At 50.5% G+C, this 63,808-nt stretch overlaps 1 protein-coding gene across 5 annotated transcripts; it reads left to right on the forward strand.

Moving 5' to 3' along the window:
• Nucleotides 1–19,487: 19,487 nt before the first annotated feature.
• Nucleotides 19,488–42,946, forward strand: L1CAM (L1 cell adhesion molecule). Of its 5 annotated transcripts, XM_025276082.3 has the most exons (29): nucleotides 19,488–19,639; nucleotides 28,708–28,890; nucleotides 31,522–31,536; nucleotides 32,064–32,169; nucleotides 32,349–32,551; nucleotides 33,528–33,650; nucleotides 33,783–33,953; nucleotides 34,373–34,484; nucleotides 34,644–34,828; nucleotides 34,968–35,099; nucleotides 35,204–35,347; nucleotides 35,934–36,045; nucleotides 36,175–36,341; nucleotides 36,453–36,609; nucleotides 36,806–36,930; nucleotides 37,062–37,172; nucleotides 37,316–37,513; nucleotides 37,697–37,767; nucleotides 37,901–38,123; nucleotides 38,703–38,818; nucleotides 39,020–39,221; nucleotides 39,321–39,443; nucleotides 39,539–39,712; nucleotides 39,801–39,920; nucleotides 40,027–40,182; nucleotides 40,709–40,843; nucleotides 41,038–41,110; nucleotides 41,215–41,226; nucleotides 41,619–42,946. In XM_025276082.3, exons 2-29 carry the CDS (start codon nucleotides 28,815–28,817, stop codon nucleotides 41,848–41,850), a joined length of 3,774 nt encoding a protein of 1,257 aa, XP_025131867.1. In that variant the 5' UTR covers nucleotides 19,488–19,639; nucleotides 28,708–28,814; the 3' UTR covers nucleotides 41,851–42,946. The 5 variants fall into 5 exon arrangements, with proteins under 5 accessions (XP_025131867.1, XP_044792656.1, XP_044792657.1 ...); XM_044936721.2 differs by lacking the exon at nucleotides 41,215–41,226; XM_044936722.2 differs by lacking the exon at nucleotides 31,522–31,536.
• The last annotated feature ends 20,862 nt before the right edge of the window (nucleotides 42,947–63,808 follow it).

Raw genomic sequence — 63,808 nt, forward strand, 5'->3', positions numbered from 1 at the left:
ACAATTGGAAAAACCATAGCTTTGGCTAGATACACCTTTGCTGGTAAAGTGATGTCTCTGCTTTTTAATGTGCTGTCTAGGTTGGTCATAGCTTTTCTTCCAAGGTACAAGCGTCTTTTCATTTCATGGCTGCAGTTACCATGTGCAGTGATTTTGGAGCCCAGCAGGAATGGAGACCAAAGGCATTTCTCAGGCCTTGGGGAAGACCCTGGAAGGCTATTTTAGGCATGAGCAAGAAAGAGGAGCCAGCCCAGGACACAAGGAAAGAGTGACAAAAAGCCTGGAGAAAAACCAGGGGAGCAGAGGTTCCCAAGGTTGGGAGGGGAGACAGGTACTGTGAGGGAAGGAAAGACAGGAGCCAAGCCGAGGGGAGGCCATACCTCGGGTCAACTGGAAAGAATGCACACCTCAAAAGTGAAGTATGTTTTATTCAGCAGACTTTTGGAGGACTGCATCGCAGGGGACCAGCCTCTCAGAAAGCTCTGAGGGACAGTCTCCAACAGGTAAGGGAGGAGCCAGGATGTATAGGAGTTTTTGCAACTAAAACCAGGTCATGGGAACATCAAAAGATTAGCGTCGGCTAAAGAAAGCTAGACAACTCAAGTGATTGCATCCAGTACTTTTCTGTGTGTGGCAAGATGCAGAGGTGCAGGTGACATTCTTTGTCCACATCAGACATGGAGAGAGGGCCTGTAACTGGGCATCCCCCCAGGAGCAGGCGTTGCAGACCGCAGCTCCTGCCTGGTGGTGGGAGGAATGCGTGATGTCCCAGCGAGTGAACCAGTATGACAGGGACCAAGCAGGGCCAGGAGGCAGGCTGAGGACACAGATGCCCTGAATCCAAACATGCGCATGTGCTTTTGGGCAAGTGTGTGCTGGGACAATGGAAAGGTAGGGTGACCACTCACCTGAGGTCTGAATGAAAGTGAGCAGGGATCTTGAAAGTGAGACAAGCCCCGTTTGCCCACTGGGGGGAGGCTGGGCAATGACACTTGATGGCTTAGGAGCCCTGCAGGCTCCGAGCTCTCTCCAGGTTCTGGATGGGTTTTCAAACATTAAGTCATGAGGTCTTCCCTGGTGGCTCAGGGGTAAAGAATTCACCTGCCCATTCAGGAGACACGAGTTCCATCCCTGATCCGGGAAGATCCCACATGCCTTAGAGCACTTAAGACTGTGCGCCGCAACTAGTGATCCCGTGTTCTAAAACCTGTGCTCTGCAACAAGAACAGCCACCATGATGAGAAGCCTGTGCACCCCAACTAGGGAAAAGCCCGTGCAACAATGAAGACCCAGCACAGCCATAAATACAAAAATAAATACACAATTTTTTTAAATTAATTAAATAATCATTTCGGTCTCACCTCTGCTGGTGGGATCTTAGTTCCCTGACCAGAGATTGAACCTGCACCCTCGACACTGAAAGCACCAAGTCCTACCCACTTGATGGCCAGGGAATTCCCCAGGAATGACTCTGTAAAATCAACTCTATTGAAGGATGATTAGCATACAGTAAAATTCATGACTTGTTTCACAAGATCTGACACATAATACAGTCATGTAAGTGAAAGTGAAAGTTGCTCAGTCGTGTCTGACACTTTGCAACCTCATGAACTCATCCGTGGAATTCTCCAGGCCAGAATACTGGAGTGGGTAGCCTTTCCCTTCTCCAGGGGATCTTCCTAACCCAGGTCTCCCACATTGTGGGCAGATTCTTTACCAGCTGAGCCACAAGGGAAGTCCAATACGGTTGTGTAAGCACCACTATAATTATGATATGGAACAGTTGCATCACTGCAGAAAGCTTCCTCATGGCTCTTTGCAGTCTCCTTCCCCTACCTAGAGCCTGGCATTTTCCTATCCCTATATCTGTGTCTTCCCTAGAACTGTCTACACGTACAATCCAAACATGTGCAATATTTCATGTCTGGCTTTTTTCACTCAACAGGATGCCTTTGAGTTCATCTCTGTGGCTGTTTGTATCAGGACTTTGTTCTTCTTTCTTACTAAGAAGCATTCTATTGTCCAGATGGACCACAGGCAGCTTATTCCATTAACGGTTGATAGACAGATAGGTCGTTTCCAGTTCGGGGCTTTCATGAATAAGGTGACTCTGAGCCCTTGAGTGCAAGCCTTTCCATGCTTTAGCTTCTCTAGCGGGCAGCCTTAGCCCTGCGACAGCCAGCTCCTGTGAGAAATAGGTTTCATTTGATAAGAAACCAGCAGATTGTTTTCTACACACCCCGGATCGTTTTGCATTCCCACAAGCACAGTTTCATTTGCTCTCCATCTTCACCAGCCCTTGCTATGATTGGTCTGTCATTTTTCTTTAGCCTCTTTCAATTTTAACCATTTCAGCGGTATTTTATCCAGGTTTTATTTTGCATTTTCTTTTGACTGATGATGGTGAGAATCTTTTCATATACTTACTTGCCAGTTGTCTATATTCTTTGGTGAAGAATATAGAATATAGAATTCTTTGGTCCAATCTTTGGCACTTTTTTTAAAAGTTTTCTCTCTCATTTTCTTTCCATTTTGTGTGTATTTTGGTTACAAGTCCTCCAACAGAAAGGTTTTGCAAATAGTTTCTCCTGCCCTGTGGCAAATGGTTTTCTAAGTTTGACAAAGTCTAATTTTATATATTTTTTTCTATCATGGTTTGTGTTTTTTTGTGTCCTCTTCAAAAAGTCTTTGAGTAATTCACTGTCCCAGAGATATTCTATGATTTCTTCTAGGTGTATATTTCTAGCTCCTAGAGTTAGGTCTACAATTCATTTCAAGTTAAATCTTGTGCATAGTATGAGGTAAAAGTCTGCATTCCTTGTTTTCTGTGTGGATACAAATTTGTGCTAGAATCAGTGGTTCAGAAGACTGTCCTTTTCGTCTTGAATTACCTTGCACCTTTCCTGAAAATTGATCATATGCGTGTAGGTCTTAGTTTTTCTGGACTCGCAATTCTGTTCCTTTGATTTCTAAGCCTATCCTTATACCTTATACCAAGGCTGGCTACACTGCCTATTTAAAAACAAAAATTATGTATGTCTTTATTTATTGTGTGGCTGTGCTGGGTTTTGGGTGCTGCTTGGGCTTTTTTCTAGTTGCAGAGAACGGGGGCTACTTTCCAGTTGCTGTGCATAGTCTTCTCATCGTGGTCATTTCTCTAGTTGGGGAGCACGGGCTCTAGGGTGCGAGGGCTTCAGTAGTTGCAGGCCCTGGGCTGTAGACCACAGGCTCAACACATATGGCAGAAGTGTTTAGATGCTCCTAGATAAGCATGATCCTCCTGGACCAGGGATCGAACATGTGTCTCCTGCATTGGCAGGCAGACTCTACCACTGAGCCACTAGGGAAACCCAAGGCTATACTATCTTGACTACTCTAGAGTGATAGTAATTTATTTTTTTGGATCATACCGCACAGCTTGTGGGGATCTTACTTCCCTGATAAAGGATTGAACCCATGCCTTCTGTGGTGAAAGCTCAGAGTCCTAACCCCTGGACTGCCAGAAAATTCCCTACTGTAAGTCTTGAAATCAGAGAGCATAAATCTTGTACATTTGTTCTTTCTCAAAATCCTTTTGGCTAGTCTAGGTAATTTGCATTTCCATGTAAATTTTAAAATCAGCTTGTCTGTTTCTCCAAAAAAATAAAAAAAGCCTGCCAGGATTTTAATTGCTATTACATTGAATCTGTAGATAAATCTGGGGAGAATTGGCATCGTAACAGTAACAAGTCTTTCAACCCAAGAATGTGTTGTTTCTTTCCATTTATTTAAGTTTCTTTAATTTCTCTCAGCAATGTTTTGTCGTTTTTGATATACAGCTTTTACACATACGTTAAGTTATCCCTAAGTGTTCACATTTTTTATGCTATTGTAAATGGTAGTTTTAAACTTCAATTTCTGATTGCTGTTAGTTTATAAAAATACTAATGATTTTTGGATATTGACTGTTTATCCTGCAACTTTGCTAAACACTTATTGGTTCTACTGGTTTTTGCAGATTTCTTAGAACTTTTTCTTACATAGGCATTCATGTTCTTTCTGAATCAAGACACTCTTACTCTTTTTTTTTCTGATCTGTATGCCTTTTATTCCCTTTCCGTGCCTTACTGCACTTGCTAGGGCCTCCAGTGCAGCGAAGGGTGAAGGTGATAAGAGCAAACAGCCTTGCCTTGTTCCTGATCATAAGGGAAAAGCAATCTGTCACCATTAAATATGACAGTAACTGTGGGTTTTTCATAGACACCCTTTATCATGCTGAGGCAGTTTTCCTCTATTCGTAGTTTACTGAAAGTTTTTATCATGAGTGGGTGTGGAATTTTATCAAATATTTTCTTGCAGCTATTGAGATGATCACGTGATTTTCTTTTTTTTATTGTTGCCTTGTTAATATGGTCAATTACACTGACTGATTTTCAGCTGTCGAAGCAAACTGTCTCCTTATTTGGTCATGATGTGTTATCTTTTTACATATTGCTAGATATGATTTGCTAAATTGTAAAAAAAAAATTATGCCTCACAGCTTGTAAGATCTTAGTTCCCTGACCAAGGATTGAACCTAGGACCTTGGCAGTGAGAGCATGAGTCCTAACCACTGAAATGCTAAAATTTTGATTAGTACTTTTGCATCATGTGTGTTCATGAGCGATACAGCTCTGTAGTTTGCTCTTCATGTAATGTTTTCAGTTTTGGTATAAAGATAATGCTTACCTTGTAAACTCAGTATACTGAGTGATATTTTGATGTACATATTCATCACCCCACCTTTTTAAAATTGAAAAAAAATTTTTTGGTGGTGGTGAGAACCCTTGAGATCTACTCTCTTAGCAGAGTTCGAGTATACTATCATGCCATACATTAGGTCTCCAGAACTTATTGAACTTATAACTGAAAATGTGTACCCTTTTCCAACATCTTCCCATTTCAGCTGGCCCACAATCTTTAGTACTCACCATTCTCTGTTACTACGTGTTCCACTTTTTTGGATTCTATGTATAAGTGAGATCATTTGTCTCTCTGTATTATTTCACTTAAATTCATTAAGTTCAACTATTTAACAATTTTTAAAAATTCCTGTACAGAAAATAAGTCATAAGAGAAAGAACAAAATTGATTTGGGACTTTTCTCCTTTTCCAATATAAACAGTTAATGTTGCACATTTTCCTCTCATCACTTATTTAATTGAATTCCCAATTTATGATATGTCATATCTTTAGTTTTATTCAATTACAAATATTTTCTACTTTAACTTATGATTTCTCCTTCGATCTATGAAGCATATATTTTTTTTCATTTCCAAATAGAAATTTCCTTGTGATCAGAAATCGTGCTTTCTGTGATTTCTATCCTGTGTGACTTATTGAGGCTTGCTCTATTGCCCAGCAAGTTGTCTATGTATTTGAGAAGAATGTGTATACTCTTGTTGTCAGGTGTAGTTGTCCATGATATCAGTTAGGTTACTGTGGTTCAAATCTTCTTTAGCTTAACAATTTTTTTACTATTTATTCTGTCAGTTGCTGAGAAAGGAATAGGAAAGTCTCCAACTATGTTTTTAGATTTGTCTATTTTCAGATCAGTTTGGTGCTGTCCATTTTTTTTATGTACTTGGGAACTCTGTTATAGGGTGCTTACATATTTAAAATGATTATATCTTCTTGATGATTTGTCCTTTTTCCATTATGAAATATTCCTCTTTACCTCAGGTAATATTCCTTGTCTTGAAGTCTACTCTATCTGATGTTAATGTAGCTATACTGACTTTTTTATGTTCAGTGTTTTGCATGGTGTATCTTTTCCTGTCCTTTTACTTGCAACTTCTCTGTGTCTTTGTGCATGTAAATAGCACAGAGCTATTTTATCTAGCCTGATGTTCCCTGCCTTTTAACTGGTGTGTGTGGCAGATTGTGTTTTTCAAAGGTAGCCGCAACAATATTTCCCGTCCCACATGCTCTTCTGGAACCTTTCCATTTTCCCATCAAGAGGTGGGATTTAACCCTCTCCCTATAATCTGGGCAGACTTGTGACTTACTTCTAATCAAGATGATATGGTAAAAGTGGTGCTGCTTGATTTCCGAGGCTAGATCAGGAAAGGCAATGCAGCCTTTAGCTACCACGTGAGCAGTCCAAGTGCCCTGAAGCTGCCATGCTATGAAGAGGCCCAAGGTAGCCCTTGATGGAGAGACCACATGAAAACGCTCTGAGACGCCATGAAGATGGAAAGAAAGGTACCTGACCAGCTCTAAGCTGCCGCAGCTGAAGCCACTAATGACAACCATGTGAAAGACCTTCAGTCAGAACTGCCCAGTTGAGCGCTTCTCACATCCTTTTTTTTTTTTTTTTAAAAAAACTGTGGAATCACTGGATAATATGGTCCTCCTTTGTTTAGCTTTTTGAGGAATGCCTGTCCCATATACTTGACTCACAGAAGCCATGCACAATAAGAAAATGATTTTAACTATTTAAAAACACTAGGGGAGGGAGGTGGGAGGGAGGTTCAGGATGGGGAACACATGTACACCCATGGCTGATTCATGTCAATATATGGCAAAAACCACTACAATATTGTAAAGTAATTAGCCTCCAATTAAAATTGATTAATTAATTTAAAAAATAGAAAACACTAAATTTGGGAGCGATTTGTTACAAAACAGCAGTAACAGGAATAGTTTTAGTACATTTGGTCCATTGATATTTTACCAAAATTATTGATATCTTTGGGTTGATCATGTCAATGTTTGATTTCTATTTGTTCCATCCTTTTTTCTTCTTTTTCTCCTTTTCTCCCCCCTTCTTCGGGGAAGAGGACAAACTGGATTTTTTCAGTATTTCATCTTCTTTATTGCCTTGGTAGTGCTAAATCTTTGGTGTTATTTTAAAAATTGTTGCTCTAGAGACTACCATTTGTTTCTTTGGTTTAGCACACTCTACTCTCAAAAAAATAATTCTACTACTTTATAAACAATGTAAGACTGTTAGAACAGTATTCCAATTCCTTCAGTCCCAACTTTTGTGTTCTGGTTGTTATATAATTATTTTCACACACAACATACAAAAAGATAACTCGACCTTCCATTGTTATTATTTTTACTTCAAAGAGTAAATAGTCATATTTTAACTCTTTCTGGTCTTTTTCATTCCTTTCTTCAGTCTGATATAATTTATCTTCCATTTGGGGATGCAACTTTATTTTGTCTTAATTTTTGTAGGATATATTTTCTGGATATAGAATTCCAGATTAATTTTTTTTCTTTTTTCCCTAGCATTTGACGGTGTTGTTTCATTACTCTCTGGCTTCCATTTGTTTTTAGATTAGGGGTCTGCTGTCATTCTTAGTATTCCTCTGGATATAGTATGTCTTTTCTTCTCTGACTGCTTTCAAAGTTTTAAAGAAATTTTGTTTTTTAGCAGTTTGACTATGAAGTGCCTAAGGGGTATTGGAATTATGATAAATACATTATTATGTTAAACTCTCTGTCTGGTAATTATAACCTTTAGGCCATCTATGAGTTTGGTTTCATTAATTCTTTTCTTTTGATGATGGTTCCTATTTCCTTGCTTTTCTACATGTATCTTTTTTAAAAAGAATTGAATGCCAGACATTGTATGTAGTAGAACAGTAGGGAGTATAATAAATAACATTTATGCCCTATACCCTTAGAAAACCATAATTCAAAAGGACACATGCTCCCCAGTGTTCACTGAAGCACTATTGACAATAGCCAGGACATAGAAGGGCTTCCCTTGTGGCTCAGATGGTAAGAACCTGCCTGCAATGCAGGAGACCCAGGTTCAATCTCTGAGTCAGGAAGATACCCTGGAGAAGGGAATGGCAACCTACTCCAGTATTCTTGCCTGGAGAATTCCATGGACAGAGGAGCCTGGCAGGACATAGAGACAATCTAAATGTTTATTGAGAGATGAATGGATAAAGAAGATGTAGTACATATATACAATGGAATATTAGCCATAAAAAGGAACAACGTTGGGTCATTCTGAAGATGGGGATGGACCTAGAATCTGTCATACAGAGTGAGGTAAGTCTGAAAGAGAAAAACAAATATCATATATTAACACATATATATGGAATCTAGAAAAATGCTGCTGATGAACCTATTTGCAAGGCACAGGTAGAGACATGGATGTAGACATGTGGACACAGAGGGAGATGGGGAGGGTGGGATGAATTGGGAGATTGTGATTAACATATATACACTACCATGTATAAATAGACAGCTAGTGGGAAGCCTCTGTACAACACAGGGAGCTCAGCTCACCGCTCTGTGATGACCTAAAGGGGTGGGATGGGGGTGGGGTAGGAGGGAGGTCCTAGAGGGAGGGGATTTATGCACACATATAGCTGACAGAATGGAAACCACAATTACTAAAAACTAACCTGATCTCTTGGATCACAACCTTGTCTAACTCAATGAAACTATGAGCCATGTCGCGTAAGGCCACCCAAGATGGATGGGTCATGGTGGAGAGTTCTGACAAAATATGCTACACTGGAGAAGGGAATGGCAAACCGCTTCAATATTCTTGCCTTGAGAACCCCATGAACAGTATGAAAAGGCAAAAATATAGGACACTAAAAGATGAACACCCCAGGTCAGTAGGTGCCCAATATGCTACTGGAGATCAGTGGAGAAATAACTTCAGAAAGAATGAAGAGGCTGAGCCAAAGAGAAAACAACACCCAGTTGTGGATGTGACTGGTGATAGAAGTAAAGTTCCATGCTGTAGAGAGCAATATTGCATAGGAACCTGGAATGATGAATAAAACCTGGAACCTGGAACCATGAATAAAAGTAAATTGGAAGTGATCAAACAGGAGATGGCAAGAGTGAACATTGACATTTTAGGAATCAGTGAACTAAAATGGACCAGAATCGGTGAATTTAATTCAGATGACCATTGTATCTACTACTGTGGGCAATAATCCCTTAGAAGAGATGCAGTAGCCCTCATAGTCAACAAAAGAGTCCAAAACACAGTACTTGGAGGCAATCCCAAAAATGACAGAATGATCTCTGTTCTTTTCCAAGGCAAACCATTCACTATTACAGTACTCCAAGTCTATGCCCTGACCAGTAACGTTGAAGAAGCTGAAGTTGAATGGTTCTATGAAAATATACAACACCTTCTAGAACTAACACACCAAAAAAGATATCCTTTTCATCATAGGGGACTGGACTGCAAAAGGAGGAAGTTAAGAGATACCTGGAGTAACAGGCAAGTTTGGTCTTGGAGTACAAAATGAAGCAGGGCAAAGGCTAACAGAGTTTTGCAAAGAAAACGCACTGGTCATAGCAAACACTCTCTTCCAACAACACAAAAGATGACTCTACACATTGACATCACCAGATGATCAATACCAAAATCAGATTGATTATATTCTTTGCAGCCGAAGATGGAGAAGCTCTATACAGTCAACAAAACAAGACTGGGAGCTGACTGTGGCTCAGATCATGAACTCCTTGTTGCAAAATCCAGACGTAAATTGAAGAAAGTAGGGAAAACCACTAGACCATTCAGAAAGAAAGAAAAGAAGTAAGTGAAGTCACTCAGTCGAGTTTGACTCTTTGCAACCCCATGGACTGTAGCCTGCCAGGCTCCTCTGTCCATGGAATTTTCCAGGCAAGGATACTGGATGGGTTGCCATTTCCTCCTCCAGGGGATCTTCCCGACCCAGGGATCAAACCAGAGTCTCCGGCACTACAGGCAGCCTCTTTACTGTCTGAGCCACCAGGGAAGCAGGTATGACCTAAATTAAATCCCTTATGATTATACAGTGGAAGTGACAAATAGATTCAAGGGATTAGATCTGATAGAGTGCCTGAAGAACTATGGACAGTTTGCAACATTGTACAGGAGGCAGTGATCAAGACCATCCCCAAGAAAAAGAAATGCAAAAAGGCAAAATGGTTGTCTGAGGAGGTCTTACACATAGCTGAAAATAGAAGAGAAACAAAAGGCAAAGGAGAAAAGGAAAGATATAAATGCAGAGTTCCAAAGAATAGCAAGGAGAGATAAGAAAGGCTTCCTAAGTGAGCAATGTAAAGAAATAGAGGAGAACAATAGAATGGGAAGGACTAGAGATCTCTTCAAGAAAATTAGAGATACCAAGGGAACATATCATGCAAAGATGGGCTCGATAAAGGACAAAAATGGTATGGACCTAACAGAAGCAGAAGATATTAAGAAGAGGTGGCAAGAACACACAGAAGAACTGTACAAAAAAAGATCCTAATGACCCAGATAACCACAATGGTGTAATCATTCACCTAAAGCCAGACATCCTGGAGTGTGAAGTCAAGTGGGCCTTAGGAAGCATCACTAAGAACAAAGCTAGTGGAGGTGATGGAATTCCAGCTGAGCTATTTCAAATCCTAAAAGATGATGCTGTGAAAGTGCTCCACTCAATGTGCCAGCAAATTTGGAAAACTCAGCAATGGCCACAGGAGTGCAAAAGGTCAGTTTTCATTCCAATCCCAAAGAAAAGCAATGCCAAAGAATGTTCAAACTACTGCACGATTGTACTCATCTCACATGCTAGCCAAGTAATGCTCAAAATTCTCCAAGCCAGGCTTCAACAGTACTGAACTGAGAACTTCGAGATGTTCAAGATGGATTTAGAAAAGGCAGAGGAACCAGAGATCAGATTGCCAACATCCGTTGGATTATAGAAAAAGCAAGAGAATTCCAGAAAAAACATCTACTTCTGCTTTATTGACTATGCCAAAGCCTTTGACTGTGTGGATCACAATAAACTGTGGGAAATTCTTCAAGAGATGAGAATACCAGACCACCTTACCTGCCTCCTGAGAAGTCTGTATGCAGGTCAAGAAGCAACAGTTAGAACCAGACATGGGACAATGGACTGGTTCAAAATTGGGAAAGGAGTACATCAAGGCTGTATATTGTCACCCTGCTTATTTAACTTATATGCAGAGTACATCATGAGAAATGCCAGACTGGATGAAGCACAAGCTGGAATCAAGATCGCAGGGAGAAATATCAATAACCTTAGATATGCAGATGCCATCACCCTTATGGCAGAAAGTGAAGAGGAACTAAAGAGCCTCTTGATAAAAGTGAAAGAGAAGAGTGAAAAAGCTGGCTTAAAACTCAATATTCCAAAAAGGAAGATCATGGCATCCGGTCCCATCATTTCATGGCAAATAGATGGGGAAACAATGAAAACAGTGACAGACTTTATTTTCTTGGGCTCCAAAATCACTGCAGAGGGTAACTGCAGCCATGAAATTAAAAGATGCTTGCTCCTTATAAGAAAAGCTATGACAAATCTAGACAGCATATTAAAAAGCAGAGACATTACTTTGCCAACAAAGGTCTGTCTAGTCAAAGCTATGGTTTTTCCAGCAGTCCTGTATGGATGTGAGAGTTGGACCATAAAGAAAGCTGAATACTGAAGAATTGATGCTTTTGAACAGTGGTGTTGGAGAAGACTCCCGAGAGTCCCTTGGACTGCAAGGAGATCCAACCAGTCAATTCTAAAGGAAATCAGTTCGGAATATTCATTGGAAGCTGAAGCTCCTATACTTTGCCCACGTGATGCAAAGAACTGACTCATTGGAAAAGACCCTGATGCTGGGAAAGACTGAAGGCAAGAGGAGAAGGGGATGACAGAGGATAAGATGGTTGGATGGCATCACCAGCTCAATGGACATGAGTTTGAGCAAGCTTCGGGAGTTGATGAAGGACAGAGAAGCCTGGCATGCTGCAGTCCATGGGGTCGCAAGGGGTTGGACATGACTGAGCAACTGAACTGAACTGAATAGCTGATTTACTCTGTTGTACAGCAGAAACTAACACAGCATTGTAAAGCAATTATACTCCAATTATAAAACAAAGCAGAAACATATTTATGTCCCCCAAAAGACATGCCTCCTCTTCTGTTAGACTATGTGTGTGTGTGAGTGTGTGTGTGTGTGTGTGTGTGTGTGTGTGTGTGTGTGTTGGATGTTGGTTCTGAGTCAATTTGCTCTGTAGTTGAGCTACATCTGCGATTTCTTGTTGCTTTAGGTAGATTCTGTTCTCCGTGATCTTCAAAGATTTCAAGTAAGGACTTCCCTGGTGGTCCAGTGGTTAAGACTCCAAGCTGCCAGTGCCTCAGGGCATGGCCAAAAAGAAAATAAAAATGATTTCAAGGTAGGATCAGAGCCTTCTCTGTAGCAGGACTTGTGATCTGAGACTCCAGTAGGTCCATGAGCATGTGCTTCCAGTCTTCTGCCATAGCAGCCTTCTGCTTTGGGTTTTTATTCACCCTAAGTCTCAGTAGGAGACTTAGGCGGTGGCCTGGAAGGTGTCTCTCAGTCCTCCTTATCCTGACTTAGGACCTCAACATCCTTGTCCCTTCGACCTGGGGAGGCTCTCTCTTAGCTCTTTTGCCCCTTACCAGCCACCAACTAGCACTGGAAGGTCTGGAGTGTGGTTTCCCTCAGCCCAGCTGCCCTGTCTGCAAACTTTGTCGGTGAAGGCCATGGCAAAGGGTTGGTGGGTGAATGCAAACTCTATGTCTAAGGTTCCTAGGAATTCAAACTGTCACATCATCCCATACTCAACGTTTAAAAAATTTATCAAAAGTTCCTCTGTTTTCTGCTCACACTAGTGTCTGGCAGCTTCCTTCTCCTCCTGCTGCAGCTGCTGTCCAGGATAAAAGCAGCGATGGGTCTTTTTCCTGGGAAGGACTTGTCATTTTTCAGATTTTGGCCCACTTTTGTTGTTGTGATTTCAGATCCCTGATAGGCTTCAAAGAAAAAAACCTATGACTCTGTTCCCAGACAGCAGCAAAATAGCCATCTATTGACTTTGGAATTTCTGCAACTGCAGAAATCTCTCTTTGGTTCTCTGAATGTTCCTTTTTATGGCTTCTGTTCTTCTCTCATGGATATTCATCTTATTATCTCCCTGAGGAAGTTAAGGAGTTTTTAAGAAAATATTTCTTATCCCTCACAATCCTGTTTCCCATCAGTTGTTTTCCTCTTCGTTTTGATCTTTATTTTTCATGCTTTCATGTTGGAGGCATTCTCAGATGTTTAGTGAGCCTTGGTTGTCGTCTCATATTTAAGGATGGGATACTAAAGAGCTTATTGCAAGAGGCAGGCTTGTCAATATGAGCCTCATGGTAGGGTGAAGTACCTGGGCTGTTTTTGAGGGGAATCCCAATGTTACCCTCTGGGGTCCCTTCCTTGTGGAATGTTCAAATAGTCCAGAGAAAGACCTTTAGTCTGATAGCTGTGGCTGGTTGTCAGCACTTGAAGAACTGAGTCAGTGAGAAGGCCCAGACGACCCCATGTTCAGTAGTAAATAAACAGTCTCCTTGTTTTCAACATGGTAATCGCTCAGCTGTTCCTGGTGTTTTCTAATTGAGACACTCATGCTTTCATCATTCCCAAAGAATGAAGTTATTTTTCTTCTGGGATGGACGATGGCATCCAACTGACTCTTGTACAGTTTCATTCCCCTCCCCACCCCCATTTCTACTGAGTTCTAAGCCTGCGTGAGCTCTGTCCTGTGAATTCAGCTGGTGCTCAGTCGTCCCCACTGCCTCGGCTTTCTTGGACCTGCTACAGCGGTTACTGCTCTGCTATCATAACTTTGTTGCTGCTATTTCATCTCCTATTATTTTTGCCCTTGGAATTTTTGCTTTTAAAAAATCATTTACTGTCATTGTCATGGGGCTTCAGGGGGGGTGGGGAGAGAAAGTAAATGCATGTGTTTAATCTGTCCCCTTTCCACAGTATGTGGAAAAAGTCTGGAGGAGCCACTGAATGGAAACAGAGTAAGGTTGGCAGGGAGTGTGTGACAGGGCTATGGTGCCCACCAGCCAGCTTGTTTGGAGCCCGTGAGTCCCTAGTGATCTGTCTACACACTGACTTGGTTTCATCCAGTAGCACTCTCTGCAGCCTGTTGGTGGGGAGCAAAGTCAAATAGGCAATTCTGTTCAAAACCTGGGGGTTTATAGGGAAAACAAGAGACTAGGTGACTTAGGTGTGGTTAGACTGGACAGGCCCAACAAGATGCCTTCAAAGACATAGCTCCCTACTGTGGGAGCATCTCCAGCCAGTGATTTACACATAGCTGCTGTTTTTGTCAACTCTCTTCCTGGCATGTAGATGGTTGTCTTCTCACTGAGTTCTCACATAGCAGAGAGAGAGGGCATGGGGACAGGTGACTGTGGGGTCTGATGTGTCATCTTATAAGGACACTAATCCTATCAGATCAGGGCCCCACCCCTATGACCTCATTCAAACTTAATTATTTTCTCAGAGGCCCCATCTCCAAATATAGTCACATGGGAGGCTGGGGGTTCAACATATGAATTGTGGGGGGATGGGGACACAAAATTCAGTCCATAGCAGATGACCAGACTATATATCAAATAGCCCGTCCCAACTTTAGCCTTAGCTGCTTGGATCAGGAGCAAGCACTGGCCAAGAACAACCAGTCTTTATAGACTAGTTGCCTATCAGGTTACCTGGGATGAAGGCTCTTCCCAAATAAGGATAGTGAGGATTTGGGCCAATAAGCTCCTTTCTTGTAGGTACTTGAACTGCAGTGAGATTAGAAGCCAAAAGACATACAGAGGAAAGGTCACATGTGACTTTCATGAAGCAGTCGAGGCCAATGGGGAGCAGAAACTAAGGTTAGGGAGAAGCAAAGGGATGAAGAAGACAGCCACAGAGCAGAGGTTATATTGTTGGCTGGTGGTGGTAGGAGCTGCAGGTGCTGAGTCACCATAATAGCAGCTCAGGGGTGGGAGGTTAGGCATATAGATCAGAAAACCTGGTCCACAGAGCTGCTTAAAAATCTGGTTCAGATTCCCCAAACCTCAGGTGTCGGGTTTTGCCTGGAGACCTATCCATATGTCTGAGGTCAACCTTGTCATGGTTAATTTTATGTGTCAACTTGACTGGGCAACGGGATGCCCAGACATGTGGTCAAACATCATTCTGGGCATGTCGGTGAGGGTGTTTGTGCATGAGATCTATATTTGAATAAGTAGATTGAATGAGGTCGATTGCCCTTCATAAGGTGAGTGGACCTCATCCAATCAATTGAAGATCAGAATAGAACAAAGAGGCTGAGTGAGGGGGACTCTCTGGCCAGACTGCAGGAGCTGGGACATGGGTGTTTTCCTGCACATGGGCTGGAATTTACACGGTCAGGCCTCCAGCTTGTCAACTGTAGATTTTGGAACTTCTCAGGCTCCATACTTACAGGAACCAATTCCTTCTAATAAATCTCTTTCCACACACACACTCATACACATCCTATTGGTTCTGTTTCTCTAGAAAACCTCTGACTGACACAATGGCCTTCCTCATTCTTACAGGAACCCTCCCTCAAGGCAGAAACTTGAGCATGAAGAGATCTGCTAAAGAGCTGAGGTGGGATATGGAAGGGAGAAAAAAGTCAAATGGGATCCAATAGATTGGGTGCAGGGGTCAAGTGGAGAAAGCAATGGCACCCCACTCCAGTACTCTTGCCTGGAAAATCCCATGGACGGAGAAGCCTGGTAGGCTGCAGTCCATGGGGTCGCTAAGAGTTGGGCACAACTGAGTGACTTCACTTTCACTTTTCACTTTCATGCATTGGAGAAGGAAATGGCAACCCACTCCAGTGCTCTTGCCTGGAGAATCCCAGGGACAGGGGAGCCTGGTGGGCTGCCGTCTATGGGGTCGCACAGAGTCAGACACGACTGAAGCGACTTAGCAGTAGCAGCAGCAGGGGTCAAGGGACTGGAAAACTTGGAGCTCAGCTCAGATGCAGGGGTGGTAGAAGGGTGGAAGCTAGAGAACGAGAAGGGAAGATTGAAGGTCATGCCCAGAGAGATGGCATTTGGAACTTAACACCTCAGAGCAATTCTGTGGGTGGTGATGAGGCACAACTGTGAGACAGAGAGGCTGAGGTGAGGCCAAGAAGGTCTTTAGAGATAAGGTCAAGGAACTGAGAGGTGGGGATGTTGTATGGGTGAAGGGCAGGTTGGCAGAGTGATAGCACAAGAGGGAGCAGAGGGTGGCCAGGCCCGATGAGGATAACCTCAAACAACATGGCGTCTGACTTTCAGACAGAGCAACCCTGGAAGAGAATGGGAAGCAAGAAGCAGTACTTTTCATGACCTGCTCCCCAAAGTTGCCTGTTATCCCTTCTGTCTCTCTCTATTCATTAGAAATGAGTCACCAAGTCCGGCTCACACCTCTTGAAGAGATGAGCATCAAAGAGCTTGTGGCCACAGGTTAAAATCGCCAGACTAACTTTAGACTTTGTTAAGGAGGCATGTTGAAATGGGAACTACAGTCCTTCTAAACAAATAAGAGGGGAGAATGAAAAAAGAGCACATTCAGTCTGTCTAAAAGATGGCCCAGAGCTGAGGGAACGGCTGGGACAGTAGCTGGCGCTCAGCTTTCAGGCCCACTTTTTTTTTTTTTTTTTCAGTTCAGTGCAGTTCGGTTGCTCAGTCATGTCCGACTCTTTGCAATCCCATGGACTGCAGCACGCCAGGCCTCCCTGTCCATCGCCAACTCCCGGAGCTTGCTCAAACTCATGTCCATCGAATCGGTGATGCCATCCAACCATCTCACCCTCTGTCGTCCCCTTCTCCTCCTGCCCCCAATCCCTCCCAGCATCAGGGTCTTTTCCAATGAGTCAGTTCTTCACATCAGGTGGCCAAAGTGTTGGAGTTTCAGCCTCAGCATCAGTCCTTTCAATGAATATTCAGGGCTGATTTCCCTTGGGTTTGATCTCCTTGCAGTCCAAGGGACTCTCTAGAGTCTTCCCCAACACCACGGTTCAAAAGCATCCATTCTTCGGTGCTCAGCTTTCTTTATAGTCCAACTCTCACATCCATACATGACTACTGGAAAAACCATGGCTTTGACTAGACAGACCTTTGTTGGCAAAGTAATGTCTCTGCTTTTTAATATGCTGTCTAGGTTGGTCATAGTTTTTCTTCCAAAGAGCAAGCGTCTTTTAATTACATTTCCCTTGTGGCTCAGCTGGTAAAGAATCCACCTGCAATGTGGGAAACCTGGGTTGGGAAGATCCCCTGGAGAATACCCACTCCAGTATTCTGGCCTGGAGAATTCCATGGACTGTATATAGTCCATGGGGTTGCAAAGAGTCAGACACGACTGAGCAACTTTCGCTTTCTTTTTTAAAAAGTAATTTATATTGGAGTATTGTTGACTTGGGGCTTCCCTGGTGGCTCAGAGGTAAAGAATCTGCCTGCCAATGCTTCCCCTGTGACTCGCTCTGCCCACAGTCCTCTCTTATTCCTCCATTTGTGCATATGGCACATACAGAAACAAGTGCAAATCCCAGCTCTACCATTCACCTTCTGGGTGATCTTGTGTCAGTCACTTAACCAGTGTGAAGCTCAGTTTCTTCATTTGGGAAATGGGAGCAATACTGGTGCTGATGTAGAGTGATGTGCTGAAGAGCAGGTGGGTGAATGCAGGCGAACTGCTCCATATAGCACCCCTGGTTGCTCGATTGCCCCCCTGCCCCTTGGGCCCCTCTCTTGGAGAAGGGGGTAACTTGTGGACACAATGAGCTAAAGAGACAAAGACACTCTTCCCAGCCTTGCTTCCTGGACACATTCCTTGAGTTGGTTGATGTGGTCCACAGTTGACCTCACTGGTTGGTGTGAAAAGTAAATATGCCAAGACTCGACATGTGCTGAGAACAGTGGCAGGTCTGAGGCAATGGTCAGTAAATGGGATGTAGTGGAATAATAGTAATGAATATAGTATGAGAAATGGAGACTGAGCCCATGACTGCGCTTAGCAGGAGCACACGAAATGGCTCTATCCCCTTCTTACTTCAGTGTGGTCATTCTCATCCCAGGGATCAGCATGGAACCCTAGGGTCCTTAACTGGAGCTGGCCGAAGAGTTTGGGAACTTGGGGGTGGGGGGGAAGGGAGGGTGCTGAGTGAAGGCACAGGCCAGGCCTATCAGAGGTCAGATCAGAGCCTGCAGGAAGCTAAGCCTATCGGAGATCAGATCAGAGCAGAGGCAGGAAGCCAACCGCAGCTCAGTGCCTCATGGAAAATACCCCCTCTTGGGCGCCCATGCCTGCCCTCTGCCCAGCTTCTTCCAAGCCCAGTTCCCAGCCTACTGGCCTAGTGCCCCAGCCAGCCCCAGCCTCCTCACAGCTCCTGAAGGGGCCGGCCGGTTGGCACAAAGGCCCAGCCAGCTCTCCTGCCCTGGGTCTTTTGGAATCGAAGAGTAGGGGGCCACTGGCCACCCTGGGACACACCTTGCCCCCCGCTCCCTTGGTTCTCCCTGCCCCAGCCCCCCGCTTCACTCAAGATCCTGAAGAAGCCTGGCAACCTTGCATCCAGACATTCCCTGGGGGCACGTGGGACCACTCAAAGTCTCCCCTTCCAGGGATTGTGAGATGGGATGGCGAATCGAGGCCCCCTACCATGAGGGCCTCTTGCGACTTGCACGACTTGCCTTAGGAGGCCCAGCTGAGGGACCGAGTATGCTTCACTGGGCCACAGGCATGCCCATAAAAATACCATGGCCACCAGGGCCGCAATCTGCCATCTGGGCCCTAGGCCTTCCTTGCCCTGCGGCTGGGCTCGGCTGGCTCCGGAATAGCTCTGCCCTCCTCCTGGCCTCGGAGGTCACGGCCGCCAGCCCTGGTAGGGGGCGCTGGGGAGGGGATGGTCCCCGGGGGGCCTTCCAGAGAGGGGGAGGGCTGGGCCACCAGGAGAGGTCGGGATGAGGCCATTCCCCAGGACAAAGAAATCAGACCCCAGGAAAAGGGACAGAGAGCGGGGGAAGGGGGGATGGGGGGTAGTTCTGGGGATGGGTGATGGCAGCTCGACTAGGGACCCTCTCAGCCACCTCCGCACACCCCCCCTTTCCTGGGCTCTGCGCTGCTCAGGAGCGCGCGCCCCGCTGTGCCTCCCTGGCGGGCTGAGATCCAGGCCCCAGCGGATAGAGCTCCTAGGAGAGTTTCCAGGAAGAGCTGAGAAACTCGGGAATCCTGCCGGAGGTGGGGGGAGAGGAGCCGTCCAAACATCCCCCAGCCAGGGCGCGGCCGAGCCCGCTTGGTGCGTGGGTGCCCGCCGCTCGCCAGCGCCCTCGAAGGCCGGGTGGAGTCTGGGGGTCATCTGTTTCTCCTCCCCCCACCCCGCTCCCCGATTCCTCTCTCCGCCGCCCGGCACCACGCCTCGGGGGGCACACCAGCTCCGAGACTCCTGCCTAGGGCCTCCACTGCGGAGCGGATGCCCGGCTGCGGGGCGCCGCCGGGCCAGGGACTCCAGGGCTACGGGCGCGGGTCCGGTGGGACCCGGCGGCCGGGATGCCACTGAGCTCCGGAGGGGGGTCATCGGGGTTCCCCGGCCCGCGCCGGCCTCGGTCGCCGGGTCCCGCTGGGACGAGGGGCACGACGGGGCGGGGCGGGCGGCGGGAAGGTGATCTCACTCCCCCCGCCCCCACGTCCCCCGCCCTCCCCGCGCGCACGCCCGCCCCGCCCCGCCCCCGCCCCCGCCCCGCAGCCGCGGCCGCCGCAGCATCAGCATCGCAGTCTCGCTCCGGCGGCGACTCCGAGGCCGGCGCGTGCGGAGGCTGGGCGGGCAGCCCGAGCGGCGGCCGCAGCGCAGGTAAGGCGGCCAGGCCAGCCCTCGCGCACGGGCCGCGCGGGCAGCGCCCCGAGCCTCCTGTCCCAGCCCTGCCCGGGGGGGTTGGAGGGGTGGGCGGATGGGCGAGAGCGGGGAGCCCCACCCGGACCAGCCCGCAACCACCAGCGGAGCGGCCAGAGCCCCACCCAGGCCGGGCGCTCGGCTCCGGGCCCCGCGGAGCGCAGCGGGGCAGGGAAGGAGCATCCCCGACAGGTGAAGACTACCTGGGCGGCGCCCCCAGTGCCGTCTCTCCGGGGGGAGTCGGGCAGGGTCGGTGCGGGCCGATGGGGGGCCGAAGTTGGCACGTCTCGCCGGGTGTGCGTGCGCGGGTGAGAAGGCGAGAGGGGTGAGACCCAGGGACCCCCACCCAGGCGTCCCCATCAGCCGCCGTGGGGTGTGGCCCTGGGCGTGGCTACCCCCTTCCCCCGTTCAGAATCCTGTTTGGTGGAACATTCAGCTGCCCCGTGTGCTTTCGAGGCAGGTTGGACTCGGCCGCCCCTGGGAGGGGAGGGAACTGGGCTGGGCGCTGCCCGGCTCTCCGCCCCAAGGTAGGAGAGGGGGGCTTTGTTCTCCTGCTTTCTAAACCTCAACCTGGCCTCCCCAGGGTTCTCCTCCCACCTTGTGCCATGACCAGAGTCTCCTGCCCTGGAGCCCGCAGGTTCTGCGGGCTCTCGGGACCCAAACAGGAAACCCCGAGTGAGGTGGGCCTGGGCACCCACTAGGGTGCCGCTGGGCGCATGGATGTAGACTGTGGCCCATCAGGTGGGGGGGTTGCAGGAAGAGGGGGCCGCGTTGATCTGGTCGTGACTTGGCCCTGCCCACTGCAGGGCTTGCACCCATGGCTGTCTTCCTTCTGGCTGGCTGGTTATGGGAGGAGACGGCGATTCCTCTTGCCCTTTCCTAGGGTACATTTTCGGAGACTCTTGGTTGGCAGGCCCAGGGCCATCCGGTCCCCCCAAGATGTGGGGGGCCTGACACCCTCTTCCAAGGAGGTACCCTACTCCAGTTAACTCCACCCAGAGAGCAGGGGCTTCTGGGCAACTCGGTGCCATCTCTGCTGACTCACGTGGCCCTGAGGGTGAATAAGCCAGTCACCCTTCCCTCCCATGAAGTGCCCCGAGTCCCACCTTCCTGGTCCCCTGTGGGGTGGCTGGGGTGGGGTGGGCAGCCTCACGCCTCTGACCAACGCCTTGCTGCAGGTGATGGAGCTCAGCCCGGCCTGGCCAATCACAGGGCCTCCATGCAACACCCACAGGTGCACCCATGGGCTCCTTAGCTCTCGTGGGGGGCTCTTGGCTAATCTATGGCCACATGGCAAGTCCTTATCAGTGCTGAGGCTGCGACACCCCTCCGCCTGACGTTTGTCTTTGCTACATCCTTTCTATTCATGTGTGTGTCTCTTTCTCTTCACGTGTGTGTGTGTGATCCCCAAAGTAATACATCTTATTGTGGTAGGCTTGAAATATACAAAAAATAGAACAAAAGAAATTAGGGATCTTTGGGGATCTGATCACAGAGAGAGACCCCCGCTCAGCACACCCCAGCCTCAGTCTCCCTGCTTGGCTACAAACCACTCCCAAAAGGCTCCTCCCCCAGCACCCAGCCCCCTGCCACCGGGCAGTTGGGAGCTCCTCCCAGCTCAGGAGCTCTGGGGCCCATGGGGCGCACATTCATTCATGGGGCAGCATGCCCTGCCAGGTGCCGGCCTGAGCCAGGCTCGGGCCCGCCCATGGAAAAGCCAGGGACACACTGGACCCGCACCTTCTTTGTCTCCAGATGGGTTTTCTGTTTTCCTTTGTGACTCCCTGCAGGGTAAGAGGAGGCAAGAATTGAGGCAGGGCCTTGTCCCAGGCCTACTCCAGTGGGCAGACGTGCCCAGGCTGTGTGCCCCTGTTAGCCTCCTCCTGTGCCGGGGTGGGTAGCTTCCATGGCATGCACTTGGGCGAGGCCAGCTGGGGAGGCACCCCTGTGCCACACCCGCCATTCCATGGCCCAGCGGTGCAGGCCCCTCTGCCCTTTCCCTTCTGAATCGTGGCGTTCTTGGCTGTCACGTGGGGTTTGGACCCCTTCATCTACAAGGTCCTTTTCAAGGCAGACGGTCCCTGGTGCCCCTCTCAATGGACAGAATGTCTCCTGGGGCACTCTTTCTGTCCAAGGGGCAGACAGCCTTGCCGTACCTGGCCTGGCGAGCCAGGGCGAAGGTGTGATGGAAGCCTTTCTCCAGCCCCTTCTTGGGGGTGAAACAGGAGTGGGTGGGAGCAGCTTCCCAGGGGGTGTTCTGGGTTGAGCAGGGGCCTGTTCTGGGGGAGAACAGAATAATGGGGCCCACTTCCCTCTTCCACCGGGCCCCCCCCCACATGGCATCAGTGGCCATCCAGAGCGCCGCCCACCCAGGGCTGTGCCCCACCCTGGGATGTGGACCGTGAGGGAGAGAGAGGATCTGAATCCCCGCTCTAGGGTCCCAGGTGGGCTGCTGGCTTGGCCCTGTCCCTCCTCCCCTAATTAGGAAAGCTGGGTTGAGGTCCCTGGGTGGGGCCTTACCTCCCCCGTCTTTCTCCCTCCTGCTAGCTCTGACCTGGCCATTCCTGGATACTCCCCCCCCCCACCCCCGTACCCTGCTCTCAGCTGTCTCTTTATACCCTCGCCCCCCACCTGTCAGCTTCCTCCTCCCTCTGCTCGCTTCCTGCCCCCTCGCTGTGGGGGGGGCACACCACTGTCCCCCTCTCTTCAGTCCCCAGACGCCCTTGTCCCTTGTCTCCCAATTTCCCCTTTTGTCTGTCTCCCCTCTCAGCGTGACCACCTCCCAGCCCGGTCCACTGGGTTGGGCCCCGGCCTCCCATGGAGCTTTGTCTGACCTGCAGGGTGGCCGGGGTGGGGGGTGGGGATGCCTGGTGGCCACCAGCAGAAGACTGGGGGCAATCAGCAAAGGCCGGCCCACCTTCTCCCCAGACATCAACAGGATCTTTGTGGCTTCCTAGAGGCTGTGGTCTGAAAGCGGGAGGGGCCGGGAGGGTGGTGAGTTCCTCTGCAGGGGGAGGGTCTGGGTGGACTGCTGGTCTTTCCAGAAGCTTTTCTTTGTCCAGTGCCCCCCACCCAAGGCCTGGGCCTATGCCCCCACCCCCCACCGTGTTCTCCCCAGGTCACAGAGCTGGGGGAGGGGGTCACAGACCCTGCCTCTCCCCTGCCACGGGGCAGTCCCTGCCAGCCTCTGGCCCTCAACTTAGCGGGGCCAACGGGGACGACCTCCAGTTGAGAGGAGCAGGAGGGCTGTGGTGTCCTAGGCCTGGCCCTTCGTGCCCTTCTGGTGTGTCCCGGGAGCCAGGCTTTGCTCAGAAGTGTTCAGAGCCAGGCAGCTGGTCTGGAGGTTTGCACCGGGCAGCTTTGTGTGTGTGTGTGTGTGTGTGTGCGGCTTCCCCATATTCCTGTTTGCATGCGTGGGCATTAGCCATCTCATTACACGTGTGCAATTGTGTGTGTGTGCGTGTGCTTGGGAGAGCGTATGCACACAGATTGTCCTGTACCCGCGTGGATCCTGTGCTAGGAAGGGGCGGGGCTGATGCTGGTGGTGGCTTGGAGGAGGCTGTGTGTGTGTGTGTGTGTGTGTGTGTGTGTGTTTCCCTGCGCCCCTGTGCTGCAGAGGCTTCCTGCTGGGGGGCGGGGTGCCCTCTGGCCCCTCCCCTGGCCGCCTGCATTCATGCCTTAGGAATGCTGAGGCCCAGGGGACAACAGAGCCTCCATTGTCCATCTCCAGGCTTCCGGTGCCCCCTCTGCCCTTTAACCCTTTGGAACAGGGAGCCCCGAGGCAACCAGAGGGGCCCGGCTGTGTCTGAGCTGTTTCCAGGAGGCCCCTTCTCGCTTGGGCCAGTTGTCCCGGGGCCAGTGGGGCTGTGCAGCTCGGGGTGGGCCTTGGGCCGGTCCCCTCCTGCCTCTCCTGTTGGCTGGGCACCTTTCCTCTCCCTCAGGGCCTGCCACCTTCTCTCCTCTGGGGTCCTGGAGTGGATATATGTTGCCCCCTCTTGCCCGGTCCCTGAAGCCCCCAGCCCCCTCTGATGCCAGGTTCATTTCTCAGGATGGGGGCTTGCGATCTTATTCTGAGCCCACTTTCCAGACCCAGAGGGAGGGCTTAGAGGGGATGAGGGGGCCCCATTTTAGGCCGTGGGCATCAGTTTTCCCAACTGGTCACACACCCTGGGAACCTCCCTGCTGCCCAGGAAGGGAGTCCATGCTGCCCCTAAGCTGTATCTGGAGAGAGGGGCCCTCTAGGTAGCCAGGTCTTTGTGAGGGGGCCCCTGGAGCCTTTGGTTTACAGAAAGGGGTCAGAGCATCCCAAGGTTCTGCATGGCCAGGGAGAGAGGAGCCAGAAACCAAGAACTGTCTGCCTTCTCTTGTGCAGAGTCCTGGGGGGGGGGGCGGGCAGTGGGGAAGGGGGTTGAGGGGTAGGGTGGTTTCTGCTTTGTGCTGAGATGGGATGTGGGTCACCTTCTACTTCCGCGTGGCCCGCTCCCAAGAGTTCCCTCCCAGTTGCCCGCATTTGCCTGCCATCTGCCTAGCAAATAGGCCCTTCCCCAGGGGGCAGGCCGGCTTGGAGCGCATCCCTGTCCAGACCCCTGACCCTCTGCAAATGCAGGCAGGTGCACGCACAAAGATGCCTGAGAGGCCCAGAGGCGAGCTGATCCCCCCCCGGAGTTGTCTTTGGTGGCTTTGGGGGCCTCCATGCCATCTAGAACCCCATACCTGGTGAGCATGGTGCTCCAGTTCTCTGAGCCTCAGTTTCCTCAATGTATACAATGGAGATAATGATAGTACTGCTCCCCCAGGGTCATTTTCAGGATTCAATGAGTGATGCATGTAAGGGTATTTAGAAGCGTCCCTGGCTTGTGGGACGTGCTGGCCATGAATTCAGTTAATAAAATAGGAAAGGGGGAAATGTCCGACTTCCGTTGGGGAGACTCCCCCCCTTCCTTTCTCAGTGGAGACCGTCCACTCTCCCCTCTCTCCCACAAAGAGTTAACCTTTGCCCCACCCCTTCCTTACCCTGTAAGGAGAATGGTCCATTACAGGTGAGCTGGTGTTGCCTTGGAGACCGCAGCCTTGAAGGGGCTGAGGGTGTGCTCTCCCTGAGAGTGGGGCGAGGATGGGATCACTGAGGACTCAGCAGCTTCCTCTAAGACTTCCGGCCGCCCCCACACCCCCACCCCCCACCTCAGTACCTGTGGGGGCTCCCACCCAGGAGCCTCTTTTCTGTAGTATCTAAATTACCCATTAGGCTGCGGCAAGCTTTCCTCCCTTCTTCCCCCATCTTTGCCAGTGGAGAGAGCTGGCTCCCATCTCCATGGAAACCCGCCAGCCATAGCCTGGTGGGGAGGGTGAGGAGGAGCCTTAAAGAAACACAGTGCCTGGGGTGGAGGTGACACACACCCCACCCCATTTGTATACCCATCTACAGCCTGGAAGATTCCCCACCAGCCCTGCTGAGCAGACAGCCCAGGTGTAGGTGCCCCCAAGCACCCCTTCAGGCCTACCAGATCATGGCCCTGGCACTGCCACTCTGGACTATCTTATATACCCAGGCTGAGCCCCCAGCCCTGCCCCCTGCTCATAACAGACCAGCGGGGGCACCTTCCTGTGGCAGGAGCATTTCTGTCCTATGGGAAGGGCCCAGGAGGAGGCCAGCCAGGAGGTTCCCAGGGTGTGTGCAAGGAGAAAAGCAGCCCTCCCAGATCGAAACCTGGCTTCAGAGCCTCCCAAGTGTGCCCCCCCCCCACCGCCCCGCCCTGTCCCCATTTAGAGGATGGAGGCTGGAGGAGAGGACTGGCCTGAGGATTCAGGGTGTGGCGGGGTGGGGCTCCTCCAGGGTCTCACTGAGGTACTCCCTGCTGGCTCTTGTACCTCGGAGCCTGCCACACCCTATCTCCCTCCCTGCCTGCCCCCACTCTTGAGTTTGCAGGAGGCCTCATGGAGGAGGGGTACTCAGCCCGCCCTGGTCTCTCCTCCCCCAGCGTGCGGGCACTCATTGTTGAGCTGGCCCATGGGCGCACAGGCACCCCCTCTGCCTGGGGGCGGCTCACTGTGTGCCAGCAGAAATCTTGGAGCGAGGTCCTCTGAGTACTTGTCCCTCCTCCCTTGTGGGACTCCCCACCTGCTTCCTAAGGGTCTGCCAGCAGCAGCTTGTTTCATCTGTAACCGCCCCCCATCCTACGGCCACAAGTGGTCAGGGTTCTGCTGCTCTGTATCTGTTGTTGCAGGCTTTGTCTGTCTCTGCCTTCTGTTGGTCTCTCCACCGTCCAGTCTGCCCTCCGAGCCCAAGAAGCCCCATTCCTGTGACTCGGGTCCATCTCTCCCTCTGTGGCCCTTTCCTGGCACACTCCTGTCTACAAGGATGTGGAAGAGGTGCCCCTGGGCTTGCACACACTCACACACACACTCAAGCACGCACGCACATACACACCCCTCACTCATCTTGCTCTTTTGGCCATTTCTCATCAGTTGCTTTTTGCTTTTTGTCTTGTCCTTTGTGCTCCTCACCCTTCTCCTCCCTTTCCCCGCTGTCCAGGTCTCTGTTTCTGGGTTTCTCCACATGGGTTACTGTGGTGGTCCAGCATCTGTCTTTGTCTCCCATTCCCTGCCCCCCAACCCCCCCAAGCCCTCCTGCTCTGTCTCTCCTGTTCCCTCCTGCCTCTTTCTCGCCCTGTCTGTCACCCTTCAGTCTTCCTCAGCCTGCCCCCCCCCAGCGGCCCCCACCCCGCCTTTGCAGACGTGGCCTTGGCTCCATCTGTACACCAGCTTGTGGAACACTCCCCCGCCTCCTTTGCCCCTGGAGGTGCTGATGGGGGGTGGGGGGCCTGCTGTGCTGACAACCTGAGCTGCTTGCTCTGTAATTGCCTGAGGAATGGGGAGAGATCAGAGACCCAGCCACAGCTGTCAGGGGCCTCCCCACCTTCTGGCTCCTGCCTGGGCTCCAAGGGCCTGGGAAGGTGGTGAGCTGGGTGGCAAAGACCAGGAGACTAAAAGAGTTTGAATGTGAGACTGCGGGGTGTCAGGATGGGGCAGTAAGTGGAGCCCACAGGGATTGGGGCTATCCTGTATCCCCTGCATATACACCAGGGTACACATGCCAAACCCCATTCTGGGGACAAGCAGCCATCCTCCTTCCAGCAAAAGAGAGTGCTCCAGCCTCACAGCCCAGAAGGACAGCCTTGGAGATTCTTGCTTGTCTCCCTCCCCTCCCCCTCTGAAGACCAGAGCACTCAGAGCTCCCAAGGCAGCTGTTTGATTGCCTGCCCTCTGATCTGAGTCTCCTACTGCTTCCTACAGGCCTTGAAGCTGAGGCCAAGGTCGTGTGAGGCCCACCCGGCTTGCATTGACTTGGTAGACCGCCTCCTTTCTGGGACCCAGCTTGGCTCTTGCCCTGGGGAAGTGACCAGGCCATTGACACTTACTCTCCTGGTCACTCTCTCGGCCATCAGCCTGTCCACGTTGACCCACCTGGGTGCTTCCTTCCCCGCCTCCCCCTCCAGCTTTGGGTCTGGGAGTCTGAGAGCTCTAGGCTGGCAGCTATTCACTACTGTCTATTTTGCCTGCTGGGTCCCAGGGCAGTCTGCTGAATTCACCATACTTCTCAGGTCACCTTCCACAAAACCAAGCTGTGGCTTCTGGCTGCCTCCTGATTGACTGAGTCTGGATGTCTTGGCATAGCATTCCAGGCTTCCACACCCACTGCTCCTGCCTTCTGAATGAGGCTGGTCCCCATGTTGATCAGGTCCTGGCTGGGAGGGAGTTTGCCTGGGATGGACTTGATGAGCTCAGGCATCACATCCAAGCTCCAGCCCCGAAGCTCTCGGTCACTTTTACTATTGTCTCTTTCTCACACCTCTTCCTGTTTGGGGGTCACAATTCTCTGTCTTCTTGGGAGTGCCCTGGGGAAGTGACCAGGCCATTCTTCTCGTTGTTGGCAGAGAAGCGCCCTCCACTAGGCCCTCGGTCACTGGGCCTTCTGGCATGCAGAAGTGGCCTGTGCATATAGCTGACAGACTTGGGCTTGGGGTGGACACATCTATCAGTTGAGCCCTGAAGACTCAGAAAAAAAATCCAGAAGGTGGGCCTGCCAGACACTCTAGATGTAAGAAATGCTGTCCCAGAGCTTTCCCTGAGCCCTGCTCTGAGCCTGGCTTGGAGCATCTGGAAGGGGGGAGGCCACAGTTGCCTCTGTTGGCCCCCTAGGAGCCCAAGGGACAGCTGAGAGGTGCTTTCCTCCTTGACTGCCACTTCTTGAGGGCAGGCTTCCTTTCCCCTTCTTTCTTCTTTTTCCCTCAACCTGTTCAATGAAATTCAGCCTTCTTGGTTCCCTTCCCTTCTTGCCCTGTTCCCACTTCCCTAGTCTCCCTGTCCCCTACCAGGTTTTTAGGCCTGAACAGCACCCAAGGACCAGTTGGTTCCGAAACCCCCAGCAATGAGACTGTGACGAGGGTTCTTCTCTACATATGTGTGAGTGCATGCTGTGTGTGCGCACAGAGATAGCAGACAGGAGTCATCCCCCAGAGACACAGATGCGCAGGAGCACACGCCCATACTTCTGTGTGCCTGCAGTCATACACACACCCATTCATGAGCGCTTCCCGGTTGCAGAGAAGAGGGACATGTCCTCCTGTGTGTACGCACATAGTCACACAGCTACTGCACACCCACATCCACACTCATGCCCACAGACACCTGCTTATGGGCCCTTGAGTCACACATCGGGAGGATGGGCACAGAGCAGCCTGTGGCATGCCCAGGGGAGCGGATGGGGCAACAAGTTGGTTGTGCTGGGGAGGTAGCTGGTGGAGGAGGCACAGCCAGTAGGAAGGGAATGAAATGCGAACTGGAGGCCCAGCTTCTGCTGGTCTCTTCAGGTTTTCTTCTCCAAAATGGGGGGGTTGGGGGAGGGAAGAGTGGAGGGGGCGGGGCCGGGGGCGGGGCCAGGAGCCCAGGCTCGCCCAGATGTTAGTCACTAACATCCCTCCGTTCTCTCTCCTCCCTTACCTTGCCCTTCCCCTCCTTCCCTCTCGCAGTGCCCTCACCCCCGGCTCCCTCCCACAGCCACCCACCAGCCACCCTTCCCTCCGGCCGGAGCCCGGCTTTGCCACCGAGCTGCCGAGCTGCCGGCGCCGCCGGGAAGATGGCCGTGGCGCTGTGGTACTTGTGGCCTCTCCTCCTCTGCAGCCCTTGCGTGCTCATCCAGATCCCTGAGGAATGTGAGTAATCGGAGGGCGCCGCGGCGCCTCCCTTCCCCGCCACACTGGGCTTTTCTTTATTTTCTGCCTCCTCACCTTCTCTGGGTTCCAGACCCCCCGCCCTTCACTCCCTGGGGGCCCGGAGTGCGCAAGAGGTACCCGGACTTTGGATCCCCCTGGAAAGGACCGGGTGGAAGACTCGGGCTGTCTCAGTACCACGGACAGGGACCAGAGACGCGGGAGGGCGGGTGCTGTTTCAGCACCACGGACAGCAGGCCTGACGCCTGACCCGCCCCCTTAAGCCTCAGTGCCGGCCCCAACCCGCCAAGGATGGGGCAAGCACGAGAATGTCCTCAGCTAGCTAGACCAAGCCTCGCTCTGGCTTCTGACTTGGGTAATCCTATCTGGGGCCCTTGGTAGCCCTTTCCATGAACTGAGACAGGAAAAGACCCCTTGCGAAGATCCAGCAGCCTTCTGGATCCTTAAAATGTGATGTGTAGTTACTTAGTGAGGGGTTGGGGGTGGGGCTGTTGGAGTAATCCCTTCGAGGGGGGTTTCTGGGGAGGGTGGCTACAGGGCTGTGACTGAACGCGAGTGTTTGTGTATGCTTTTGAGCTGGACAGACGGTGTAATTTGTCTGGATATATTTTTAGATGTGTATGGTGTGATACATTGACTAAATGGGGATATTCCAAGTGTGATTTTGATGTCCTGTGTAGGTAAGTTTGTGAGTCACTCTAACCACTACTTACTGGTCAAATTTGTGAAGCTCTGTAGGTATTTGACTGTTGACATTGGATTATACTAGTGAGTCATACGGGCCTGTGAGTACCTGTCTGTGTGTGGACTGTATGTTACTGTGATGGTGTTTTCTCCTGAGTGTGAGCAGGAGATATAAACACACTGCTATAAGCGGCTTTGGGGCTTGTGTGAGGGACAGTTGACATGGTAGCATTTGTGTATCTTAAATCTGCTCCTTGTTCACTCCAGTCCCTTCCCCCCTCACCTTTCCACCTTTGTCTCTGAGCCTGCACCGGTTGGAGGCCAGCATCACTGAGAGATGAGCTGTGCGCTGAGGCTGGGGGAGACGTCCAAGCCAGGAATGGGTCAGGGGCTGCGGGAGGTGACCATGACCGGCCCCTGACATTGAGGGGTCCTGAGGGTTTGCAGGAGGTGGGGAGGGTCTGATGGGAAGAAAGGTTGGGGCTGTCTCCCTAGATATACACATGGAGCTCTGTGCAGTCACACCCGAAACCCTACCGTAGCTGCAGAGGCACATGGATCAGCCACCTATATCTAGCCAGGCACAGAGACCCCCCCAAGAGGACACACGGGGGCAAACAGGCACACACAAGTGAGAGGTTGAGATACAAAGGAACACAGCCATCCACATGAACACAGGAGCAGGTAGGCCACACAGAGTCATACAGTAAACACAGGCAGGCACTCACAGCCTTCCGAGATACTCTGGCCAGACACGTCCGTATAGAGGCACATGGGTGGATACTCACAACGTCACTGCAGCACTGCCTGGGGTGTGCCCACATGTGCCCAGACTCATACTTTGTCACATTCCCACACATGTGCTCGTCCGCCTCCCCCTTCATCTCTCCCCAGTGACTTTCAGGCCTTACCCTGCTATACCTGTGTGCAGAGGGGCGTCGGAGACCCATGGCAGGTCTAAGGGGGCCCTGGGCACCGGCTGGCACTTGTTATTGACCCTGATGCAACATGGCGAGCAGCCTGGTACCTCCCAGTTGGAAGCTCTCCTCCAGCTCTCTCCCTCCCCGGCCCCTCCAGGCCCCTTTGTCTCCTTCCCTGTTTGCCCCATCCTGTGGTCCCTCTCACTGTCTCTGCCTCTTGGGCTGCCTTCACTGGCCCCTCCCCAGTGCAGAACCCTCTTTGCAGTGTCCCCAGGGAGCCCTGTCCTCTCTCCTGGGGGCCCCTACCCTGAGGTCTTCCACAGAAACAAAAGCTTTCAGAGGCAGCCCACTGCTGTCAGGCACCCCAGCCAGTGCTCTGCTGAAGCCTGCTGGCACTGGGGGCAGAAGCCCCAGCCTCAGCTCCAGGGAGCTCGGTGGCAGGCTGGGAAGAAGAAAGGGGAGAAATTGAGGCCTGGCACTGGGCCGGCAGGCCCTAGAAACTCAGATTCAGCAGGGCCTTGGGGAGGATTTGGAAGGGAGGGGACCGCTGGGCCCAGGTAATTGAAAACACTGAGCTGTGCTAATTGGATTAGGAGGGATATGAGCTGGAGCAGGGGAGTGTTCCCTGGCTGCTGTAGGCGGGCTGTCTGCCTCTCTGGCTTCCAAGGTGTCCTGGGTGGAGGGCGGGGGGTCAGTTCTGCAGACCCTGCCAGGAGGAGGCAAGGATCTGGCCACAGTGCAGTCTTTGTTAAAGTCATGGATTTCTTTCTCCCTGCCCTCTAGAGCTGAGGCCTACTGGTCCTGGCCATTGCCCCACCCCAGGACTGGTGATCAGGCTGTGTCCTGGAGGTCTTGACCTGCCATAGCTGTAGCGTGGCATGTGTCCCCTTCTTACAGCCTCTCCCAGCCTCCCCCTCCCCCAGGGTTGTCTGTACTTCTTTCTGCCTAAGCCATGGGGCGACTTGTCAGCCTTTTTCTCATTCTGTCCCTTGCTGCATGGATCTCTCAGATGAAGGACACCATGGTAAGTTGGGGGGAGAGTGGAAATGTTTCCCAGGAGGCCCTGTATGCCTTGTGCCTCATGCAGGCTGCAGTCTTTTCTGCTTCCTGGGTCCTGCGGCACCTGGTGGCGGGGGGAAGGGGGGCGGCTTTGTTCTGTCTCCAGCAGGTGGGTTTCCTCCCTGGCTTTTCACTTGTCTCTGGTGGTCCACCCTTCCCTCTGGTCCTCCTCTCTCCCCGTGAGGGGTTTGCCCTGGTTGGTGCTTCTGTCTTTGGCTTCCCCTGTCTCTCTTTTCTTTCTTTCACATGCTTTGTCTTTCTGTTTGGCTTCTTCTCTCTCTTCTGGTTTCTTTCTCTGTGACTTTTGGTGCCATCTTCTCTCTGTTCTGGTCCCTTCCACCTTTGCCCAGCTGCTTTGGGCTCAACTTGCTCCTCCCCGCCCGGCCACCCAATGGCCATGCGGCCTGTCAGGCTCCAGACCTGGCTTCTGTCCCCATGGGACAAGGGTGAGGGCCGAAGTGCTCACTACGTCTGTCCCCCCTCCTGCCCCAGTGATGGAACCCCCCATCATCACGGAGCAGTCTCCCCGGCGTGTGGTCGTCTTCCCCACAGATGACGTCAGCCTCAAGTGTGAGGCCAGCGGCAAACCCGAAGTGCAGTGAGTGACCGTCACCCTCTAAGCCCTGGGGCTGACCTGACTTGACCCCCCAGCCCTCGTGGTCCCCAGGGCCTTCCCCCTCCTGGGCATCCCTCACCAGCCAGGGTCGTCGCCCTGGCCCAGCCCCTGGCCTGGCTGCCCGGCTTCAGGGCTCCTCTGAGCCTTTTTCTGCCCCGCAGGTTTCGCTGGACTCGGGATGGCATCCTCTTCAAACCCAGAGAGGAACTGGGCATGATCGTGAACCAGGTGCCCCATTCTGGCTCCTTCAGCATCACGGGCAACAGCAGCAACTTCGCCCAGAGCTTCCAGGGCACCTATCGCTGCTTTGCCAGCAACAAGCTGGGCACCGCCATGTCCCACGAGATCCAGCTCATGGCTGAGGGTGCGAGGCACTGCAGGGACCGGGCAGGGTCTGGGGCATGTGAGCGGGTCCCCAAACGGATCTGCCGAGCGCGTGTGAGGCTCCAACCTGAGAGCTGACATCTCTCAGCTGATTATTAAGAGTGCCAAGGGACCGGGCACCCTGCTGGCCCGCAGCCACCTCTTCCCTCCTCCCCCTGTTCTTTTGCCACTCTTTCTGGTCAGCTCCATCCCCCCTTCCCTCTCTTCTGTGCTTTTCCCTTCTTGGCCTTGGGGCTTGCTGCCTGGGGAGTGCCCTGGGAGGGCTTGTTGACTGAATGTGGGCAGGACTGAGCCTGTCTGAGCCTGGGCTTCAGCTTCTACCCCATCCACCCCTCAGTTGCTGTCTGCTCTCCACTTCCCTTCAGTCATCTCCTCCCATGTCCCCTCCATCAGTGTGTCTCCTCTCCCCTCCATTGTGCACCTCTCACCTGACCTCTCTGGCTTCCCTTCTTACCGCTGTCTGCTTCTGTCTTTATCTGTGTCGCCCTCTCCCTGGGGTTTTTCCCCCCAAGCATTCCATCCTCCTCCATGAGCTTTCCGCCTCCTGAGCTTGCACTCATCTCCTCTCCTCTGCCCCTCCAGTTACCTTGGGAACCGTTGCCATGGTTTCTGTGTCAAGATGATGGAAGGGGCTATGACTCCAGCATCCCACCACGGCTCCCCTCCCCCCATCACTGCACCTCAGCCTTCCCCCACCCGCCCTCATCCCTTCCTCCTGGTGGGAGCTAAGAGTTGTAGAGAGTTAACCCTTCACGGCCATCTGGCCTCCAGCCCATCTCATCTGCACGCTGCGCTGGTCTCAGCCTTGAGCCCAGAGAGGATCCAGAGTCTCTGCCTCCCTCATGTCCTGGCTTGCCAACCTGTGTCCTCGGGTAGCCCTCCTCCTCTCCCCCTGCCCTGCCTTCTCCAGGAAGAGACTGGAGAATCCACGGGGCCAGCCTCTCTGTCCCTTCCAGGTACCCCCAAGTGGCCAAAGGAGACAGTGAAACCTGTTGAGGTCGAGGAAGGGGAGTCGGTGATTCTCCCTTGCCACCCGCCCCCCAGTGCAGAGCCACTCCGGATCTACTGGATGAACAGCAGTGGGTGCCCACGAGGGGCTGCCGCCAGGGGCAAGGGACGGGTCAGTGGGTGTATGTTCCCGGGGGAGGGCTCCTGACCTCTGACCTCTGGCCTCTGCTTCCTTCCTTCCCGCCCCCCCACCCTGCCCACAGAGATCTTGCACATCAAACAGGATGAGCGGGTGACCATGGGCCAGAATGGCAACCTTTACTTTGCTAATGTGCTCACCTCGGACAACCACTCAGACTACATCTGTCACGCCCACTTCCCTGGCACCCGAACCATCATTCAAAAGGAACCCATTGACCTCCGGGTCAAAGCCAGTGAGTCCCAAAGGCTCTGATACACTGCCCTACTCTTCTCCTACCCTCATGGTGCATCCCATCAGTCTTCTTCAAAGACAGCGTGGCCCACACACCTTCCCTGGGTGGTGAGGGCAGAGATAGGGCCCTCTCTTTAAGAAGAGGAGGATGGAGAAGGAAATGGCAACTCACTCCTGGAAAAGTCCATGGACAGAGGAGCCTGGTGGGCTACAGTCTATGGGGTTACATGACTGAGCATGTGTGCATGAGGGTGGAGGGAGATGGGTTGGTAGCAATAAACTGGTAGAACTAAAAAAAAAAAGAAGATGAAACTGAGGCTCAGAGGGCTCCCTGGGGTGTCCAGAGTCACCCAGCCTGGGAACTTAGTGCGTCGGAGCGGGGGAAGAGTGCGCCATGCTGCCCGCCCTGTCTCCTCACAGCCAACAGCATGATGGACAGAAAACCACACCTGCTCTTCCCCACCAATTCCAGCAGCCACCTGGTGGCCCTGCAGGGGCAGCCCTTGATCTTGGAGTGCATAGCTGAGGGCTTGTGAGTCTGGGTCCCCTGGGAGGGGCGGGGCAGGGGGTGGAGCCTCTGCCGTGGGGCGGGGCATGGGTGGAGCCTCTGCTGTGGGGCAGGGCTGAGCAGCCTGGTCCTCTCTCCCCTCTGCTGTCTCCCTTGGCCTCTGTGCTCGGTGGCCCCGGGCAGCCCCACGCCCACCATCAAGTGGCTGCGCCCAAGCGGCCCCATGCCAGCCGACCGGGTCACCTACCAGAACCACAACAAGACTCTGCAGTTGCTGAACGTGGGTGAGGAGGACGACGGCGAGTACCGCTGCCTGGCTGAGAACTCGCTGGGCAGCGACCGCCACGCCTACTACGTCACCGTGGAGGGTATGGCGCCACTGCGGGCATTCAGGCAGCCAGAATGCCATGCCCATGGTCACGGGGGGGTGAGGGTGGGCAGAGTCAGGGCCAGCCCAAGAGCTGGTCACCTGCTGTGAGCTCATATCAGTTCTTCCCTTCCTGGCAGCTGCACCATACTGGCTACACAAGCCCCAGAGCCATCTGTACGGGCCAGGGGAGACTGCCCGCCTAGACTGTCAAGTGCAGGGCAGGCCCCAACCGGAGGTCACCTGGAGAATCAACGGGATCCCTGTGGAGGGTAAGCAGGGCTTTGAGCAGGGATGGGGAGCGAGGCTGGGGGGCCCTGGGGATAGTGACTCACTGCCCCGCCCTGGGCCCATGGCCCACCTGCCATCTGCTCAGAGCTGGGCAAGGACCAGAAGTACCGGATCCACCATGGAGCCCTGGTCCTGAGCAATCTGCAGCCCAGTGACACTATGGTGACCCAGTGTGAGGCCCGCAACCGCCACGGGCTCCTGCTGGCCAATGCCTACATCTATGTTGTGGGTGAGTGTCAGCCACCTTGCCTTATAGCCCCCTGGTCCGTCCCTGAAGCCCTTCCCCAGGCAAGGCCACCAGGCCAACTCAGCCACCAGCTGGTCTGTGTGCTGTGGCTGCCCTGCTCCTGTCTGGAGCCTTCCCCACGTCTCCCGCCCATCCTGCCAACAGCGGGGCAGGGTCTTACTGGTATTTCCAGACAAAAAAGCAGCCTCTGAGTGTGGTCCCCGAGCAGAGGCTCACCCTGGCCAGGATGCTTCTATCCCCAAGCCTCAGGGAAGGTGGGCTTGGGGAGACCCAGAGAGCTTTCAGGAAGAGGCAGGCTGTCGGTGGGTTGGGGGGAGCCTCACATAATTGATAGGATATTGGAGACTGAGACAAGAGGCTGAGAGAGGCTCAGCCTGGCAGGGGCCATAGAGAAGCAAGATGGGCAGGGCTCATGGGGGCCTGGTGGAGTCACTGTCAGCTTCCAGAGGCTGCCAGCTCTCCTGGGAGAAGCTGCCCTGGTGATCCCTGCATCTGCCTGCTGACTGCATGTGGGTGCTCGCCCGGCCCTGAGTTCGGCCCTGTCTCCCATTGACTGCTCCTCGCTCAGAGCTGCCAGCCAAGATCCTGACCCCAGACAATGAGACATACATGGCAGTCCAGGGCAGCACCGCCTACCTTCTGTGCAAGGCCTTCGGAGCCCCTGTGCCCAGCGTCCAGTGGTGCGTGCCCTGACCCTGGTGGCAGGGGGTGGGGGGCACCTGGAAGCCATCTTCCAGCCCAGGCAACCAAGGAGGGCCAGGGGTCCCAGCCCACTGGGGTCTGAGCAAGGCCTGCCTTGCTTGTGCCAGGCTGGACAGGGAAGGAAAGACAGTGCTGCAGGACGAGCGCTTCTTCCCCTACACCAACGGGACCCTGGGCATCCGAGACCTCCAGGCCAATGACACTGGGCACTACTTCTGCCAGGCTGCCAACGACCAAAGCAACGTGACCATTGTGGCTAACCTGCAGGTCAAAGGTCTGATGCCCCTCCCTGCTGCTGCTGATTGTGGCCAGCAGCCCCTCCCTGAGGGAGGGTCAAGGTCTCTGGGGGACCCTGGCATGACCTTCTTCTCGTCCTCATCCCCAGATGCCACTCGGATCATGCAGGGGCCCCGCAGTGCAATCGAGAAGAGAGGCTCCCGAGTGATGTTCACATGCCAGGCCTCCTTTGACCCCTCCCTGCAGCACAGCACCACCTGGCGCAGGGATGCTCTCGACCTGCAGGAGCTGGGGGACAGTGACAAGTGCGGGCCCAGCCCCAACCTGGGCTTGGTGGAGGGAGGGGGCAAAGGGGGGGAAAAGCAAGATGCCCAGACCCCCTGGCCTCATATGTGGGGGTGGGGGCGTGACCTGCTGTTGAGTGGAAGAACCTGGAAGGAGAGGGAGGAGGGAGGAGTGGCTAGAAGGACAAGTGTGCCCCCACTCCCCACCCCCCGCCAGGTACTTCATAGAAGACGAGCGCTTGGTCATCCACAGCCTGGACTACAGCGACCAGGGCAACTACAGCTGCGTGGCCAGCACCAAGCTGGACGTGGTGGAAAGCCGGGCAGAGCTGCTGGTGGTTGGTGAGTCCCCAGAGGGTATCCGCCTCGTGGCACAGAGGTGAGCGAGACGCAAGAGCCCAGGCGTCCGTCGCAGGGGGAGTGGGCCAGCTGGGTCATGAGTGGGCCCGAGATCCAGCTCCTGTGGTCCCCAGGGAGCCCCGGACCTGTGCCCCAGCTGGAGCTGTCTGATCACCACCTGCTGAAGCAGAGCCAGGTGCGCCTGTCTTGGAGCCCGGCTGATGACCATAACGCCCCCATTGAGAGTAAGAAGACAGCAGCATGGCACTCCGTTTGCCCTCCCTTCTGGCTCCCTGTCCCTTCCTCTGGGAGAGCCAGACTTCGCACGACCCCCCCTCCCCCACTCACCACCCACCGATGACTCCACTGCTGGTTCACTTCTTGGCAGAGTATGACATTGAATTTGAGGACAAGGAGATGGCACCCGAGAAGTGGTACAGCCTGGGCAAGGTGCCCGGAAACCAGACCTCCACCACCCTCAAGCTGTCGCCTTATGTCCACTATACCTTTCGAGTCACTGCCATCAACAAATATGGCCCTGGGGAGCCCAGCCCGGACTCGGAGACTGTGGTCACACCGGAGGCAGGTGAGCACCAGGGAAAGTCAGGAAAAGGAACGGTGCCCAAGCTACCTTGCTGCCAGGGGTTCCCCTGGGGCGGCGACTGCCTCCTGACATCCAGGGTTACAATAGGTCATTTCTTCCTTGGTCTTCCGCCTTCATGGCCTTGGTGGGTGCCCACAGTGTTGATGTGTCCACATTACTTTGCAGCCCCAGAGAAGAACCCCGTGGACGTGAAGGGGGAAGGAAATGAGACCAACAACATGGTCATCACTTGGAAGGTGAGGGTCCTGGGCCGAACTCACCCCTGGACCTCAGATCAGGACTCAGGGGTTTGCTATCCCCCCAAAGTACTGGCTGTCCTAAGGACCGGGGACCTTGACCACCCAGCTTCTTTTCTGCTCCCCCCTCCAGCCGCTGCGGTGGATGGACTGGAATGCCCCCCAGGTTCAGTATCGAGTGCAGTGGCGCCCCCAGAAGATGCAGGGGGCCTGGCAGGAACAGATCGTCAGTGACCCCTTCCTGGTGGTGTCCAATACGTCTACCTTTGTGCCGTATGAGATCAAAGTCCAGACCGTCAACAGCCAGGGCAAGGGCCCTGAGCCCCAGATCACCATCGGCTACTCTGGAGAGGACTGTGAGTATTGGGCTGGCCCTGCCCATGCCCGGGGGGTGGGGTGGAGCCCACATGTGCCTCCCTGGCCCACTCTCGGCCACTGACTCAGGGATCCAGCCCGGTGCCAGCTCCTGCCTCTTAATACAGTGCATTCCCTAAGAGTAAGGCTATTTGCTTACGTAACCAAAGAGCTGTCTTGCAAATCCAGAAAGACAGTGACCATCCATAAGTTGGCATCTATAACTTAACTATCTGTTTTGATAGTAGCCAATATCCCCAGTGTGGGGCCCAAGACTATCTTTCCCGCAGTCCATGGTCCAAGTCAGAATCTCCTGCATGGCGTCCACTTATCCTGCTTCTTCCCTTGCCTCCAATCTAGAACATGACCAAATGTTCAGTTTGATTATGCAGTCAAGATCTTTTCTAGTTCCTCCGTCACATAGTTACTATTTCCTCTCTCTTCGTGGAGAGACTCTGAGACTATGTAAACGCCCTTGCTCATTAAACTGCCCACCTGTTACATCACATCCAAATTCATCTTCCCGCTCTGGGTGGGCAGAGTCCTGGGCTGGCCTCATCCATGTCACCGGCCCTTTGCAGACCCCCAGGCAAGCCCTCTGCTGGAACCCGTCAAGGCCCTCAATTCAAGCACTGTGCTGGTCAGGTGGCAGTCTGTGGACCCAGCCCAGGTCAAAGGCCACCTCCGGGGATACAATGTAAGAGTCCATCACATGGGGGCTGGGGAGATCCCTGGGGTGATGGGTGGGGTGACCAGGAGTGATAGGACTGGGCCTGGGTTTCTGCCAGTTGCTCCCTTGGGAGGGCCATGGGGAACACGCACCCCACACTCCACCCCACCCCGACCCGGGTCACTGCCAGACCCTTCTGTCCTTCCGGGTTCTCCTGTCCACCTGTAGGTGACGTACTGGTGGGAAGGCAGTCAGAGGAAGCACAACAAGAGGCACGTCCACAAAGGCCACGTGGTGGTGCCAGCCAATGCCACCAGCGCCATCCTGGGAGGCCTGCGGCCCTACAGCTCCTACCGGGTGGAGGTTCAGGCCTTTAACGGGAGGGGACTGGGGCCCGCCAGTGGGATGACCTTCAACACCCCTGAGGGAGGTGAGCTCTGTGCCCTGCACCCCTACCTCCACACCCCCTGTCCCTTCCCACATGGGGTGACTGGGGCGAGGACTTGCCGCTGGTCTCTGTGCCCCACAGTGCCCGGACACCCTGAGGCATTGCACCTGGAGTGCCAGTCGGATACCAGCCTGCTGCTGCACTGGCAGCCTCCGCTCAGCCATAATGGTGTGCTCACGGGCTACGTGCTCTCCTACCAACCTTGTACGTGTGTCGTGGACCCGGCCAGGGGGTGGAGGCGGGAGCCAGGGAGGGGGCTGCACTGGGGGCCGAAGCCCACCTCTCACCTGTCCTTGCAGTGAATGACGGGAGCAAGGAGCAGTTGTCCTTTGACCTCCCGGACCCTGAGCTGCGGACACACAACCTGACCAACCTCAGCCCCCGCCTGCGGTACCGATTCCAGCTGCAGGCCACCACAAGGGAGGGCCCGGGGGAGGCGATCGTACGGGAAGGAGGCACCATGGCCTTGTCCGGTGAGCTGGCATGGGCTCCGAGCAGGCGGCGAGGGCAGGCCAGGGGGCGGCCTCCAGGTCCCATGACCCTTCTTCTCTCCATTGCCAGGGATGCCGGACTTTGGCAACATCTCCGCCATGGCTGGCGAGAATTACAGTGTGGTCTCCTGGGTCCCCAAAGAGGGCCAGTGCAACTTCGGGTTCCAGATCTGGTTCAAAGCCCTGGGGGGTGAGCCTCAAATGGGGGTTCAGGGCCCAGAGGGGCTGGGGCTGGCATGGACCCAGGGTGCTGCCAGGCCCTCCCTGCTCAGTCGAATTGCCCTCACCCCCTACAGACGAGAAGCTGGTGGCTCATCTCCCGCCGCAGTATGTCAGCTACAACCAGAGCTCCTACACACAGTGGGACCTGCAGCCTGACACCGACTATGAGATCCAGCTGCTCAAGGAGCAGGTGCTCCTGCACCAGATGGCAGTGAAGACCAACGGCACCGGTGCGGGGGCCGCGGGCAGGCTTAGTCAGCTTCCCTCCATCCCTGAGCTGCCCACGGCCCCGCCAGAACCTCTGTGCCCCTAGGCCTGTAATGGAGAAAAGTCCAGGTCCCTGAAAAGAGCCCTTTTTTTTTCACATCCTCCACTGGTCCTGTTGCCAGGGAAGCCATTTCTACCGAAGCTCTTCCTCCCTGTTCCCCCAGAGGGACCCCGACTTTCCCCTCCCCATCAGCTCGCCCCTCCCCCAGGCTGTCTGAAGTCCTCAGATGTCCTCAGCTGCTCCTGTGCAGTCCCTGGTGTGGGGGATCTCTGGAATGGGGGTCCCTGGCGTGGGGGGGGTCCCTGGTGTGGGGGCTTGTCAGGGTTGGGGGTTGGCAGGGGACGGAGCCAGAGCTTGGAGGGAGGTCCTTGCCCAAGGCTGGGGACTGACAGAGTGGGCTTGGGTCCTGTGACTGCAGTGTCCCTGGGGGCCCCCCGCATTCAACCCTGGACTTGGCCTCAGTCTCCTGCCTCCTCTCCCCTCCGCAGGCCGAGTGAGGCTGCCTCCCGCTGGCTTTGCCACTGAGGGCTGGTTCATCGGCTTCATCAGTGCTATCGTTGTCCTGCTTCTCGTCTTACTCATCCTGTGCTTCATTAAGCGCAGCAAGGGTGGCAAGTACTCGGGTACATCCTGGCCGTGGCCCCCTCCCCCTTGGTCCCTGAGCCCGGGCAGGACAACATGGGCACACTGCGGGTGGCGGGCAGGTAGCCCGAGGGGAGCTGTCAGTGTTGAGCATGTGAAGGACCAGGCCCATGTGCCTGGGGCCAGGCTGGGTGATGGGGCAGGGTGAGCAGCTGGGCCCGCTCTGTGTCTGCAGTGAAGGACAAGGAGGACACCCAGGTGGACTCGGAGGCCCGGCCCATGAAGGACGAAACCTTCGGCGAGTACAGGTGAGCTGGGGGTGGAGCCCATGCCCCTGGGCCACCCAGCTGTGCGCTTTGCGTGTGTGACTGCATCTCTCTGTCTCTCCTTTGTGCTGCGGGGGTGATGGCAGGTCCCTGGAGAGGTAAGGCTGGGCTGTCATGCTTTGGGGGCAGGGACCCTCCTGTGGGTGATTTGTGCCAGGCCTGTGCACTCCCCATGCCTCCTGATCCTATAGTTCCCTGGTTCAGGGACCAGCCAATAATGCTGACACTCAGCTCCCAAGCCTCCCTGTCCCTGTCTCTGGGGATGGGCTGGACTGGCACCCCTCCTCAGCCCATCCGGAGATGGGAGCCCCAACACCCCCAGGGTGCAGGCATGTAAGCTGCACGTGTCTGGAGTGAAGGCCTTGTCCCCAGTGTGCTCAGAACACACGGAAGTGGGGCAAACCTGGGCCTTCCGTCTCAGGCCAGCGGCTGCCTGCTCCTGCTGGCTACCGCTGGGCCACCTCCCATGGTCCCCGCCCTCCCCTTGCAGTGACAACGAGGAGAAGGCCTTTGGTAGCAGCCAGCCATCACTCAACGGAGACATCAAGCCCCTGGGCAGCGATGACAGCCTGGCAGACTATGGAGGCAGCGTGGACGTCCAGTTCAATGAGGATGGCTCCTTCATCGGCCAGTACAGTGGCAAGAAGGAGAAGGAGGTGGCAGGGGGCAATGACAGCTCCGGGGCCACATCCCCCGTCAACCCCGCTGGGACCCTGGAGTAGCGGGGTCCAGCCAGGCCAGGCAGAACACCACCCAGGGCCAGGCCACGGGGCTATCAGAGATCACCATGATGGCCCAGCCCGAGGCCTGTGCTGGGTCCCTGACCCTGGGACTGAGGCCCGTCCTTCTCTCCAGTGAGTTCGGGGGCCGAGGAGGGGATCTTGCTGCCTCAACGCCCCCTTCTGACTCCCCAGTCCCCACTTGATTGCCAAAACCCAGCTGCTCTGCTTCTTGGGCACACACTGCTTTTTCACTCCAGCTCGGGGGCCACTCACACACCAGGAGTCTTCAGGTGCTGCCTCGCCGGCCTTCGGGCAGGGTGAGGCTGTGGTCGAGGCGAGGAGGCAGGCACAGCTGTGAAGGGGGTCTCCCAAGGACCAGGGTTGGCACCTCCAGCCCCAGCCACTCGTTGGCCAGTAGGACTGGGACAGGGGACTGAAGTCGGTGTCCCTGCTGTCTGCCCCATCTTCTCGGCCATCTCTGCTCCAACTGGGATGGGAACTGAACAAGCTGGCCACGGGTACGGAGGGGGCCATCTGAACAGACCAGAGTCCCCCCACCACTGCCTGTGTCAACTTGGCCCACCCCACCCTGCAGCTGGCTTTCAGGAGTTCCAGACACATGCTGCCTTCGGTGCCCACCAGACAACATCCAAGTGGGCTCCGCTGTCCCTGCCCAGGCCCACCTCCTCCCCCGGCCCCAGGACCCCTTAGCAACCCACCCCCCCAACCCCAGTCTGAACTTGTTCAGCCCCTTGCTCAGCGATTCCCCCCCAGCGCCCCGCCTTGGAAATGTAAATACACCGCGACTTTGCAAGTTTGTGCCCTCGCCCTTTCCCCATATGCCACTAGTGTGTAGGCAGATGTCTGAGTCTGTAGGTGGTTTCTAGGTTTTCTAGCAATTAGCTTTGATGATCCCATCCCAGGAAAAAAGAAAAACAGACAAAAAAAAAGGAAAGATCAGTTCTCCCAGCAGCCACCATCGCCCCGAATGCCTTTGCTTGGTCTGTCGATGAGCCCTTTACAAAAAACAAAAGTATATATATATATGTACATAAATATCAGAATTATAAAAGGCAAATAAAAACCTGGAAACAAAGAGGCGATCTTGTCATTTTACCCAGCACTGGGTCCCACACTGTGGTTCCACCTGGCCTGTTCCCCTTAACCTCCTGGCCTTCCAGGGGCGATCTGGGCTCTCAACCACAGTTGGGCACCTTGTTCCTACAGCTTCAGGCCCCGGGGGGTGGAGCACCCTGGGCTGCCTGGCCCTCTCAGGCAGTAAAAACCCCCCTCAAATGAATGACAGAAACCTCAAGTGGACCCGCTGGGACAGATGGCCAGCCAGTCCTGCGGATCTGTGTCGGTTTGCCCAACTCCCATATTCAGCGGAGGTCTTGGTGTCTGTCCTCTTTAGCTGAGTCACTACAAAACACCAGTAGAAGGCATCTTTGCCCCCGTTCTCACCATCAAATCTGCCCCCTCCACCCCAGCCCCAGCCCGGAACCCTCAGTGAAGTGAGCTGAAATCAAAGGTCACCCTCTCTACCTAGGTACCAGGTCCCACCCCACTGTGGCTCATCAAGGATCGTTCTCCTGCTGTATCTTCCTTGTCTTCTCTGCATCTCTCATTTTTGGCTCCTGTTGACTAGTTCTGGGGGCAAACATGCAGTAACCACCTTTCATCCGTAAAGACACCAGCAAGTAACACCACACACCTCTGCGGCTCTTGCCCTGCTATTCTGCTCCTATTGATGGATCACCCCTCAAGACTTGTCTACCCTAATCATCCCCTCTTAAATCTCCACCTAAAACAGCATCTGCTTCTTGGCCCCAAGACATGTCTTCTTGTTCTTACATAACAATAGAATGTCTTCACTGAGCTGAAGATGCATTTCCCAGACTCCTTTGCACCTAGGTGGGGCCACTGGGATGGAAGCACGGGGCTGTGCCCTGAAAGAAGCACAGTGTGTCTTTCCCTGCCTGGCTCCATCTCCTGGCCAGCCTGGGAGAGTGGAAGTTGGCTGTTGACGATGACAGAGCAGCAACATAGAAAAAGCCCAGGGTCCTGATGAGATGCAGCTGCCATGTCAACCCTGGGCTGCCTTTCTGGATGGTTAAAAAAAAACTTACATACTTTGTTTTCTAGAACACTTTTAGATTTACAGAAACATTGAGTGGCGAGTAGAGAATTTCAGTGTAGATTTCAGTTCCTCACCAGTTTCCCTCTTTATTCCCCTCTTCCATCTCTTACAACTGATGACCCAATAGTGATTTGTTATCATTAACTGAAGTCCACAGCTGCCATTAGCATTCACTCTTGGTGTTGAATGTTCTGTGAATTTGGACAAATGTACGGTATCATACAGAGTAATTTCACTGCCCTAACATCCCCCCAAAATGTTGTCACTGGGACTTAGCATGCATGACATAAAGTGCGCACCTGAAGTTGGCACTTTTGAATCCACCACTCGCAACACTGGCAACACAGAAAGCCCTATATGCCCCTACCCACTACTTGTTCCAGACACAGCCCCGTTTATGGCATCTTCCCTCCCATGCCCTGCTGGTGAATGGTGTGGACTTCCCACAGTTCACACATCCATGTGCCTATTGGTGGACAAAGGGTTGTTTCCAAGCTCTGGCTGTTCTGGGTAAAGTGGATCTATGCAGTCCTTTCTTGGAGGTGCATGCCCCAGGATGAGCGTGACTAGGCCAGGTATTAAGCTCTTGTCTCTTGAGTGCCAACCGACTTTGCTCTCCTCTGCATCTTGACTCTAGAGCGGAGACTGCAAATCCCATTCCTGCTTGGCTAGCTGGCCCCATCCCAAGCTCTGCTCTCAGAGGCTGTTAGAGGGAGACTGCGAGGCCCGAGGAGGAAGAAAGGGTGTGCTTTCATGGAAGCATCACCCTCACAGGTCCTTCTTCACCCCTCCTCTGGCCTTGAAGACAAGAGGGGCTGTGCTTTGTTGCATCCCCAAACCAAGGCACCCATGCCAGGTGACAAATGCCCCTCTTCTTGGGCCCCCCCGGGGCTCTTTTCCGAGCTTGAAGACCCCAGCATTGGCTAGGCTCTGCCCCTACCTGGACACTGAGTGTCACCTCTCAGGACCCCCATCAATGTGGCTAAGTTTGAGGAGTTGCAATCCTGCTTTTTGTTCCAGCCTTAGGGGCTGTATGAGTTTGTGGGGGCGGCTGTGACCAAGGACTACAAGCTGAGGGGCTTCAACAGTAGAAATGTGTTGTCTCCCAGCTATGGAGGCTGGATGTGCAGGATCGAGGAGTTGGCAAGGCCCTATTCCCTCTGTAGCTCAACTGGTAAAGAATCCGCCTGCAATGCGGGAGACCTGGGTTCGATCCCTAGGTTGGGAAGATCCCCTGGAGAAGAGAAAGTCTACCCATTCCAGTATTCTGGCCTGGAGAATTCCCTAGACTGTATAGTCCACGGAGTTGCAAAGAGTCGGATGCGACCAAGTGACTTTTCATTTATTATTATTATTCCCTCTCAGGAACCCGGGGAAGGACCTGCCTTCACTTCTGCTTCCTGATTGGTTGGAACTAGACTGATGGAGAAACTGGTAACAAGGGTGGCATCAGGAATCTCATCTTCTGGCTTGAAGGTACCATTTGCTCCTCAGCACTCATGGCTCCACCTCTCACATGAAAAACCCAAAGAGGCTGGGAATTAAGTCAACACTGTGATTCTTCAACCTGCACAATCAAACTCTGTGCTTGACTTGCAACACGTTTCAGCTCCATGGCTACAAAAAGTAAGAGAACTTTTTTTTTTCTTTCTTTTTTTATTTTATTTAAGAGAACTTTTAGGGCTGTTGTGGAAGCCCTCCAATGCTTTACAAGGGGATACCCATTCCCATGAGACCCGTTGGCCGTTAGACCTGCGAGGAGGGCCCAGTCTCAGCATTCTCTGGGGGTGTGGGCACAGGGAAGACCCAAGAGGAAACATCTTTAACCCCAAAAGAATAGTAAGATTTTTGCTAGTTATTACTGACAGACTTCTGGGAGCATTTGTGTGAGAGTGGATTTTAAGGATGTTATACCAAGAGGGTGGAATGTAATGTCGGATTAGATACAATTTATTGAGCTGGGTGCATTTACTGGAGAGTCTATATTCATGTTAACCCATGTAGCTGGCAGGGACTCTAACCGACTACTTGGTTGGATGACTTCAACTTGGACTCCACTGTGGCCTAAGTTCAATGAGATCAAGATGCCAGCACAACCTTGGCTGCTGCAGGGGCAGGAACACAAAGATGTAATTGCTAGTGGGAATTGCAGGTATTTCTGCCTTGATTTGAAAGTTACGGTTGGGGTGACATGGCTCATATCCCCATTTATCTATTTGAGTCTGTGCAGAAGGTGGATGGATCTTGGAGAAAGACTACAGACTGATTTCAACTTCATCAGGCAGTGACTCCAATGATAGCTGCTGTTTCAGTTAGAGTTTCTTTCCCAAAGCGGTAATCACACAACCCCTGGTCCCTGCTATGCAGCTATTGGCCTATTGACTATTTTACTCCATACCAATATGCAAAGGGATTCCCTGGTGGCTCAGACGGTAAAGCATCAGCCCCGCAATGCGGGAGACCCAGGTTTGATCCCTTGGTCAGGAAGATCCCCTGGAGAAGGAAATAGCAACCCACTCCAGTACTCTTGCCTAGAAAATTCCATGGATGGAGGAGCCTGGTGGGCTACAGTCCGTGGGGTTGCAAAGAGTTGGACATGACTGAACAACTTCGGAGAAGGCAATGGCACCCCATTCCAGTACTTTTGCCTGGAAAATCCCATGGACAGAGGAGCCTGGTAGGCTGCAGTCCATGGGGTCGCTAGAGTCGGACACGACTGAGCAACTTCACTTTCACTTTTCACTTTCATGCATTGGAGAAGGAAATGGCAACCCACTCCAGCGTTCTTGCCTGGAGAATCCCTGGGACAGGGAAGCCTGGTGGGCTGCCGTCTATGGGGTCGCACAGAGTTGGACACGACTGAATCGACTTAGCAGCAGCAGCAGCAGCAGAACAACTTCAGTTTTTTTCTTTTCTTTTCTAATACGTGAAGTCCATCAGAAGCATTTTGTTTCTACTTGGCAGGGCCAATAGCACACTTAAGGGTCAAGTCACCTCTCCTCCTCTCTGACATAATGTACTGCTCAGAGACTCAGGACTATTTCACCATTTCTCACAAAATCTACTGGTCCACTGCACTGATGACATCATCCTGATTTAATCTGATGAGCAAGAAGCAGAGAGTACTAGAGATGCTTTGTAAGACATACACAGACTAGAAAGTGGGAGATTTACTCCATTAAAATCTAGGGATGTAAAACCTCACTGAAGTTTCTGGAAGCTCAGTGCTGTACAGAATGTAAAGTTACCCTCTTCAAGGTGAAAGACAGCTGCACCTATATCAGTCATCTCTAAAAATGTCTGGTTGTACTCTTTGGGATCGTGGAATATATATCACAGGCAAGTGTGCCACGTTGGCCCATCAACTGTGTAACTCGTGAGGCTGCCTGTTTTGTGTGGGGATCCAGGCAGGAGATAACTCTTCAGTGAATCCAGGCTGCTCTCTCACTTCCAACTGGGCCTATGACCCAGCAGATCCAATAATGCTCAAAATGTCTGTGGGAATTGGTGAGGCTGTGTGGAGTCTCTGCCCAGCACTGATAGGGGATCACTGTGCAGAGCTCTAGGGTTTTATAGAAAGGCCAGGCCCTCTTCTTTCCGATAACCATTCTCCTCTGGAGAGGCAGCAAAGGAAAATTCTCCAAGTAGGCAGAGCTTGGAGTGGCACAGCTAATTTTTCACAATTTTTCCCCCAACTTTATTGAGAGATCATTGTGTAAGTTGAAGGTGTACAGCATGATTTGGTACATGTATGTGTTGCAAAATGTTGGCCACAATAAAGTTAGCGAACACATTCTCCACCTCACAGAATTTTCATTTTGTTGTTGTGGTGAGAACGTTAAAAATCTACTCATAGCAACTTTCAAGTGTACACTACGGTAGTATTAACTCTAGTCACCGTGCTTTACCTTAGATCCGAGAACTTATTCATCTTCTAACCGGAAGTCTGTGCCCTTGATCACCAGGTCTTCTTTTACCTCAGCCCCTGAAAAACACCATCCTTTCCATTCTATCTCTTCAGCTTTTTTTGAGTCTACACAGAAATGAAATTACACAGTATTTGTCTTTCTCTGTCTGATTTATTTCATTGAGCATAGTGCCCTCAAGGTATACCCACATTGTCCCAAGTGGCAAGATTTCATTCTTTTTCATAGCTGAGTAATATTCCATTATATATATATTATATACTACATCTTCTTATCCATTCATCCACCGAAGGACACTCAGCTTGTTTCCATGTCTTGGTTATTGTGAGTAATGCTGCTGTGACATGGATGTGCAGAAAACTCATCAAGATAGTGATTTGATTTCCTTCCAATATATACCCAGAAATGGAATTGCTGGATGCTATGGCAATTCTATCTTTTTTTAATTATTTTTTTTTAACTTTTGGCCACATCATGGGGCTTTCCTGATTGCTCAGATGGTAGAGAATCTGCCTGCAATGCAGGATACCCAGGTTCGATCCTAGGTTGAAAAGATTCCCTGGAGAAGTGAATGGCAACCCACTCCAGTATTCTTGCCTGGAGAATTCCAAGGACAGAGGAGACTGAGGGTTATAGTCCATGGGGTCGCAAAGAGTTGGACATGACTGAGCACCTAATGTTGTCGCTGTCACTGGGGCATGCAAGATCATAGTTCCCCAACCAAGCTTAGAGCCTTAATCACTGGACCACAAGGGAAGTTCTGGCAACTCTATTTTTAATTTCTGGAGGAACTTCCATACTGTTTTCCCAAAGTAGTTGCACCAATTTACATTCCCACCAGCAGTACAGAAGTCTTCCCTTTTCTCCACATCTTCGCTAACACTTGTTATCTCTTGTCTCTTTGGTGATGGCCTTTATGACAGGCGTGAGGTGATGTTTCATGGTGGCTTTGATTTGCATTTCTCTGATGATTAGTGGTGTGCATCTTTCCATGAACCTGTTGGCTATCTGGATGTCTTTGGAAAAATGTCTATTCGGGTCCTTTGCCCATACTGAAATAGAATTAAATTTTCTGCTTCCTCTCCCTCCCTCTTATTACTTTATATAGCAATCCTTTTGATGCATAACTTTACAATTTAGTCTCTGGATCACAGACTATTCAAGTGGAACTATGACATTTAGAGGAGAAATTAACATTATCAGCACCGTGGCTGTCATCAGAGATGATTAAAAAGGCTTTGGGGGGAATTCCCTGGCAGTCCAGTGGTTAGAGTTTGGCACTCTCACTGCTGGAGCCCAGGTTCAATCACTGGTCAGGGAACTCAGATTCAAAAAAAAAAAAAAAAAAGGCACTTGGGGATTGGCCTCTCTCCTCCTTGGGGAGAGGGTGGAGCATATTTTTAGGGAGGATGCTGGCATTTGGTCCGGCAGAAACATACAGTCATCACCATCGCTGATGGAAGTTCAAATATATGTAGAAGGGTTTGGACTGAGACTGAGAAGCTGAAAGGCATACAAACCCAGAGCTCGGCCACACTGGGCTTTCAACACTTTCTCCTCTTCTGACTGTCTGTCTGTTGGCTTCCACCAGTAGGCGCCCTAGAGGAAGACTGAAAGGTTGGAGTCCTGTCTGCTTTTGGTTCCTCCGGTTGACCTGGCCCTTCCCCCAAGCCTTGGCAACAGCCACTTGGCAATAGCTTGGCGGCACCCTCTCCCTGGGCTCTGATTTCTAACTCTGCAGGGCTCCTTCCCTGAGCTTTGAGGCCTGTATCCAAGCTCTTTCTTGAGTTCTTCCAGCCTTGAAGGTGGCACAGGCTCCCTGTGGCCATTGCCTCCTGCTGCCTGGTTAATCAATTCTCTGTATTATATCCTAAATTAAACCCCCAATGCCAAGAAGCATCAAAAGAAGATGCTCAAGCCCAGCGATTATCAGAGAAATGTATATCACATGAAAACAACAGTGAGATACCATTTCTACCCATTAGACTGGCAAACACACACAAGCACAGATAATATGAAATAAATGCTGGCAGAGATGTAGGGCTACAGGAGCCTTTGTGTACTGCTGCTGGAAATACAGACTGGCACGGTCATTGTGGAGAAGAATTTGTCAGTATCTAGTTCAATTAAGTATGTACACACCTGGCCTAAGACCCTATAATACTGTGTCACCTAAGATCCAAGGTATATGCTGTCATGTGAGACAAAGTTTGCTGTAGCTTTATTTTTGGTGACAGGGAGAAGCAGGTAGGACACTAGGGAGCACTGTGGGCCCAGGGGTTGGGACTCTGTGCTTTTGCTGGGTTCAGTCCCTGGTGGGAGAACTAAGATCCCACAGGCTATAGAGCACAAGCAAAAAAAAAAAAAAAAAAAAAAACAACCAACCAAACAAAAGATTTACATGTAGACCCAGTGTCATAAAGAGAGCCTCCAAGCATGATGCTGAGTGACTTCTGTGGCCAGCAAGGACAGATTAAGCCATCTGAACCCCAGCTTTCACTGAGAACAACTAGGCAAGCTCAACAACGCATGAAAACATTTGCTGGAAAACGTGCAAGTGATAACAGGTAGTGAAGACTCATGAGGCCAAGATATGGAAGAGGGAGCAAAGTGAGAGAGACATGAGCTCAGCATTATCCTCTAAGGCCACCTGCTTGGGTCCCACAGGGTCAGAGAAGCTGAGCAGAGCTGTGGACAGACTTACAGGGCAGAGGGTCCAAACCTGGAGTTCAGGGCCCACCAAAGGTCTAAGAGTGAGTGTAAGGTGGAACTAGAATAGCCCTTGACAAGATTGCGGTCCTGTCCCCTAAGGGACTATACTCAAGATCTGAGCTATTTCAATCCCCAGAAACTGGATTCAGGAAATCTGGGATTTCTCATGTACCAGCTGTCCACCAGATGCAAGTATAGATTGTCTCTGGACTAAAGAGTGGAGTCCTAACCAGGACCACCAGGGAATTCCCTATTTGTAGATTTGTTGATAAAGGCCATTCTGACCTATGTGAGATGATATGTCGTCCCAGTTTTGATTTGCATCTCTCTAAAAGATTCTTTACATAGGACTACAACTTTCCAAGATATTTGCTGAAACTGGCTCCTGATGAAAGATCAAAGAGGAATTTCGAAAATACAGCATCACTTGCTTCCTTTTAGATCAAAGAGCAAAATGAATATCTTGATTGTGTGACAATTCCTTTAAAAACCCTTCCTCCAATATATCGTTGCTCTCTACCATGAGCTTTATTAACATAAAACGTTAAAATAGTTGATATATACATTGTGCCCAGCAAGTAAATTGGCAATCTGACCTAAATTCAACAAGATAAACCAGAAGCAAGATAATTTACCAAATTAAAGCCCTTTAAATATTATTGTGTATGGTATTCATTCCATGATGCAAGGGGTAGCGTTTTGTCCTTACTGGAATGGACAGTCAGTGTGGCCTCCTCTGCCATGGAATTGACTGGTGTCGCCCTCTAGCGTGAAGCAGCTGGCTTGGTGGGTAGGAGGGTGGCAGGCCCTCTTTCAGACTCAGTTGTCATTCCAGCTGGGTGGCAACACCTCTGAGGCAGGGCCAGGGTCTCCAGAAGGCTGTGTATACAAAGCTGTGTACATTTTGACTCAGCGTTCGGTGTACGGAGCTGTTTCTCTTGCAGCCAGGATTTGCGGGTGCGGGCATCAGGGGCTGGAAGCTTCCTAATCCCTCGACTTTGTGCTCTGCTGGGCACAGAAAGTTAACCATCAGAGCCACCAACAATAGATGAGAGCTCCGATCTCTCCACAGCCTCTCCAACAATTGTTTTTATCCTGGCCATTCCAGTGAGTGTAAAGTGATATCTCATTCTGGTTTTCAGTGGTGTTTCCTGGGACTTCCCTGGTGGTCCAGTTGCCAAGACTCCACACTCCCAATGCAAGGGATCTGGGTTCAGTCCCCGGTTGGGGAACTAGATCCCACATGCTGCAGCTAAAGACTCTACATGCCACAACTAAGACCCAGTGCAGCCAAAGAAATAAAAATTCTGTTGCCTGAGGGATAAATAGGATGCATTGTTTTTCACATGTTTATTATCCACTCATATGTTTTCTTTGGTAAACTGCCAATTTAAATCTTTTTTCTGTTTTTTATATTGTGATTTCACAAATAGGTAGAGACATTGATCCAGCCAAGATACTGAAGGAGGAAACAGACAGAACAGGCTCCATCTTGAAAGCAGGACTCCATCTTGGGCCAGACTGTGGACTTTGAGCTATATGCCCAGTATCTGTGGAAACAACATACCAACTGGAAAACCAGGTCCCTGGAAGAAAGAGCCCCAGGGCTCGTACCTAGACTCTCTGTTGCCTAAAAGAATATCCTAATTATCTGTGTAACCAAATAGAATCATACATTCTATTATGCTTATTGGGGTATGATCACAGGCCTATTGATAATCGTCCACTGTTAACTACCTAAGCTTAAGGCATATGAATCATGGGTTAACTTTCATTGTATCTTTCTTTTCCTTTGTTCAGACTAGTTTCAGGGAATTTGGGGAGGTGGGTTTGGGCACATACACTTAGGGTATATAAGGTTTTCACAAAAACTGGTCGGGGTCCTCGGCTAAGAGGAGACTCTGCCTTGGGCCAGCAGGTGTAATAAACTGCACTCCACTGTCTGCACTGGCCTTCTGAGTGCGTTTGTTTCCTGGAATGCATGGCTACAACACTACCTTTCCATCACCTCGAGATTCCCTTCTGTCTCTTTTATAATCACACCCCGTTTCCTCTGCCTCCAGCCTTTCCATATTCCTTGGTAATCAAGATCTGTTTGGTTTTGTTTTTAGCTGTGCAGCACGTAGAATCCTATTTCCTTAACTAGGGACCCATGCTCACTGCAGTAGACACCTGGAATCTTAACCAATGGCCTGCCAGGGAAGTCCTGGGATTGCTTTTCAACACTGAGCACAATCCTCTGGAGATTCTTCCAAATTATTGAGCGTATTACTAGTTCCTTCCTTTGTATTTCTGAGGGCTTCATAGTGTAGATGGACCACAGTTCTTTAATCATCCATTATTGAAAGACATTGGAGTTCTTCACAATTCTGGGCTATTACAAAGGAGCTACATACTGCTATAAACATTCATGTACAGATTTTTGTGTGAAAGTAAATCTATATTCTCTAGGATAAATGCCCAGGACTACAATTGCTAGGTCATACAGTAATTGCATGTTTACTTTTATAAGAAACCTGCCAAACTGTTCTCCATAGAGGCTGTACCATTTTGCATTCCCATCAGCACATAGGAATGATTCAGTTCTCTGTACCCTCACTGACATTTGGTGTTGTCACGATTTTTTTATTTTACTATTCTGACAGGCATGTGGTGATAATCTCATTATGATTTTAGTTTGCCTTCTCCTACTGGACAATGATGCTGAACATCTTTTCATGAGCTTAGTGGCCATCAGTGTACCCTCTTTGGTGAAAGATCTTTTCATGTCTTTTGCCCATTTTCTACTTGGATTGATTTACTGTTGGGTTTTGAGTTCTTAATATATTTACAATACTAATCCTTTCTCAGATATATGGTTTGTAGGGATCTTCTCCCAGTCGGTAGTTGGTCTTTTCATGCTCTCACTTAACAGAGTCTTTCAGAAAGCAAAAGCTTTTAAATTCTAATGAAGCCTGATTTATTAATGTTTTCTTGTATGGATGGTCTTCCCAGGTGGCACAGATCATTCTTTTGGTGTCAAATTAAGAACTCTTAGCCTAGCCCTAGGTCCCAAAGGTTTTCTCTTTTTTTTCCCTTGAAAGTTTTGTATTTATGTCCATGATCCATTTTGAGTTAATTTTGAGAATATAGTGTGAAGCTTAGAGACTTAGGTCAAGGTTTATTTTATTTTTTAAAACTACTCTGAATGTTTAAAATTTGTTTGTTTGTTCTGGCTGTGCTGGGTCTTAGTTGCATCATGCAGGATCTTTTGTTGCATCACAGCGGACTCCCTAGTTGTGGTGCTTGGGCTTAGTTGCCCAGTGGCAAGTGGGATCTCAGTTTCCTGACCAGGGATCAAATCTGTGCCCCCTGCAGTGGAAGCAGAGAGTCTTAACCACTGGACTGCCAGGAAAGTCCCTAAATGATATTGCATTGTAGATTTTGGTGTCCACATGTTTATATTTAGTATATAGAAATACAACTGATTTTTGCGGTATTCTGCAGCCTCGTTAAATTTCCTGTATTAATTCTAGGAGCTTCTTGGTACACTCTTTGAGATTTTACACATAGACAACTATGTCACCTACAAATTGGGACGGCTGTATTTCTTCCTTTTTGATCTGTATGCCTTTTATTTCCTTTTCTTGCCTTAATGCACTAGCTAGGACTTCTAGCACTATCTTGAATAAGGATAGTGAGAGCAGACATCCTTGTTTTGTTCCCTCTAGATCTTAAGGGAAAAACAGTGTTTCATCTTTAAGTATAATGTTAACTGTAGGATTTTTGTTGTTGTTCAGTTGCTCAGTCATGTCCGACTCTTTGCGACTTCATGGACTGCAGCACGCCAGGCTTCCCTGTCCTTCACCATCTACTGGAGGTGATTTTTGTAGATGCTCTTAATCAAATTCAGGAAAGTCCTCCTCTATTCCTATTTTTATGAGAGTTCTGCATCATGAATAGGTGCTGAATTTTGCCAAATGCTTTTTCTGTATCCATTAACATAATCATGTGAATTTTTCTTCTTTAGGCTGTTCATATGAGCTGCACTGACTAATTTTCAAATATTGGACCAGCCTGCATCTCCGGAATAAGATTCTCCTTGGCCATGATGAATGTCTTTCTATATTTTGCTGAATTCCATTCACCAATATTTTGTGAAGCTTTTTTTGTGTCTAGGTTCTTGAGGAATATGGGTTTGTAGTTTTTTCTTTTAAAATTTTCTTTGCCTAGTTTTGGTGTCAGGGTAATACTAGCCTCATAAAATAAATTAAGAAGTACTTCCTCCTCTTCTATTTTCTGGAAGAGATTGTGAAGAATGGATATTAATTCTTCTTTAAATGTTTGCCAGAATTCTCCACTGAGACCTTCTGTGACTAGAAGTTTCTATTTGAAGGAAATTTTTTTTTTGAAAGAGGTCCCTCTCAGAAGGTGAGAGCAGCCCTGGGGTATGGGGTTGTTAGAGGGTTTTTTTTTTTTTTTTTGCTTTTATTTATTTATTCATATTTATTTGGCTATACTGGGTCTTCACTGCAACATGTACAATCTTTATTTGTGGCATGTGGGATCGAGTTCCATGATCAAGGATTGAACTTAACGCTGCACTGGGAGCACAGAGTCTTAGCCACGGGACCACCAGGGGAGATTTTAAATCATCAATTCAATTTCCTTAATAGTTATAGAACTATCCAAAGTATTTATTTTATATTGAGTAAGCCTTGGTAGTTCGTGGGTTTGGTCTTGTTTTGCTGAGCCAGGTCTTAGTTGTGGCATGTGAAGACTCTTGAGAGTCCCTTGGACTGCAAGGAGATCCAACCAGTCCATTCCCCAACCAGGGATAGAACCCTGGCCCCTGAACTGGGATGGTGGAGTTACAGTCTTGGCTACTGGACCACCAGGGGAGTCCCAGGAGTTTGTGTTTTTGAAGAATTGATCCATTTCCATTTCTTTTTTTTATTTTAATTTTTGGCTTTGCAGCACATCTTGGACAATCTTAGTTCCCTGACCAGGGATCAAACTAGGGCCCCCTGGTGGAGGTGCAGAGTCTTAACCACTGGACCGCCAGCGAAGTCCCTGTCCGTTTCCATTTCTATTTAAATTGTCACATTCATGTAAGTTACTGGTAGAATTCCTGATCCTTTTGATGCCTGAAGGGTCTGTGGTGATATCCCCCATTTCATTCCTGATACTCATCATTTGTTTCTTCTCCTTTTTTTCTCTGTCAATCTTGTAAAGGTTTGTCAATCATACTGGTCTTTTCTTTCATTAATTTTTTCATTAGTTTTTCTGCTTCCCCTGTCCTTGATTTCTGGTCCCATGTGTATTGTTTCCTGTCTTTGGCTTGCTTTTGGTTCATTTTGTGTTTCTTTTTCTACTTTCTGGAGGTGGGAATTCAGGTTATTGATTTGAGACTTTTCTTCTCTGAGGTATGCATTTAGTGCTATATATTTCCCTCACAGCACTGCTTTCACTGTGTCCCACACATTTTGCTATGCTGTATTTTCATTTTCATTTTGCTGACAAATGTCTGTCTAGTCAAAGCTATGGTTTTTCCAGTAGTCATGTATGGATGTGAAAGTTGGACCGTAAAGAAGGCTGAACACCAAAGAATTGATACTTTTGAACTGTGGTGCTGGAGAAGACTCTTGAGAGTCCCTTGGACTGCAAGGAGATCCAACCAGTCCATTCTAATAGGAAATCAACCCTGAATAGTCATTGGAAGGACTGATGCTGAAGCTGAAGCTCCAATCCTTTGGCCACTTGATGTGAAGAGCCCACTGGTAAAGACCCTAGTGCTGGGAAAGATTGAGGGCGAAGGGAGAAGGGAGTGGCAGAGGATGAGATGGTTAGATAGCGTAACTGAGTCAATGGACATGAATTTGAGCAAACACTGGGAGATAGTGAAGGACACAGAAGCCTGGCGTGCTGGAGTCCATGGGTTCACAAAGAGTCACATACAACTGAGTGACTGAACAACAACCACAACACACCAGTGATCAGTGACAAGGCCCTGGCCCTTTGACTTTGCAGAAAAGAATTCCCACACAGATGGAAAGCAGTGAAACAAGTAAAGAGTTTATTAGGAGGAAGAGAGTATAATACATGTAGATAGACACACTGAAAAGGAAGAGTTAAAATTTTACATAACCTCTTGCTCATCTGCCTCTGTAACTCAGCTTGCTCCTTGCAAAGTCTAGATCACATAGGTCATGCAGTCTCAGAAAGTGGGGACTTATAATAGTAGGAACTGGAGATTATCTCACTCACCCTTGTTCTGCTCTTTGCAACTGCCAGGCCCTTGCAAACCTGCTTAATCATACCTGTCTGTGTAAAAGTCAGACATCCCCCTCCCCATCTTGACTGCTGTTCTCTCGTGCGTGAAACCCCTTAGTTTAAACGAGCCTATTAACAGCCAGTGTTGCCCACTACAGTCTGTCTATAAAAACTCTGTAACCCCTTTGGTCGGGGGCTCAGAGCTTGGAGTGTTAACTCCTCTGGGCCCGCTGGCGTAATAAACCTGAATTCTCCAACTCTCCGAGTATGGTGTTTGGTTTCTCGAGTACTGGTTTCTGCAACAACACAGGTGCACTCAGAGAGAGTCTCACCTTCATGGTAGTTTAAATCACCTTTATGGGTCATTTCTTCTGGATTTCCTTTGGCCAATCATCTTGATTTGCCTGAGTCTATATTTGGCTTATCTCAAGATCCTCCCATGTGTGTGTGCATCTTTCAACCAAGATGGAATCCAGCAAAGAGGACTGTAAATAGCCTTAGCATCACTCCCCTTTTGACCTCCAAGGAGCCTTCTAGTTGGGAAGGTGTCCTTGACTTTGAGACTGAGAAATGTGTGGTCTCTTCTCCCTTATCTGGGCAAGGCTTAGCCTCCTCTCTCAATTATCTTGTTATTGATATTTTAGAGTTTCTGTCCACAGGGAATGAACTCAAATTGCTCACCCTGGGGGCGGGGGCCATCTACATCTTGGTTCACTATGACTATTGATTGGACTGATGCAAGAAAAAAATGGCCCAAGGGACTGGTTTGTCCTAAGACTGGAAACAAATCTGGCCATGGATTTCAAACACTGGAGGTTCCATCTGTGCCCTTGAATTGGTGCCTCCTAAGACTTGGATGCTAGATGATGGCCATGAGTGTGTTTGTATTTCATGTCCAAGACATGGTATTTGAGAAGATAGAACAATTACAGAAGAGCCTCAGTTATCATGTAAATGTGATGTTACTTACATATTTGATGAAAATTTAGGAGAAATGTATTGGGCTTTACAAGAACACTCTTAATTAAACATTTAAATTATACAACCCCAGACTTAAGCTACTCTAGACTTGGATTGGACAAGACTTTATGAGGAACTTCAAAATAACACTCAAATAGTTAACTATTAGAAAGCTCGGGTAATAGAGAGGTCACAACAGCTAGCAAAATTAATAGAAGACAGGAAAAAAATGTGCGTTGCTTCCCAAGAACCTGATTTAACCCTTCCCCATTGGTATATTTAAAGCTTCTTCTCTTTCAAGGCAAATATCAGGCTGCATTGTGAAATTCATCCTATTGTAATTCTGATCATTGTTTTGCTTTGCATTTTCCTTGCTGGCTCTTCAGGCATTGGCAATTTGCCCCTCGCCCAGAAAAAGTTGAAAGGACAGTGGAGATAATGAAGTATTGTAATGTGACGATTTCTTAATAACACAAGGAGGTGGTCCTTGGAAATATTCAAATGAAGAGTAGGAGCCTTCCATCTCCCCGGAGAAGATAAGGTGAGAGACTCCCCCTCCTGGACCTTTTCTTTCAGAATTTCCTCCTCATTCCTTTTAAATATATGCAAATCCTCTCATGACTCAGGAATGTCCCCCTCCTCCAGGGTCGGGGAGCATTGTTTTGCATTGTAATCAAGCTGCAGCCCCTGCAGACCTCCTGGCTTCCTGGGAGAGGTCTCACTATAGCCAACTGGACTCCAAATGGCCAAAGCTACCGGTTAGGGGCGCGAGGGCGGGGGGTGTCCCCCACCCCTTTGGAGAAGCCCCTGGCGTCAGCATCCCTCTGGCGGGGCGCCTGTGTTTGCACAGATTATTCTGATTTTTATCTTTTCTGCCTTTGTGGCCAGGTATTCCTGGTTGGGAGATTGTTTTCAGTTCTGTGTCTCCAACACACTTCACAGCCATGGAGAAAGGACACGTTTCCTTCAGTGGAGATGTGTTCCTTAAATATCCATCTGGAGGAAAAAGAAAAGAAAACACTTCTTTCCTCAAGTGTCACCATCAGGCAGAAAAGGGAAAAGTCATCAATGCACTGAGTCTTTTTCCCCTGTGAAAGTGCCTCCCTGTGCCAGGGCCGGGCGTGGGGGCTGGAAGACTGTACCAACCTTAAGTCTCACTGTGGCATGCCAAGTGGTTCCTATGCCACCTGTCATCTGAGCCCAAACCTCTGTGTCTTATCAGTGTTTCACAAATGCAACAGGCCTTTGTCCAAAAGGTAGAAAAGCTTCCTGTAACTGCTCACTTCTTGGGGTCTTCCTTGAATTGTGAAGGTGGCCAGGTTCACGTAAAAGGTTAATCAAGTGTTTGCATTTCTCCTGTGAATGTGTCTTGTGTTAGTTTCATTTCTGGGCCCAGCCGGAGACCCAAAGATGGTAAAGGAGCATTTACCTTCCATGTCCCTTTGGGTCACCCCTGCTTCCCCCAGAGATGTATGTGCAAAGGCTTCTCCAGCAGTGGTGGGAAAGGGGGGAGATGCTGAGGGGACTTGGAAAGAAAGAAGAAAGGAAGGGGCAATGGAAGAAGGGTCCAAGCGAGAGACCCCACACCAGCCCCTCCCCCAGGAACTCAAAAGGTGCATTTCCTCTGGGAAGCAATGGTGATCAGGCCCGGAGAATTTCCACCAGCCCCCTTACAATTTAAAAATGGTCAAGCCCTGATAGGGATAAGTCAACGCTTCCGCCCTCAGAGGGACTTGCATTTCAATACCCTTGAGTTCCTAGAGGCGGGGAGAGCCTTCCAAGTGTGCGAACCCACAATGGCCCCTCCCCACTCGAGAGGCCTTTATTCCTGGAGGCCATTGTGAGCAGACCCGACTAATTTCTCAGACTTCCCTTAAAACTTAAAAGTGCCCCAAGACCCAAGCTTGGAGAAGCAAATGTCCCGCCGGCAAAGGGACTTGCCTCTCAATGCTGTGTCCTTTGAAAGGAAAACAGGACTTTGGCCAGCTTCCCTGAGTTCTTCAAAACAAAAATCTGGAAAACCAACCTGGATCTCAGGATTAGACCCTACAGAGCGTCTGCAACCTGGAAGTCTTTTTTTTTTCCCCCTCTTTTAAGAAATAATAAATAAACCCTGACCCCTGCTGGACACCATGGACAAAAATCAATTCCAGTTGTACTGGAAATGCAAAAGGCAAAATGGCAAAACTTGTAGAAGATGACAGGAGAACACTTTCATGATGTTTGCAGTTGAGAAAGACTTTCTTAAGTGGGATACAAAAAGTACTAACTTGTAGGAGATGTTGATAAATGAGTGTTTTTTGAGCTCCCGGAGCACTGGGTTAGTTTGATATTTTCTGTTCCACACTCCCACCCCCCTGCCCCCATCTCCCCCCAGAGTGGCTTCTGGCTTCTCCTTTCTGTTGCTCCAAGCTCCTGCTTTATGGGGAGCAGGTAGGATTACCCCAAGAGGATGAGCCCCTCAGCTACAGAAGTGCACTTTGTTTTGGGTGTTTTCTGAGATGTCCTGTCCTTGCCTGCTTTGTTATGCTCTTCATCCTTTGACGATATGTATCCCCTGCTTGGCTTCTGTTCGGTCTCCTCCTGAAGTCCTCCAGATCCTATAGCTCTTGCTGTTGGTAGGGACATTGGGTTACCGTCACAGAGTCAGCTCATGACTTGGATAGAGTGCTCTGATCTCAGGATGGGGCGGCCTCACTGTGGACTCTGCATGCCAATGCTAACTGCCTTGGGGCTGAGATCTGTCTCTTAGGGTTTTTTTTGGCAATTTAATTTTAACATCTTTCCCCAATTTTCCCAATTTATGCATTCTTTTTGTCTCTTAGTTTTGTTGAAAAATTTTTTTTTCTGGGGGGGAGGGGGAGTTCCATGCAACTTATTGCCTTTGTGACATCACTGGAAGAGTCAAAACACTGTCTCACTTCCTTGCACTTTCTTAAAAAAATTATTTTATTGAAATATAGCTGATGTACAATATTGTGTTAATTCCCTTCTCTGATTGTCAACCTGATGCGAAGAACTGACTCATTTGAAAAGACCCTGATGTTGGGAAAGATTGAAGGCGGGAGGAGAAGGGGATGACAGAGGAGGAGATGGTTGGATGGCATCACCAACTCAATGGGCAAGAGTTTGGGTAAACTCCGGAGGTTGGTGATGGACAGGGAGGCCTGGAGTGCTGCAGTCCATGGGGTCGCAAAGAGTCAGACATGACTGAGAGATTGAACTGATACTGATACTGATTGTGGTAATTGCCACTGTACAGCAAAGTGACTCAATTATACACATATATGTTCTTTCTCATATTATTTTCCATTATGGTTTATCACAAGATATTGAACATAGCTCCCTGTACTATGTAGTAGGACCTTGTTTCTTAGCCATCCTATATAAAATAGTTTGCCTCTGTGAATCCCAAAGTTCAATTCTTCCCTCACCCATCCCCACTCCCCCTTGGCAATCACAGGTCTGATCTCTATGTCTGTCAGCCTATTTCTTAGATGTTTGTGTCATATTTTAAATTCCACATATCAGTGATATCATGTGGTATTTGTCCTCCTTCTTCTGACTTACTTCACTAGTAGAATAATCCCTACCTCATATTCTTTTTTTTTAAGAGTTGTCCAGGCTGTTCTTTTATTTAGTTATTTTTAAAATATTTATTTGGACATGGTATCTTCCATCATCATTGTAGCATGCAGGAAGTTTTTTTTCAGTTGAGGCATGTGGGATCTAGTTCCCTGATCAGGGATGGAACCTAGATCCCACACATTGGGAACCTGGAGTCTTAAGCCACTGGGCCACCAAGCAAGTTCCCAGGCCAATCTTTTTTTATGTCTGTTATTTTTAAGGAAAAGATTCCTCTAAGGTGAGCCAAGCTCAGCAACTCATTTTAACTTAGAGCAACTATTTGCTGCTTCACAAGATTCAGCCATCTAACAGGATTCTCCTAAGTCAGCTCTCATTCCAGCTGCTGCTGCTGCTAAGTCACTTCAGTTGTGTCCGACTCTGTGCGACCCCATAGACAGCAGCCCACCAGGTTCCCCCATCCCTGGGATTCTCCAGGCAAGAACACTGGAGTAGGTTGCCATTTCCTTCTCCAATGCATGAAAGTGAAAAGTGAAAGTGAAGTCGCTCAGTCGTGTCCAACTCCTAGCGATCCCATGGACTGCAGCCTACCAGGCTCCTCCGTCCATGGGAGTTTCCAGGCAAGAGTACTGGAGTGGGGTGCCATTGCCTTCTCCGCTCATTCCAGCAGTGCTCTGCATACCTGCTTGGGAAGCTCCGAGGGAAGCAGATGAAATTAATTAGGATACAGCCCATCAAAGCCAGGGCAAGTATTTCACCAGCTGTGTACAGAGACCTTCTCACAACCATGGCAAAGGCCACAGAATAAATATTTTTACCACTGAGAGTTTCATAGTCACTGTCCTTTTTGACTCACTCCTCCTCTCTTCAGCTCTCTGTCCTGACAGTCTCAGCCAGTCCACCATGTTTGTTCTCCCAGAGGCATAAGGATTTCTTTTTAGCTTATTTTTGTGGTTTACCCAACTAACCGGGAAATCAGGCCTTTGGGACAGAAGGTAAAATCAAATAAACAATCCTCTGAATGTCTGGGAAATGGCTGCTGGGCCTTCAACTTCAGGAGACACTTGGGCCAGCTGTGCTCTTCTACGCGGGGTCCTCCTCGTCCATCACCACGTCGTAGCTGGTTCATATTCTTTTTTAAAGGAATGAGTTTGATCAAATGAGTAATTAGCACCTACTGATGTGATCAAGCTGGTTCCTCTAACTTGCTGAGTAATAATTTCTATGAAAAGATTTCATCACATTGAATTACCTTTGTATTTTTGGACTAGACCCTACTTGCCCATACATAATATACTGATCTTTTGTTACATTGAGGGAATCCACACAGTTATTTTTTCCATTTGCTTATAAAAAAATATAGGCAAGTATCTTTTTGACTTCAGGGTAGGGAAGGACTTCTTAAACCAAGCATAAAAGGCATTAATCTGTTACAAATTTTGGTATATTTAACTATGTTAGAATTGGGGACTTCTGTTTAGCAAAGACTCAAGAAAGTGAAAAGGCAGGCCACAGACTGAGAAAATATGTGTAACATTCGTAACTGACACAAGATTAGTATCTAGAACATAGAAACAATTCTTACAAATTAGTGGATGGGTAAACAAGGGAAACAGCAACTGACTTTATTTTCTTGGGCTCCAAAATCACTGCAGATGGTGACTACAGCCATGAAATTAAAAGACACTTGCTCCTTGTGTTGTAGCCATGCGTTCTGGGAAACAAACTCACTCAGAAAGACAATGCAGATAGTGGAGTGCAGTTTATTACACCCGTGGGCCAAAGGAAGGGTCTCCTCTCAGACAAGGATCCCAACCAGTTTTTGTGAAAACCTTATATACCCTAAGTGTTTGTGCCCAAACCCACCTCCCCAAATTCCCTGAAACTAGTCTGAACAAAGGAAAAGAAAGAAACAAAGTTAACCTGTGATTCATTTGCCTTAAGCCTAGGTAGTTAACAGTGGACAATTATCTATAGGCCTGTGGTCATACCCCAATAAGCATAATAGAATAATGATTCTATTCAGTTACACAGATAATTAAGGTATTCTTTTAGGGAGAGTCTAGGTTCGAGCCCTGGGGCTCTTCCTTTTGGGGTCCTGGTTTTCCAGTTGGTATGTCGTTTCCACAGATATTTGGGCCACAGTCCGGCCCAAGATGGAGTCCTGCTTTCAAGATGGAGCCTGTTCTATCTGTTTCCTCCTTCACTTGGAAGAAAGGTTATGACCAACCTAGACAGCATATTAAAAAGCAGAGATATTACTTTGCCAACAAAGGTCCATCTAGTCAAGGCTATGGTTTTTCCAGTGGTCATGTATGGATGTGAGAGCTGGACTATAAAAAAAGCTGAGCGCCGAAGACTTGATGCTTTTAAACTGTGGTGT

The sequence above is a fragment of the Bubalus bubalis genome, chromosome X (genome assembly GCF_019923935.1).
Source record: "Bubalus bubalis isolate 160015118507 breed Murrah chromosome X, NDDB_SH_1, whole genome shotgun sequence".
Lineage (NCBI taxonomy): Eukaryota > Metazoa > Chordata > Mammalia > Artiodactyla > Bovidae > Bubalus > Bubalus bubalis.

What these genes read in the sequence shown, in the direction of transcription:
- L1CAM (XM_025276082.3), top strand. Translation starts at nt 28,815, where the DNA reads ATGGCCGTGGCGCTGTGGTACTTGTGGCCTCTCCTCCTCTGCAGCCCT. An exon ending in GATCTACTGGATGAACAGCA is followed by an intron (nt 33,651 to 33,782) that starts GTGGGTGCCCAC and finishes CCCTGCCCACAG; the next exon opens with AGATCTTGCACATCAAACAG. An exon ending in CTACTACGTCACCGTGGAGG is followed by an intron (nt 34,829 to 34,967) that starts GTATGGCGCCAC and finishes CCTTCCTGGCAG; the next exon opens with CTGCACCATACTGGCTACAC.